The sequence below is a fragment of the Hypomesus nipponensis genome, chromosome 10, assembly GCF_054491055.1.
Source record: "Hypomesus nipponensis isolate SF chromosome 10, ASM5449105v1, whole genome shotgun sequence".
Taxonomy (NCBI): Eukaryota; Metazoa; Chordata; class Actinopteri; order Osmeriformes; family Osmeridae; genus Hypomesus; species Hypomesus nipponensis.
Window position 1 is genome coordinate 11,587,030 of NC_140370.1, and position 66,987 is coordinate 11,654,016.

A 66,987-nucleotide genomic window follows, 5' to 3' on the forward strand; every position below is an offset into this window, starting at 1 on the left:
ATGGTATTTCTGTTAACTAGGCTTTAACATTAAATGTTTTTAATGGAATGCCATATAAAAATGCAATTCGAAAATTGACATTTCAGTAAACATCATTACATGTCCATAGCACCATTATATAATTTACATTTATATGTGTTCATTTAGCAGATGCTTCCAAGAGAGAGCTTAACAAAAGTGCATAGGTCACTGATCATAACACCAAGATATCCCCAAACATTGCAGGTAGCCAAACATGAAGCATACATTGTGAAAACAAAAATAAGTGCCAAAGGGAAGAACTATAAGAGCATATAGTTAGACAAGTTACAATTAAACAACATGAACCTCAAAAAAGTGCAAGAGTGTACTTGTAGAAAAGCAAGCAACAGTAAAAAATATTTCACAGTGGGTACAATAATTTTAAATCAGTTACAGCTAACCAACAAGAGCAACAAGTCTCTAAGTAAGAGTCATTGTGATCCTGGAAGAAACTAACATAATGTCCAGCAAGTCATTCCTAGGTACCGTTGTATTCCCAGAATATAATTCCAACATATTTATCTCTGATCAAATCAGTGGGTCTGTCTCAGAAATGTTTTAACATTTGCATTTTCAACTTACAGTATTCCTCATGAAATACTCGGCATGAAATACATCATTATTACTGTTCACAAGAATCAGTCCTAAAGCTTTGCTGCCATCCACTGGCCGTTGAAAACACAACATGCCAGTATCCATTTGCTCACATGTCCTTCAATATGATTTATTTCCTTAACATCCTCATGCTTTAGTCATCCCACTGGGGAAAGGAGGGGGCCAGCATGAACAAAAGGTTGTGCCAAAGGTTGAACAGAGGGGCTAAAGCCCTTTTACTTCCAGGAGTCTGAAACTGTGGTCTTCACAATCTGATCTGGTGGCCTGAAGTAAACCCTGCAATGTGGGGGGATGTTCCTGGGCTGCAGCTTCTCCCTGAAACACACACACAGAGAGAGAGAGAGAGAGAGAGAGAGAGAGAGAGAGAGAGAGAGAGAGAGAGAGAGAGAGAGAGAGAGAGAGAGAGAGAGAGAGAGAGAGAGAAGAGAGAGAGAGAGAGAGAGAGAGAGAGAGAGAGAGAGAGAGAGAGAGAGAGAGAGAGAGAGAGAGAGAGAGAGAGAGGATGGTGGGAGTTGGTGCGTGGGAGACATGGGCAAGAAGACATGCAAGGGATGTATCAGTTTACATTACAAATCTTTTGCAAGTGTACAGGACATGCACAGATATAACTGAGGCTGTGTCTCACTGGTTGTAGTTGTCCTGATCCAGGTTCTGCAGGTATCTGGGGGTGCGAGATTTGAAGATGTAGCGGTAGCCGAAGTTGGAGGTCCTCTGACTCCTTGGGGGTTGCCTCTTATCCAGGTTGTAACACCCAACACCAACCGTGGTCTGGAGAGGAGGATAGGACAAGGGATGTGATGATTTTACCACATATACAGTACACAAACAAAAGGCATGGTATAGAATCATACATCACACTTCATCTACAACAAACTACAAACAAAGGAAGCGCATTTCATCTGTTTGCCAAGCTCCAAAAAGAGGAAAATATCTGTCTTGAGTCCTCTGATCCATCCCCTTCACCTGGGGATTATCTTTTCTAAAAGGAAAGAAAATGGACAATTGAGGAAGGTAATGACTCACATAGTTGCCCTGCATCAGCCTCTCAACCCTCTTGGTGATGCGAGGGGTGGAGGACAGGAATGGGGGAGGGTTGCGGTTCTCCACTTTAGGTAAACGAAACGGCTCATACAAGCCAGGACCAGAATGCTTCTATTGGGATGGTCGATTGGTTGATGGTAGATGTGTGTTTGTGAGGTTAGATGGTACAGTTCAACACCATAGTATAAGGTAACTATTTATCTATTGTAATATTAAAGATGATAGTGGTGGAAGATGGGAGCATAGTTTACTTCTCTAGCTTGCTCAGGATACTGATCTGTAATCCTGAATTTGCCCTTGAGTTTATTCTCTGGCCTCTGGAGGTCGTCGCAAATGGCCTTGGCAGGCTCATAAAAGGTCCCTGGATTCATATGGGCATTTTTCTAGGACACAGCAGCAAAGTAACCCAGTTATTTATAAGCAGCCCATCAGTGGTCTTCAGAGCCCCATATACAGACTGGCTAGACGTCAAGGTCAAATCTGCTCTAATATGAATGTTTCACTTTCAATTGAGTATGAAATGAATTATTATTTGGGCATACTACACCAGCAGTTCTGTAATAACTTTTGTTGATAGAGCATTCTTTTATCATCAGGTGTTACCGGGGAAGAAAAATATCCACAGATGATTGGGTTTTCCCGTCGTGCGCTGAACAGGTCATAAGGTCCTCGTTTACTGACACGGCGGTTTAGGATGAGATCAGTGAAACTCTTAAAGTTATAGGTTCCAGGATACAAGCCAGAATCCTGGACATCAACAAAAACAAATGTTGTTTACAATTTAATGACAATATATTTGACTACAGTTAAGCAATCCTTGGGGATTATGTGGATACTCACCACTAAGCGCTCTGGAAAGCGCTCAACCCCAGCACTAAAGTCAATGGTTGGACAAGTTCCAACTGGCATCCTCCTCTTCTCATCAAGCAGGGCAGAAGGGATGCCTCCCTTACCATAAGACCCTGGTCCCACTGCTGGTTTCTGTGGAAGACAAAGGTATTCTGGTTCTAATTCACTTACAGTACATCCCTGCAGGTTAACGCTCATCGGTGTGCTGGTACAAGTCTCCCTCTGCTGGTGGTCTTAGGTACCTTTGTGTAGTCTTTGAATCTCTCCTCCCTACTGTCACACACCCCTCTCACGCTATGTGGCTTCCTGTTCTGGAGCACAGTGAAGTCTGGAATGTTGTACCTCCCGGGGCCTATCTTGGTTTTCTAGATGACGAAACCGCATACAGATGTGAAATACTTTAACTGCTCTTTGTCTGGCTTGACACTCTGAGATTAACATGACAGTACAAAGCTCCATTCACAAAATTACTTCATGACTTAGTTCACAGTCATAATACAAACTATTGGGTCTATCCGCGAAATACAGGGTCTGAAAACGGTTGCCCTCATTTCTGTGGCACCATTGCAGCCATGTAGGGCAACATGGTAGAGTATTATAAATAAGTGTCTATTAGAGAGTCCCTCACCAGTTGATGCTTGGCCAGCCATACATCCCTGTAGAGCATGCTAGGGATTTGAGTCTGCTGGGGTTTCTCCTGCACTCTCCTCCATCCAGGCCCCTTAGCATGCTGCACCCCTACTTGTGGATTCTGGCCCCCTGTATCCACCTCATACTTACCTGGGTCCTGCTTATGCTCCTGACAGAGGGTTGGGCTTTGTATTATGACACGTCCAACAACAATCCAAACTTTTTATGTTATTCTTAGAATGCCTGGGTGATGGTGGGTGGGGTGTCTATGGTTACAGTACTAATTACTGGAAAGTGTATTATTCAACATGTTTTATATTTACCTGTTTATTTATCAGCTTCTTGTAGTGGCTGAATTCAGAGAAGGATCCTGTCTTATTTGTGGATGGGTGCACTACTGAAACATCAAACCTGACAAGAAAATGTGAGTTAAGAAAGGTTTGAAAACATTTGCTAGTTTTACAATCGTTAATTATAAGCCCTACTACTTTTTCTATAACTATGATGTTCTTTAAAAATATGAAATCACTTTTATCAATGTTTTTGAACCTTGCAGACTGCTTCCCGAATGGAGCCCCCAGGAACCTTTTGCTCTCCATTGCTCTCACGCCCCCTCACTGAAGACTTCTTGAAAAACGTCAGTTAATTAACTAGTCATTACGTCAATGACAATGCACCGCATCAGTGACTCTCCATTCCGCGTCTGATGTTCGTGATATGGATTGGTTTTATTACGTAGATACAAATTAAAGGAGTAAACCTCCATAGGCCTATATTACATTGTTTATGCCCGTCAGCGCCCGATAATTGCGCACTAGTTGATTTATGTTTTTCGACTATCTCCCATTGACATAAACTGAATTCCTACTTTTGTGCCGAGGGTGTGTGGAAGTTCCAGCCTTTGAGCTGTTGTATTTACACGCGTCAGTATTTACACGGGCAGACAACAGCAAAGGGTAATGTTTGTACAAACCAGGCTATGCAATTAGCAACATCCAGTAACTTTTTTTGCATTGCTCACCTGGCCATCGACATTGCTTTTGCTCCAGTACAGTCTCCATTTGGAAAAGCTGTTTTCAATAGAGCGCTGGTTGATCGTGGATTTTTCAGGAACGGAACGTTCATGAGTCTTTTGCAAATTTACTAAACGTGCTTGACCAGTAGGCTATATTGATACGCGGCTTGGCGTTACATGTCACTTTTCTCCATTTATGTTTATTCACATTGCTTAGACAACCTTTCACGAATTGTATCGTCCCTTGTATATCAACAGTCTAATTTGTGTTATTCATGTAGATCGGTTTTTATAATGGAAGAAGAAAGCGTTTACAACTCGTTTCCAGAATTAAAAGAGTTTGAAAACAAAATTGGGAGGAAAACGCCAAATGTAATTTTGAGATGGATGAAGGATGCTGCGCGTAGCAGAGAGGAGAGTTCGGAATGCCTTCAAATGAAAGAAAACGGGACCAGGGGAGAATATTTAAATGACAAGATCAGTCATTTGAAATACGAGATGGTGAGCATTTCCTTTGTTATTTCACATTTTATGCCCACATATAACGTGTACGTTGAATGTGTGTTTTCCTGGTGCGAGTAAAAGCTATTAAATATCAAAACAGTTTACAACTTATTGGGAGCTAACCATTGGTCTTTTTGCCATGTTTTTCGCTTAGTTATCCCACCGCAGGTGCTTGCATATACTGTATTAGTAACTGCCCCTTCACCTACAAGTGTTTGTTTATCATGTCAGTCATTGACAGTTCTTCTTACACCACACCCGGCCCTTTCTCTCATTCTCTCAAGCATTTTCTACATTCTATCTCCACATTCCTCTGCCCTCATGCCCCACTTTCTCATCCCTCCTCCTTCTCGTCATCCAGTATTTCTCCACTGTGCGTGACAAACCTCTCTTCTCTGCCCCATCCCTCTGTCATTTTTAACTGCTGTTTTGTATACCTCTCCTGCCCACGCCCTGCAGGAGTGTCTGCGGGCTGCAGACGTGCAAATCCTGCGCCAGCTGGTGGTGGTGCACGAGGGCATGGAGGCAGTGCGCTGGCTGCTGGAGGAGCAGGGTACCCTGGCCAGCAGCAGCCCGACAGGCAGCCAGTGCAGCCTTGCAGATTCAGCTCCAGGCATGTCCCCTGGGGAGGGCCCAAGCCTGACCCTGACGGGCATCCAGGATCCAACCAAGCCCAGCAAAGAACCAGAGCAAGAACCTGACAGGGTCTGCTCTAGCCACAGCTACTTCAACATGACTACTGACAAGTCCCCCGACAAGAGCCCTCCCTCAGATTTGGCTCTCTGCCTCTCTACAGGTGGTTCTGGTCAAATATGGTGCAGCACCAGCCCCAGTAACACCACCACCACCCACCCAGTCAATACTAAACAGCTGTGCCAGCAGGATCCACTACAAGAAGCCCCACAGTGGGCAGGATTAGAACCTAAGAGAACGGTCTTCTCAAGGGACACAGGAAGAGGCGTGACAAGAGGGGGCCAGGTCCAGACAGGAGAAACTGGGACGGCTCACTGCAGCCTTCCTGAGGAGACTCTGAGGGCTTCTGCGAGCAGCACGGAGGAGGAGGAACAGAGTGTGCCTGCTTGTGAGATGCTTTTGGGCTACGATGCCCAGTGGTGCTGGGTGGAGTCCCAAGATGATGTGACATTTCTCTGACTAACGGTTACTATACAGCACCTCTTGTCAACTACCACATCCTACAAGAGGATACTGTGTGATGTCGTTGGAAATGAGTTACCTTCCAAACAGGAATGTTGAGAGTGTGAGTGTTGGAGAAGAGTGAATGCTGGACTTGGTCCTGTTTTGTTGGCATGCATATTGTCTTTCTGTGTGACAGCAAAATGTAAATTCATGTGGGTGAATACCATTATGAATGCCATCTTTGTTTCAGTTTGAGAGGCATGAAAACTGTTCATGAGCTGTCATAGTCATAAACAATATACCTGTATTCTAGAACTGAAAGGACTTTGCATACAATATAAGGCAGATATTTGTCTTATGATGAAATAACACTTTTTTTTTTAAAGGTTTGTGTAACCATTAACACTGTAAAGCAACAAAAGCAAAAGTAAACAATGAAAAATCAACCAAGTTATTTTTAAGTGTTTGCATAAGCACTCGCCACAGATACTGTCATTTCAACAAACTGCATGGACAGAACATATTTTACTTTAAACCTCTAGATGGCAGTGTAGGAGAAGGTATACACAACTAATTACAACCAAAATATCCTATCTCGATTTGTTTCACTCTGCTGCATCATTCACTCTGCATCACCAACTTACAATGAGACAATCAATATATTTAAAGTTAAAATAATACATTTTACACAAGAATGGTGAAAATTGTGGTAACCTATGATAGGCCTACATTTTAAAAACAAGTTGATTATTGGGAAATGTAAACATGTTCTGCATGATATGACTGTTAGACAGTCAACAGAAAAAAATAGAATGTGTACACAATAAAGGAAATGTAAACAAAGACCCCCCCCCCCTCACACATGCCACACACAATTCCTGAATACTTTCCGACACAACGACATTGCAACAAAAGTACAGAAACAGAGAGATAGCGACTATAGACATAGAGGGAGAGACAGACACGCGGCCTGGCTTTATGAGATGCATCCATGGATCCACCCTGCCATTTGGAGTCCTCAGTCCAGTCTCTGGTACTCTCCACATCATCCCCATAGATCCCATCCAGCAAGGTAAACCTCAGTTCAGGCAGTGTGATCATCTAGATCAGTGGTTCTCAACCCTGTCCCTAGGGACCCCCTTTCCTGCACGTTTTAGATGTTTCCCCTGCTCCAACACACCTGATTCAAATGAATGGTCGTTAGCAGGCTTCTGCATAGCTGGATAACGACCTGTTCATTTGAATCAGGTGTGTTGGAGCAGGGAAACATTAAAAAATGCAGAACTTAAGGACCAGGATGGAGAACCACTCATCTAGATCACAGCAATGTCTGGGTTGGATTCTATAGGCTCGCCTCTTCATGAATCTAAGTAGAGAGAGTATATCTGACTGAGACAGCGGTCAAACCCTCCTGCCTGGTAGAGGTCTGGGCATGGAGAGAAGGAGTAGCCCCCTCCTGCCTGGCCCTGGAGGTCCTGCACCAAGTCAAAGCCTAAAGTTAAGGAGAACATTACATTTTATTTGCGAGTGAGAGTGCTTGTTTTTGTCTGGTTTGAAGCAAAAACACTTTGCTAGGATGCAAAGTGGGGTTAAAGATGTGTAGTCTAATGAGTCTGGTTAACCCCTGTTAGTATCAGCTGTCAAGATGTAGAGAATACTGTGGACCAACCTGCAGAGGGCGACACTGAGGGGTGTACGGAATAGGTGCTCTGATCAAAAGCCCCACTGTTCATAGAAGGGACCATCTTTTCCTCCCCGTAACGACAGCCTTGGTAGGATAGAAAGGGAGAGACGAGAGAGATGGGAGAGGAGGGGAGATGGATGCCATCTGTGTGATACATCAGTTGAGCATGTCAAGACATATGCTAGCACTAGGCTCTTACTGTCGACTGAGTAGGAGTACCTGGGGGCTCCAACAGCAGGTCTTGGTGGCCGGGGTAGACTCTATGCCTGTCAGGCGTTGGGGGGCAGTCTGCTGGGGTCCTCACAGGGCTCAAACACTCAGGCACATAGAGGGGCACCAACCTAAAAAAAAAAAGGAGATGTCATGACAAAAACCAAATACAAAGTTGCAATGATCCTGGTCATGTATCCCAGTAAAACACAGTGGATGTTGAGCAGGGCAGGGGGGTTGTACAGGAGATTTCCGTGGAGGAGTATCCATAACTACACAGAAAGAATGTGCTGACTGTGCACACACAACTCTGACTCAACATGGAAACGTGTGACTCAGTGGAGTCCAGTAGAAAAAATGAAGGCAAAGGGAATTGCTCTCCAAGGAGATATGCAACTTAAACAGCCAGTCTGGTATTCCGATTGGAGTTTCTCACCTTCAAAGAGCATGTACTAATAATTTCATGTGGGCTTGTGAGTTCTGTTGGATTCTGTAGTGTATTGGTCCCTGGGGCGCAGATGGCCTTGGTTGATGCAAGCAGGGTTTTAGTGAGGTTCATAAACAAGCCAGAACTTGTCAGTGATACTGACGTCTACTGGCACAGAGCTCCCCCATTCTCAGATGTGACTAGCTATAAAAAGCAAATGTTTGGAGATTTCTTTACAAATCTATCATTTAGGTTCCCAAGCTTGTTTTATTGCCCATTCCCTAAGTGCAAAGACATCACCTTAAATTTCACAGGCAATGTTTTAGATGGGAAAATATAGTCAAAACTCAGTTGAATCCCTTCAACTTTTTTCCACCAATGCTGATATAATACACAGATGGTTGTGGGTTGGCTAGGGAATAAAACAGTATTTGATTGAGGTTATGTAAACAAGGTGTGCTTTGATATACTAAGACTGTTGAAATAAACATGCATCACTGTGCCATTATGACTGTGAGCTCCAAGAATCCAACCCTTCTCTGAATTCCGCATGGCTGATCCAGAATGATCATCCAGCTCACGTAGATCTGACCTGAACTCAAAGCAATATAATATGTTCCAGCACTTTAAATTCTTGCAATGTTGCAGCCACATTGCTATGATTTTTGAGCAATGTGCTCTGTGGTCTGCAAGCTCATTCTGTCCTTTGTGGTCAGCGTGCCCATACTGAGTTGTAAGGGATTTCAGAAAGAAGAGAGTGAACGAGAAAGAGAGAATGAGGAGAGATAGAGCGGAAGCAGAGAGGAGAAAATAGAAGAGACAAGAAGAGAAGTGAGGAAACAGAGAGAGAGAGAGAGAGAGAGAGAGGGAGGGAGGGAGGGAGGGAGGGAGGGAGGGAGGGAGAGAGAGAGAGAGAGAGAGAGAGAGAGAGAGAGAGAGAGCAGTCTTCAGGGAATATCTGTCAGCACAAACTCAGGAAACAGTTACACTGTTCATATTTTTACAACTGACCCCCCCCCCCCCACCCCACCCCCTACTCAAGACCCAGTGAATCACTAGCTAACCACTGCCAGCTGCCTTCCCACAGTCGTCAGTAGGAATGAGAGAAATCCTCCATGGCCTGTGTAAAATCAAACTTCGCTATCTCACAAATTCCAAGTTATATTTAACTATAACTACCAATGCCAGTTTATGGCTCTCCTGTCAGATATTGAGTTGTTTAAGGGGTCGAAGGAGTTGTTGATAAAGTGCATGTGTGTGTATGTCTCTTATCTGTATCCAACTTCACTGGGCACGATATTCCATTTCATCATGAAGCTCACTGCACACTGACCATGTGGCCTGTCTAATCAGTAATTGATCCATACGTCTAGGTTGATGACATGATTGCACCACTTTTTTTTACGTGCCAATATGCTACTTTATTGGATGGTTATCTCAGATGTTATCCCCAGTACCCATGTCCATGTCGATCAAAAAGGCTGCAGCCACTCCACTGTGTAGGTAGGGTATGAAGGAGCCTCTAAGACACATCCCTGTTTTTACCTCTAATGGATCTCCAGGCCTAAAACCAGCCCTGGTACACTTCCCTCCACCACAGATTACACAAACACCGCACATCACAAATACATGCTGACGGACACATTTCAACATGGGCCCCTGAATCCCAGCAGCATTAAATAATTAAAAGGACTTAAAATGCCTAGTTTCAGCCAGAGTAAATACACAGTGGGCTATGAGGTCAGAGCCTAATGCTTGGCACACTGTAAAGCAAAGATAATTTACTTTCAAATGTTTAATGTCTTGCTAAACCGTTTGGGGAAAAACAAGTGCTTGTCTGCTGTTGGCTTTGGCAGGGCATCATATAGGTTCCACAGGGATTTCTAGGACATCCTGCGTCTACATACACATATAAATAGGCAGATTGTACACAGATTTAAACTGGTGCTGGTTCATATTTGCACGTGATACAACAGATATCAAGGTAAACAGAGTAACTTAGTCATACCGTATACAATAAAATATGACTGAACAGTGTCTGACCGTTGTTCAGTCTGGTACAGAACAAATTCCCAGCTTATTACATGTATACAAGTATAAATCCATAATCCATTTATGTCATTTCTTATCTTCATATACTACTATTTTATGTAGAATGTCTCCAACTGCAAACAACTGCAAAAACAGTCACAGTAAGTGGTCTTCAGACCGTTGCCCTAAAGTATTAAACTGGGTCTTTTTGAACGTCTTAATACTACTTTTCACTGGGTTGGATAGAATGCTTCACAGTTAACTGTGCATGTAATGTGGCCTATTACCCAATAAGCAGTTTCCCCAAAAAGTCATGCTGCAAACTCCGATGATAAAGTTTGTTGTCCCGCTCAAACAAGCATGAGCACATATCAGTGGCATTTCTGTCCAACAAAAATACTTTCTGAGAAAATAAATGGGGTGCTTTGAAAGACTGGAATCAAACGTTCAGGGTTGGAGTCCTGAAGATGAATATATTATTGTTAAATGAAACCATTCCTTATGTCCCGCATCTTGTCAATGCGTGTCAAGTTCCTGTTAACTGAGTCAAATTAGGATTTCTGTAAAAATTAAGAATTCTCTATCGAGCTGGAATAGAAAGCAAACTGTTACCTGAATCTGATAGTTGTGCTTACCCCTCTTTGAATTCCCCTCGGGTGTCCATTGACGATGGGTCATGTTGAGGGCTGTTGGCACTAAAGCATCCCTCCAGTCCCTGGAGTCTATAACATGGGTCTAGAGTGAGAGGACCAGGCCCAGAACCAGCTCTCTTATTGGACATGCTGGACACAGTGTATAAGCCTGAAAGACAAGCGAGACACATCAAAACAGCAAAAACACTATGCTTTGAAACTTCCAATGCAACATTACTTGTAATGTCGTGTATTTACTGGAAAGAAGAAATTAAAGCTGATCGGCTTAGATACTGCAAATGGCAACATTGCTGTTCATACGTAACATGGTAGACTAAAGTACACTGGCTGTGGTTGATAAGAACACAGGCTTCTCTCTGAGGGATCCTTAAAGTTAAACACTGGCATGCTTGTTTCTCTTTCAATAAGCAGAGTTCTTTCTATGGGTTAGGAAGGCTTTCCCCCACAGGCCGTTTGGGTAAAACTGTGAGTAGTTTGAGGTAATAGGAATAGACAGCTCTCCTGGACGCTCCTGTCAGTCCTCTGCCAGCACAGCCTCAATGCACCTGACAGCTTTTTGAGCTGGGTTCAACCATTCAGCATGAAGAAAAAAAATCTGGCTGCAAAACCCTCTTGGAGAGTGTGCAGTACTGTCTAAGAGAGGGCCAAAGTGGCCACAAATCAGAGCCTTGTAATTAGACAAGGTATATTCTCGTATTATGAGGCATATGAAGGAAGAAGTGGGAAAGAGAGAAAGAAGGGAGAAGATTATAACAGCATCAGTGTTAAATGGTTTCAAAGCATGAATGGTTTTCAGGCTGTGACAGATAACGCACACTGGAATATCCATAATTCTGTACACTGCTACTCTCTACAGAACACACCTGTGAACTCCTCCAATTCTGGGAGAGGGGACCTTGTGCCTGCGTTCCCATTAGAATGGTGAAGGGAATTGTGGCGATGCTGTCTGGCCAGACACTCGCCCAGAGTATTGGACTCTGGTCGGCATGGCACCTGGTCCTGCCCAAACACACAGAGACACTGGGTATGAAGAGTATATTCTATTATGTATCAAAGTGTGCTATCAGTGATGCCACGTTCTTTGGTTTCAAGTCACACAGTACATTAAAATACACTGGAAAGGGTTTTTTCCTCATGTTACTCAACTGGGACTGGTTCTCATTTTGAAAGAGCATCATGAAAGAATACTACAGTATGTTGCAAGCCAAATAAAATTTTAAAACAAAGAATTTCGAAAAGATAATCCATTTCAATTTTCAGAGCTTTCGGTAGATCCCCTGGAGACTACAAAACATTTGGTTTTCTAAAAGGAAATCTCCAAGGGAATGTTTTGTTTAACCCCAAAAATTTGTTTAGTAGAGGTGACACACCTCTTTGAAGAAGCACAAGCTGCAAGTAGTTGCATTGATGAAGCCCTGTTTGACATTTGAAGGTTTCTTCAAGCATTACAGAGGTTACTTCAGTCCACAGTTTATTAGCGATGTCACAACATACAAACACACGTGTTTCTGCTTAAAACACGCCAGGCATAGGAATACCCCATGGGCTTTAGCACTGCTCATGTGCTCAACAACACATACAGCCCCAGATCAAGTAGAACAATAGACCTCCTATTCTGACATCCAAAGAACAAGAAAAAAACGATGTGCTGAATTTAAACCGTTTATTTTCACTGTCATACATATGCAACTCTTTCTCTTTCCACATGTTTGTCTTCATCCGTCCATAGCTTTGTGCTCATGTTCATCTCGCTTGTGTCATTCACATGCATCCTCCTTTTTCATAAATGTATCTGTCTCTCTTGCTGTCTCTGTCTCAGTGTCGGTACCTTGGTTGTACGGTCCTGCAGTGCCTTGGTAGTGTGTGCTTTGACATGCTTCCTCAGAGAGCTAGGGTCCGTGTAGCGCTTGGTGCATCCTGGGATCTGACACGCATAGGGCTTCTAAATATCACCAGGACAACAAGGGCAGGATTATGGGATAGAGTGACAAACAATAACAAACAGAGGAAAAGGAAAGAAAAACAGGTATGTGACAGGGACCCAGGGCATCACAAAGCTAAAGCAGCATATTCCATATAGACTAGTTACTTTAGCACACCAATGTATAAAGCAGCAAATCTTTTTGTAGTTCACATTTTACATTATATACTGTATAGCGGAAGGTGAAGCTAACTGTATACTGTACCTTTCAGCTGGGAAATCAGGGCAAAAGTGGAAAGAGAGGACAATACAAAGAGAGGGCAAGATAACATGTTTAATATGTGTGCTATCTCATTCTACAGAGAGACACTGAAGACAAAGGATAATATAACATTCATATAATAAAGTGAAAATTAAAATGAAATTGTTTGTCTCTAAAAGAGGAGTTTGATTTCAAACATAATACATGAGAATTTTCTCAAAATCTTGAATCATGAGTTTGATCATTTTTGCTTGTAAAATGTCACCAAATGTTGACTCAAGCATTCAAATGTATCAGATATCGATTGCCAAATCTTTATTTGCTGGTGTAAAACCCACACATGGGCACCAAACTACTCAATGCCACATATCGTAACACCAGTTGAGTGCCTTGCAGTGGCCACATATTATTCCTGGTCATTAAAGTGAAAGGGGATATCTGTTTTCCTGGATTACTCCTAAGGTCCTCTGCTCTGCAACGGCAGTAAATAAAAGCCCTGTGGTTTCTGGGATGGAGCTGCGAAAACAGAGCTGCACGTTCTAGCTGGATGTTTCAACATGCGTCTGTGTGATATCTTTACTTATTGCATGTCACAGAGTGAATTACAGGAAGGGAATGCAAGAAATAAATTCAGTGAAAGAGTGATTGGGAGAGTTGCGAAACGAAGTGTGAGCACGCATATCAAGGGACACACATAGTATGGTGATGCAGCTTGTAAAAGTGTGCTAACCGTGTCCAAGTGAGTGCGCTGGTGCTTGGCGCGGTCACTTGAGTTGCTGAAGGCCTTGAGACAGCCGGGGTGCTGGCAGACGTAGGGCTTCTCCCCTGTGTGGCTCCGCAGGTGAATCTTCAGGTTTTCCAGACGGGAAAAAGCCTTGGTACAGCCCTCAAACTGTGTAATGCACACACACACACACAGACAGACACACACACACACACACACAGAGAGAGATAGACACGCACACACAAACACACACACACACACAGAGATAGACACGCACACACAAACACACACACACACAAACACACACACACACACACAGAGATAGACATGCACAGACAAACACACAGAGGAGAGAAGTGATCCAGAAGGCTGTGGTAGGTTTGGTAAAATCGTTGCTCTTGGACACGCGCCAGTAAAAGAAAGTAATAACACACTCAGCAGGCAAGACTCTATCAGATGGCTCACAGACAGATACAGGGCTGTTCCTGATAGTACCTTACTCCACTAAATAGCAACCACATACTGTAAAAACGGAAGATGTTTCACATTATTTCATTTGTCTGACATGGTATTCAAAGTTATATATTGGGCTTGCGTAAACATTTGACCTTTTTCTTCCCTAGATTTACCACGTCATTGGTCTTACCAATGAGTCGATAAATGTCATCCACCCAATTGACTTCAACCAGGTTTAGGATGCGTTAGCCTGCAGATCAGGCTGAGGGGTTTCCTCATCACAACCTGCAAGCTAACGAAGGCTTCAATCAAAACAGCTACAACATCACAACAGGAAGAGACTCTTCCTGAGCTTCCAGGCATCTTTGTCACTTGACCTTTTGGGTGAACTACACTCAGGTTTGCTACCTGATACTTTGGCTTCAAAGAAAAAAATAATCTTTCCCTGTCACATCAGCCCATGGCTCTTACAGTTTTAAAGGCTGAACCTTTGCTGCCTGCTAAAATTAAACAGTCTATTATAAGCCCTCAGATTTACTTAGTTTCCGTGCCATCACATCATTTATCTCTGAATGCTTGTGCAGTGTAAAGAAAGTGGAATTGTTTGCCATTATTTCCCTGGTCCAACACACTGAATGGGACACTTATTTAAATCTAAAGAGTTTTGCAAGATCCTGACAACTACAAGGATACACATGGTTTGGTCTTTAAAGAGCAACTACAAAATACCTCCTAAGCGCTTGTTTACAATCTGCATAATAGACCTGATTTGGGATCTGACTTTATGTGGTGGTAAACCAGAAGAATTCATTAAAATACACAGAGTTTATTCATAAGACACATTCATTTTCCGTCGTTGCAATCGGTATGACTTAATTTGGGGGTTTTGGCTCAACAACTTTTTGAAATTAAATTACCTCTTCCACAGCAAGGTTTTATGTAAGTTATTCAAGCGAGGCTAATAAGTCGTTTCTGTGGTGATGCTTTTTAGTGTTTATTTAATCTTATTAATCTGTCAGGTGGCTAAACTCCAAGGTAATATTTACAGGTCGTTCTTAGAATAGGGCCTTTAATGAACTAATTAAATTTCATATGAAATTGGTCCATGGGTGAAAGTTTATTCCAGCACTCCCTATATTAAATATCAATGGGTGACACAACTTGGTGACTGAAGTGTAATCATTAGGGAGGGAAAAGAAACAATGACTCCGCCTCCACCCTCTATCTCAGAGTCTGGTCTGGCCAAGAACTCAAGGTCACCACAGGACAATGGTTTCCACCCGACAATAATCACTAAGGATGTGTTTTGAATCATGAGTCATTAAATGGATTATTGTACAATATAAAATCCAACATGATGCTTTCAGGGTGGATCACAGTATGAGTACATTGGTCGTAATGAGTCAGCTAGGAGTGAGTCAGTAAAGTATATACTGTTTACTGTATATATACATCTGGTCCTGATAGGTTCATGAGGAGATCAACCATCTGACTACAAGTAGACCTGTATTAAATATTGATATTCAGACCACTGCTCTTCTAATGTCTTGATCCTTCTGTGCGTATGGTAGTATTCTCCATTTATGGAACTTGCAGCCTACGGCCAGTTTGTTCCCCTGGCATGCATGAGGAAGGGAAAGCTGTCATCAGACGAGGAAACCATTTGGAAGAACCATCCCTCTTCCATTCAGACACAGCCTCACCATGACTGTAGCAGCACTGTCTGGACTGTGCCTTGAGGTCAGAATATAATTCCATTGAAGTTCATAGGATTTAAACCTGCCCACATCATAAATGGATAAGTCATGCCGGACATTAGCAACACGCATTACTGAGTTACAGACTCACCATGCACCTGTTGGGCTTTTCTCCAGAGTGCACCCTCATATGGATTAGCAGCTTGTAGCGGGCGTTGAACGGCTTATAGCGTCGGACACAACCCGCCCAGAAACAGGCAAACTCCTCCCCTTTACGCTGGTCGATGTGTACCTTCTCGATATGCCTCACAAGCTCCTCCTGCTGGTTGTAGGCGGCGCTGCAGTCAATCCAGCGGCATGATAGGCCCTGTTGGTTGTCTGTGATGCCCTCCCCGAGGGGCCCTGGGAGCATATTGGGTTGGAGGGGTGAACAGGTTCTGTTCCTGCAGGGTGTAGTGACAGCAAGACTCTGTTCCTTTTCCAGATTGTGGTTGAACTGGAAAAGCTCCCCTTGTTGGTGGTCAAGTTGAAACAGTTCACCCCCACAGGCTGGGAACTCATCTGCAGGCTCCTGTTTCAGATGGGGCTCAATTGTTTGATACTCCACCGGAAGCTTCTGCTGTTGCTGCAGTGGAGCACTTTTGATAAGGGACATCGAGGAGCCAGAGCACAGAAACTCAGATGAGGAAGAGGGAAAATATATGGACGTCGGTGAAGAAGTAGGGGACAGAGAGGAGGAGGGGGAACAAAAGGAGGGAGAGAGGGAGGAGGAAGTGGAAACCAGGTAGGTAGTGGTGGGCTGGTGGTAGTTCTCAAGTTTGGGGGTTCGGTTGATGTGGGACCCTGCTGCCTTGTAGGACGAGTAGAGGATGGTGGTGAGGTCCAGTCCCAAGGAGGTTAGAGATAGGGAAGCCCTGGGGACACAGCACATACCCAGGCTCCCTGGATGAACTGACGGCACCGGGTGACAGAATCCTCCTGGGGACACTAGAGCCGGGGAGAGGTCCTCTGTGTCTTCAAACCCACTGCCAAAGCCTGGCAGAGTGAGCTGGCTATCTCGGGAACCCAGGTCCGGAGGACCCATGTTAGTCCTCTCCCTGTCCTACAGGGATGGAAGAAACAACAGGTAGCCATATTCATCTGAGACACATTGGTTTCAGTTGTCTGACATCAGTCTCATTCACCTTTGGTCATCTACTGCTGTCTGTTTAGCATTATCTTCACTGTGGGGTTAAGGACAAAGAAGGAAGAACATTCACTTTAGAGTGGACATGCACCTATGGTATACAGTGATGAATAACATTTTTGAGTTACATTATACAACTACAACTTTTCCTATTCAAAACCAAATTCCTCTCCACCAGTATGACCTGTCTTCAATGCAGACTTGATGGGAGTGTAAACGGTGCCATACAGCACAACATGCCCTCCTTTACGGACCCCTGCTTTCTTTCATCCACAGCTGTTTGCCGCAAATGGACCAAGGTGACCATTTCAAAAGGTGGGGCCCAAAGTTTTACGCAAACAAACAAGACAGTGAAAACCCTTGTCAACAGCCATCCATCAGAATGGGTTTGAGTTTGGCTCTCTGTGCTTAGTGTATATTTGGTTTTCTTTGAGGGCCAGTGGTTGACGGGGTCGGTTCATTATAAGAAGCCGTTGAGGCCACCCTGACTCCGGACAGGGGAACAGGCAGACATTTGTGCCCCGGCATATTGCCTGGAACCTCCTCCAGATGAGACTGCTGGACCCAGTCTGTAGAGGAGAGGGTAATGGACCAGATCACCAACTACCCTCCACCGAGCCTACAGTAACAGAGATGGGGCTGGGAAAGCGAGGTCTCCGAGAGGTCTTCGTCACTTACACAGTAGCTGTACTGTGCATTGGGCCAAGTTGGGGGGTAAGGGATTATTGCTGTGTGTTCTGTGTAGCTTTTATGTTCATCAATTATTTTATGAAGGTCAGGAACCTTCCATGGCTGTGACTCTGTGGCTAAACAGTAAAACGCTGGTATGCCTATACATCCAACCCACGCGGATAATAGCACAACATCAACATTAGGAGGGTATAGAGGCACTACGTGTAAGGTTATTCCCATCATTTCCTGGTATGCTCTGGTTTACACTTTTATGATTCTTCCAGTAAATCACTGGAGTTCCCCACACAAGTCATGTATTGGGGCCATCCAGGGGAAATGTGGTTAGGATCCTAATTAGGGAGGCCGCTGAGCACCAAATGTGTCTACAAGCACAGAGCAACACTCATGGTACTGTTGTGGTGTACAGGGACAGACTCAGCATGTGCGATGAGTAACCATGTAAAAACAGGAGTTCAGGTTCCTGGAACAGATGCATTGGCTTTAGTTTACTGAACTGTTACTGCCTACTGGAATGCAGATGAAGCACAACTAAACAGTAGTTTCTATGATTTAATGGTCAAATCAATTTCATTGGGACTAGGAATTGGAAAGAAGGCTTTTCTGGTCTGTCTTTTAAAAGACAGCTCTGGTTCAAATCTGGAAGGAAGAGATAGAATCTGTGTGCCATGGAGTCCCTATTAGGACAGCAGACTTCATGTGATGTAAGATGTATATAAAAAAAAGAAGAAGCTAAACACAGCTGTGGCAGTTCGGGACTCAAAATGAATACAAAATGTGTACTCACTTCTTGAATCTGTCCCCTTTTTTGCATTCTTGTCAAATGTGTGTTCAACTGCAACACAACTACGAGAAAAAAAGCTAACAAAAAAGTGATGAGACTACCCAAACCATTCCAGATCCAATAAGCATAAAATTATACTCGCTGCCAAATACTAGAGTGGGCAACTTAAATGTATAATCTACTCGCATAATTCAGGTTTACTGTGTTTCGGAACAAGAACATATTCTCAGTATATCTGAACTTTTGTAAAGCTAGCAGCATTTTAGTAAGATGTAAATAAAAGTGTACTCTGTACGTTTTGATTGACATAGAACTCTTTATTCTGCAACAAAGGTTTTGAGTAACAGTGAAATAAGTATGTGTATCCAAGTCTGCATGAAAATTACCTAATTGGCAGTCAAACAAACTTATTTATAAACAATCAAGTTTTGAAAGAACATACTCGTAAATGTGTGGCATATTTATACTCCATACTGAAGCTAATGTCCTTTGCCTCCGTAACACCAAAGCAACATTTTTATAAATCTGACAAAACTTTGCCATTACTAAGCCAATAAGTGTGTTTCAGTGCTGACTTGGAAGTCGTTTATGGCCACATCATGTGTGTCATTAATCTGCATCAGGAGCTGTTTGACATGGGCTACTTGGGACACTCAGTCACTGAATGAACAGTCCACTGTATGAGACGTACAGTGCTGTGCTTACACATATATCTGACCACAGACAAACATATGCATGCATGCACACAAACACACATCAGCCAACTGTCAGACACGGTTAGGTGTTTGGCTCAGAGCTGCTAATCAGAAGTCTGACTTCATTCACAACAAGCTGTTCAGGAATGACACCTCAGAGGGCAGACCAGTTCCAGGCCAGACCCAAATGTCACAGTAGAAAGGGATTACACAGCAACAACAAGAGATAAGTGAACACCTCCTCTGTCCATACAGACCTGGTCTGCTGTGTTCTTCTAAACTCGACACAGGCTCTATCCATAGTCTCCACACCTCTATCCAAACTTCACTACACTGGCAGACCCGAACATTTACAAGCAGGTGCAAATCTGTGAGAAATGTCGACTGTGTACAGATGGCAGGAAATTCCAGTGAAATGACAGTGGATAGAGCCAAACCACAAGATGGAGGAACACAGAGGAACAGACACACAAGGCCTGCATGGACCTATAGACTCTTCATTGGGTGCCCCTTCTGCTTGCCAAGGCCTTGAAATAAGAGATGCGTTGTATGATTGTCTGTAAAAACCGATCCCAAGGTTATTTGTGTCCAGCGTGTATCTGAGGGTTCTGATACAACTCTCCGGATAGATGTTTTGGTTCTGTTACAGTACCAAGTACAAAAAACTGAAAGCCTAAAAGCTCTGAGTATTTGAGTCCAGTTCTAATTTTATTGTGTTTCAAAGCTACAAGGTAACTGCTAGGCAAGTTCTAGTTCTAAAGCAATGACATGCAGTTTGAAATGAACATGTACTTGACAAGTTACGGTTGTGTTGCTAACACTGCACAATGTTTACTGGGTAAATAGTTGGGCGGTGGCAACATCTTGACAATATATGACATCTTCTAATAGGAATCAATTGAACTCCACAGTCCACTCACATTCACTCTCATTTGAGGCAACAGTACTGGTAATATTATACCCACTGAGCAAAGTCATACACCGGAGCATATTTCAATTCAACATGATGTCATAGGAGTGCTATGGTTTAAAAAGGCATTGGATAACAATCTGGATTTGTGGTCTCAAGTGATCTGGAGGAATGATCAACTGGTTTAGAATCTTATACATGATGGGAGGTAGGGACAGAGGGAGAGATAGATAACCCTCTTAAGAATCGGGAAAATAGATTACAAAGTTATTTATAGGTAACAGAATATATCATTTTGAGTCCTATAATGATTAAAGATAGAATACTTTAAGTGACATATAACTACAAAGTATGATTTTAGTTTTACAGCATGTGGGTTTGCTCTCACAGTTCCCTTCCCAAGAGTCCTACACTCCACCCCACTGAGTTGTAGGCTACATAGGACTTACTGCTAACTCATATTGCAATCCATAAAGCATATCAATGCCTCTATGTAATGGTCTGGCTTTTCAATGTTCATAAATAAAACTTTGAAATGTAAATTAGTTTTACCCTAAGAAAAATATGAAACATAAAAGTTGAATATACCATACATCTTCATCTATTCAGCAAAAACACATCAACTTCTTAGCGTTGTTGTTTTTTGTGATTGCATGTTAGTGTTAGATGGCTTCCAGTGAAAATATTAGTACTTTTCTGCATTGGCTCTCTTCACTAAGCATGGTTTACTTTTCTATTTGTGTGTCCCAACATTTGCTACTTTGCAGAAATGTGTCATTTAGTTTGATGTTAATTGATGGGTGTTTCAGACAGCTCAAAAACTGTATTAAATGTTACACATAACTGACTTGAAAATGATCAATTCTTTGAGAATAAAAATGCTGTCATCTTTTCAACTAGTCAAATCTTACAAGCAAAGCAAAAACCTAATACTTGCCTTTGTACTCACTAATCTAATAGTATACATGAGTATACATGAATATTCAACATTCAATTTTGGGGGTATCCCAAAAAGAGGATGTTCCTGCAACAATATGATTAAGAATTGCACTGTATGGCAACTTTTTATTAATGATTTTGTGAGTTGTTAACAAAACGACATCTGTTTTAGTTTTGAATTGTAGCACTGATAATTTGTTTTAATTACACTTACAAGAGACAAAGCATCAGTTGTGTCACCCCAGGGTGTTGCAAAATAACCCTATTCTAGCCAACATAAATATTTTGGAGTCTACTACCTAACATACTCTTTTAGCAGGCTTATCCAACATGTAATGTACAATTAAGGGAAAAGATGTAGAAAACCTGCTGCACCACATGGAAACACATTTTTCAAAAGACAGATGATCCGCTGAGAATGAAAAAGAAGATAATGGAAATACTTGTTTCATTACTGGTTCAGTCAAAATACGTGTTTTTCAGAAGTAGATGACGTTACTGATCGAAATCATAAAAATACAATGCAAGACTCAGTTACTGCTTTAAGAAATCTGAGGGCAGAAATGACTCATTCTTTCACAGAAAAATATCAAAATTGTACTTTGTGTACCCCGTTTTACTTCCAGAGAAAAACAAGTAATCGTTCTACTCTGAAGAGCAATAAGCTCGCCATCTTTCCACCCCCTGCATAGCTGTGTCATTCCAATTGTATTACATAAATCAGGGTTGCAGGGATGGAATGAAGAGAAACCTTTTCAGAGATCTACAGCCAAGCCTTTGACGTTCCATTAAGCTTAGAATTTACATTGAAACTGGTTGTTTCAAAACAATATTTACTATAACTAGACCGCAGTGAAACGACTAATAAGCAGTCAACTCAAGTGATATAAAGCATCAAGTCTTTAGGTCCATTACAAACGTTGTGCATTTATGTGTTGAGATCATTGTCTATCGTCTGGCATGAAACAATATTAATAGTTACAGATTCTTGCTTGAGCTTGGTTGGAATGATTAGGATAAATCAATTAATTCACAATAGTTTACGGTGCATGTACTCACCTTAGACCACTACTCAACTCCGTGTCGAAAAGTTGTATCCTTTACTCATGTCGATGCATGTGTGGGATGCGTTGTAGCCTACATCACTACTAGGAAAATATAATTAGTTGCTTATTCGGTCGTGTCCAGAGCAGAACGTGTACACAAGTTTTTCAAGACGTTCACTAAGTTCTAGCAATCCATTTCAACTGACGTGCGCCACAGTTGAAGTCGTGTATTTTGTTCATCTCTCTGAAAACTCACATGGTCAGCGCTGAGGGAAATCCTCAGGTACGTGTAGTAGTTTCGGCAACTCGATCAGTTTGCGAGGCAGCGACCTCTGCAGCCTTCATTATCTCCATGCAGACCAATGCTGTGGATTTAGTATTCTAGCAAAAGCCAAATGTATCTATTGAAAATATTTTATTCCTCTGGTTCACATTCCAAATTTGATTTCACTGAACAAAAGCATCTTACTCGACTCAGTCAAGTCAACTGTTGTACATGTATGACAGCAATTTATGCACTTTCAACATCCGCATAATATTTTATATTACAGCATATTAACATTGTCTTCATTAAACAAAAACAGAGACACATATGGTGTATACCTCCTTTGTAAAATGTTGACTATTTGCAGTTTTTTCTAGAGTGAAAAAATGCTACCCTATCTCTGCATTAGTTGAATACAAAAAGGACATGGGTTTAAGAATGTAGCCAAAAGCAACTGTACATGATTTTAAATACAAAGCCCTTATTTATTCATTGCTTTGACATAAGTATTAAATCAAAATCAACTTTTCACCAGTCTAACAAATAGAACAGTCATAAAATAGAGGGCCGGCACATTGCATAACCAACAACACAAACTTCATAGAAGTCCAAGGGGAACGGCATCCACAAAATACTTTATTCTTTGTACTCCAGGAAATGTTGCAGTCTCTTCCGATGCTCTGCAGACAGCTGTACAGCACTGAAGACAAAAACAAATTAAGAAGTTAAGTCCACAAAAATCATACCTGATCCACACTGCAGGTTACACTGATATACAAGCATCCAACATATAGAAACACTTGGGATTATATTCAAACAAGTCCAGGACAGCCATTTTGTCCATAGAAGAAAGGCAGCCTTACTTAAGGTGTTCCCTGAAAGTGGTGGTTATCCTGTAGATGGCAGTCTTGAGGGTGGCCCTGAGAGCAAAGCGCAAGGTTTTATAGCTGGAGTCTCCTATGCTGCAGGTGGACCTGGCTGCCTTACTGGATGCATGGGGCAGCTTAAAGTGCCTGTCCACCGCCTGGTGAGAAGTGAAACAACGTCTATAATACTGGCATAGAGCTCAAATTGACGTGAAGAACTTCAGATAGTCAGTCAGATAGTAAGTCAGTAAAGGCCATTGCACACAGTCCGAAATTTGTATCCGAAATGTTCGCACGTTAAAAAATAAATACGACCTCATGTTATGTCAATCGCACTTACATACTGCCTCCGAAACCTTCGTCCGTCAAAAATGAATTACGTTTTCGCATCCAAAGCCAGCATTTTGATAGGTTTCTTGGAAATTCAGAGCCACCGAATGTTGAGGCTGACGATTGCGGAAAAAACGCATTTTCGGACGCAATTTCGGACTCAATGTGCAATGGCCTTAAAACTTACAACACAAGCCTTCAGAGTTAGTAAACTCCCCAGCAGCTTACCTCTTGTAAGAGCAACATGCTACTCAGAATGCTGGGTAGGGAAGTCTGCACCACTCCAAATCTGTCCTCCGAGTACGAAGCTACCACCAGGTGAGACAGCCCTACAAGAAAAGGATGAGGGAAAGAAACAGAATAGCAGTTGTCACTCAATAACACTGGTTCATCTTTCCATCAAGCACATAATCCCACCATCATTGATGGACAACGTGGAAATGTCATCAGCATGCACTGAATAAACATGATATCAACAGACCTTCTAGTGCCCAAATGTGTGATTGGCTGTCAGCGAAGAGGGCTTGACTAGTGGCCTCTGGGAGCTGCAGGGGAGATAGAGGGTGCACAAACAAACCGGTCATCCCTCAACCTCATTTATCCATCCGGAGAAAGACTTTCATAGCAAGCCTAAGTTACTTCAAGGAGTTCAGCTTAAGTGTTTTAAAACTCAAATACTTAATTCAGGCAGGCGGTAATCTACCAATCAATGTTTATTTTGTACCAGCATTTCTCTTCAGCAGGCAATGAGTGTAATCAGATGCTCAGGAATCATTGGATACACATGAAACTGGTCATAAGTGACAGGGATGTAAACCATGCACTATATCTACAAGGGTGGCATGCACTACACACACAAAGACAATGTTAGGATGAGTCTAGTCCTACTGAGAGAACACTACCAAGTGTGTCACGCTGGTTTACTACAAGCACAAAGTGACTGGTGCAGCGTTACTGGAGCTTATTCATCCAACAAGCACGAGACCTCCATCGCAAACCATCCTAAGCAACACGTTTGGTCAATCTTAAAAGTTCGTGTTTTTTAAATTGTTGGGCTGAGATCTACGGTTAATAGCAGAGATGCCTTTGAGGAAGAATCACGACTTCATTAGTATCCACACCAGACCGACAAGTCAGCTATGAACTTGATGCTTTACTACATATGTAAACTAATCACCAAGGAGATTTTCTGTGAGTTATTAAAGTTAATTAAATGGGCATGCAGCGAGCCACTCCCGGTCGGACGATGCATGCACACACAATCTTACCTTGTTCAACAAATACATAATCAACCCACGTCTTGCCAAGAAATGTGTAACCTGAATGGGACAATCGAGTTTAAAACATGAAGCTTTATGTCTTGCTGAGTTCCCCCCACCCCCAAAGAGTGAATGTTAGAACAGTACTATCCATCATTTAGCTGGAGTTTAATAAGGGGACAGTACCTGGTCCTTCCTGTTCTGGAGGAACTGGGCCAGGAAGCTGGGCTTCTTCTCAGTCTGTGTGGGGCTGGGGGCTGGAGCCGGGGATGCAGGAGGACTGTCGTGTGTCTGGGAGTCTGGGTACAGTCATCCATCAAGATGAGCAAAACAAATATGACCCTAATACACAACCATCTAATATGGAATTAATACACTATGTAACAGGCTTCTGTTACCAGGTATTCATTAAAAGACTAATGTTTGTCTGCAGCTTCATACATGAGCAAAAAGCAGCTGGATACATGCTCACACCTGTAACTGCCAGGGTAGGCTTATTTGGGCCACCCCTGTTATAATCTTGGTCCAGAGCATGCTGCAGCATACTGCCATAACCACAAAGGCCATTGGCTACACTGCAGCTCCAGCCCAGGACCTCCACAGAGCATCAGTCATATCCAGGAAGCCCTGCAGACATACCTGTGGAGGCAGACCAGAGCTTGGGACACCTCCTCACGATGTGGGGGCTCTGGACCGTCCCAAACCAAGGGGATGAAGGCACCCTGGAGGCTGCCAGGTGCCGCAGTGCAGGGGAGGAGAAGGGGCTGTCCAGGTCAGGGGTGAACGGGGCGGTAAGAGGTCCCCGCAGACCCCCCATGGAGGAACCCAGGAAGACAGAGCCGGGGGTTCGGATGAGAGCGTTGGGACGAGGGGTCTTCAAATCTTCTGTACCCGACGTCACTATTTATTTGTTTATTGAAAGAATAGCCATGTATAGTAAGTTCATTGTTCCATCATTCAGCCGGGGCTCTCATACATCAGTTGTCATGTCTGTATTGGCCTGTACCGGAGCTTTCTGACGAGGTGGACTTGGTGGAGCTGCCACTTGACTGCGTCTTGGCCCTGCCGTTGGTGGCTACAGTCTCATGATGGGCCACCAGCCTCTGGGTTAGGTCAGCCAGCAGAGAGAGACACTCTTTACTGAGGGCATTCCAGTTATGAGGATGGCCACCTAGGACAGTCACACAACCATAGCAGTCAAATGAGGGGGGGGGGGGGGTTATTAGCAATCCATCTGGATTTTGAGCAAGGTAAGTGGACAGACCTGGCTGGCTGAGACTGAAGACCTCTGAGCGTCGTGACGGTGAGTGTTGGGACAAAAGTGCCAGGTCCTGCAGAGCTAAAAACTGGAAAAGACAACAGACATTCAAAACAGAAACTGACAGCAAACAAACACATCATTCACAGACTAAGATCATAGTAACATCAATGGAACTTAATTTGGCACTGAACAAAGTCAAATTGTGGTTACCTTTAATATCATCGGTTGCTTGCCGATGATGACTTTAGGTAGGCACTGATTGACCTCCTCAGCGAAGGTTGACTGTACTGGAAAGCTGTACACCTGTAAGTCAATTCAGACACTTAAAACCAAAAGCATATTGTTGCTTTACGGTTGCATTTACCGATGGAAAGTAAAGATGCAGGGAACAAAGTAACACCAGAACAAAAAGCACGTCTGGAAATATGAAACGGGCGGAGAGACTAGTAGGTCACCTCTGTGATGAAGATCCTGAAGAGCAGCACTGTGATGTACCAGGTGAAGAGGAGGAAGGTGGCGCTGGTCCACAGGTGGTACAGCAGAGAGAGGTCCAGGAGACCAGCCACTGTATCCAGAGAGTGGACTGAGCTGGGAGCAGACACACAATAATGCGCAGCAGATTCAAAATAAAATAAATACAGATTTTGTTTATGTCATTGTAATCTGGCGTGTAATAACATACACTCAACTGACCTGTTTATTTGAAGATCAAGTGTTTTACAGATCCATGCTTTTGGGGCATATCCTGTCATATAGTGACAAGAACACAACTTAACCATTGATTCAATTATCCACACAAAAAAACTCAATATTCCCAGAGAGAAGCAAAGAACACTTACCCAAAAAGAAATAGAGGGCAATGAAGTTCCGGACTGAGTAAAGGGCCTGAGTGGCACTGCACTTTATTATTGAAGGTAGTGTTCCCTTGAAGCAGAGATATTTGTATTGCTGGAAAATATAAATAAAACATCATTAAAAAAAATTCATGGGCAGTGCAGTTCAAACTAAATGATTAAATCAATTGCTGTTATGCAACCATGTATATGACACAGTTGACAGAGGGGGATTACCTGAACGGTGTGGAAAGATACATAGTTCATGTTATGGACCACACCCACAAGGCTATGACTGTATCCAATGAAGGTGCCAGCAAGAAGCAGGAAGAGGTGGTACTCATTCAAGCACATCTGAGAGGAACTACCAAAAGCAGAGGGTCCAAATCATAGAAATGTTGATTTAGACTAAACAGATTTCCATTGATTTTGATGACTTACCCTTCTCCCTGTGTGCAAGGGTATCCCAATGTACGATATCTTCCCCCAATGGTGACAGCACAGCACCAAGACACTATTATTCCCAATATACAGTGGACCAGGGAGTGTACAAACTGCCGAGGATGGAGCAGCTGGCCCAACAAGGCAATCTTGGAGCAGGCAATAGATGGGACAACTGGTAGAGAGTAAAAGTGCACAAGTTCTAATACCATGTCAATGTAAAAAGTTAAGCCTCATAGCAGGGCCTCTCAAATCAACTCGTGTTTTGCATTTTTGCCAGATTTACAGTTTGTCTACGCTCTCACTCACCTGTGTAATATTCCAGATTGAAGAAGCCAACAACCAGGATCACACCACACAGCAAAATAAAAGAGAAGATAGCGCTTGCACTAGTCAATAGGTCCAGGCAATCTGGAGATAAAAAATGAATAATTAAAAGTTTGTAATTAGAATGCACTGTGAGAATTGTGTAAACTATGCATGTCTATCAGTTCGGTATGCGTGAGTGACTTGTTCTCGTTACTTACCTGATATCCACTGAATAGGGTGGAGTAGGCTGAATCTACTCAGAACCACAAATACAGTTGTGGTTGGTGGCAGCAGCACCACAGCCCAGGCTACACTGGCCGCTGCTCTCCAATATATAACCTGCAACCATACACTTTTAATACTTAATCAGCACATGTGATCGTCAATTAGGTTTTTCAAACTGTATGGCTAGCTAGAAGTAAAAAGTCGAATTCAAATTAGCCACCGCCAAAGTTGGCTAGCTGGTGCTAATTACGGTCAGCTGGTAGCTCAACATTTTCAGCTTAGCAGTTTGCTAAATACCTCGTTAGCATGCAATACCACTTCATATGTGGTTTCATTTACGATCAGTTGAACTTACCTTACGCACAAACCAGCTTTGGTCAACAGAAAACATGGTGTTAGGATAAAGGCGAACCTAAACAAATGCCATTCTCCTGCTCGCAGGACACTTTCCCATATCGCGCGCCACATGCTCTCAAGGACCCCGCCAGGCCCCCATTTTAGGTTCGGCCCTCATATTGCCTGCATTCTAGTGAAACTTCTTGGAAACCTGTTCCTAAAAGTCAGTCACAGTTGGTACACGACTAGACGAAAGGTTTATGTAATTTCCATAAAAAGGGATATGTTCTTGTATATGTTAATTCAACAAATTTGTTATTTGTATAAAAAAAATCCACGAAACAATTAACTATTTATTTAGCTGATCATGCTAATAAAAAACAGGGTCCTACACTGAAACACAAAAAATACATTTACAAAACGGTAATCTGCAGTTTTAGCGGACTGACATTTCTATGGCATAAATCAATATTCAGTAAACTTCGTTGTTCGTTCGTCAGTCATTTTACTTATCCCTATTGGTCGTGTTTTATAACAAATTAGATTAAATAGGCTATAGGCTACTATCGATTACTGTAACCTGTTAATCATGTAAAAATCTGGTCTCTGTAAATCCATACATTTTTGATTCATTTAGTGTCATCATGAACAAATGCAGTCTTGTCCCGATGATGATTTCCACTTCCAAAGCCATTTCCAAATGTTGTTAACCCAGATCTTTTTTCTATCTTTTCTAAACTTGATTTTTTCTCTGTATCCCGGCGGGATGGTTTGGTTTCAAATGCGTTGATTGGAAGCTTCTGAGCAGGGTTGATTGACATCTCTGTCTGGATTGATTTATGGGCTATTGGTTTCTGTCCGGGTCTTTGAGCAATTGCGGGTAGAGTGAGCTGCTCTCTCTGAGACTTTTTATCCTCCCACAATTTCAGTAAACGTCGCTGGTTGTTTGTCATGTCCTTTAGATTTTGCTGCAATGATTGCACCTGATCTTCCAACAGAGTTTTGGAGGTAACAGTGTTTGCCAACTCCGATGTTAAATCATCAATAGTCAAACTCAATTTTCCTGTTTTTTCAACCAGGGAACTGCACTGACGTTCCTTCTCATGCAAATCGTTAATTATGTCCTTTGTGGATTTCCCGTTGAATTTGGGACTGGCCTCAAGTCCTATCTCCTGCCGTAGAGTCTTGACCATTTTCCGCAGCTCTTTATTATCCACTGTTAAGGTCTTCAGTTTCTGTTTAAGTGCTTCTGTTGAACGCATTCTGGATTCATATTGTCTCAGTTTTTCCCGAAGAGCATTCTCTCTGAGGATTGCATCGTCTCTTTCTTTTCGGCATTTTTCCAAATGTTTCAAAGTCTCGAATTTGGACACTTTCTCACCTTTCCCATTTGAAGTAGCCATCCTTATTTTACCGGTTCTAAGATTCACACTTAAAACATGGTTTAAGATATTCTTATACCTTCATCCACATCCGAACCTCGCATGGATCCTTTATTATATGCTGTAAATCACAGGAGTTAACAAGTATTACTATCCATAGTTATATCCACCTCTATAGAGGGAAACAGCTACCTGCATGGCTAAACTGAAGCAGTTGACATTCCTCTCTGAGGGTTATCAGTAGGAGCCAGCTTCAGTGTAACTCAAAGCTGAGGCTAGAATGACCATTAATTAGGGCACACCACCCCTTTGACACAAGTTTCAAGTGACACAATTTTTCTATTTTTTTAATTAGGCCAAATACTCGGAATCCCTGATAATGCTGGAAAAATCACTGAAGCACACATTCCTGCTAACTGGGATTTTTAATACATTATAGGCCTACATCTCAAAATATGTTGTATTCTTGGTGGGGAGATAAGGATCGTAAATAATACCTGTGTTGTACCTGTCGTGGAGGTATCGTGGATGTGTAACAATGATATGGCAGATTTTATCAATGACCACAGACAAAACAACTTTTCAGAAAAGGTTGCCAGATATATTGAAAACATCAACATATAGAAGTTCTTTAAAAAAGTAGGTGCTGACCTTTAGACTTTGCAATTACATTAGTCCCTATTAGTTACAATCTCTCCTTTAAATAATTCAGCTGTCAAATTGTATAAATGTACCGATTTATATCAACATAACTGACAACGGGTATAAAAATCCACTTTTCCCGAATTTCCATCACATTACTAATGCAACTATTTTACTCACAATTACCCTTATTAATTAACCTCGAAAACCCCAATTATATTATTTTAGTTACCAATCTTTCTACACCAGATTTATATTCCCATGCAATTTGGTCCTACAAAGAATAATGTTCCCGCCGTTAAATAGGAAACATGAAAGTATGAATTGACAAATTCCCACGTGTATCAATCATAGCATTACGTTTGAATGATAATAAAAAGCCCACCCAATAAAGACATAATTCTAGTTTGAAACTGAACTTTGGCATGACATTGAAAATACCTACATACTGAACAGGATAAGAAAAGCAGTTATATGTATATAAACTGTATTAATATAATACCCAATAAATCATACACTAAGCATTAGTTTCATTGTTGCTATATGCACATAACCAAGATTCAATAGACTTGACCCCATAACAATGTAAATAAAAAAAGGTCTCATTCTTCATTACACAGTGTTTTATCTATATCACATTCAAATAAATATTTAACATTAAAATATTTAGATGACGACTGTCTGAATTTGAAACCATTGCACCCTTTTCTTTCATAAAAAAAAAGTTAAGGACAATTTTGAGTGAGGAACATAAGGGTAAATTTTGCAGTGGCCTTTTACCCTTCTGTTCCTCAGTCAATTGTCCTTAACTTTTATTATTATTAAAGAAAAAGGTGCAGTGGTATCATTTTTTTTTCCAGAGCTGTACATCTTAAGGCAGTTTAAAACCCATCTCTTTCGAAATAACATTTTCTACCAGTGTTTATTTTCAGAGGTCACGCCAACTGGACCATGTCTGTACACTTGTTTCTTGAGGACTTAAATAGAGGGACCAAGTGTAGGTGAAATCCAGATGACCCATGACTTCATTGCCACAGCAATCGGATTCTCTCTAATAAGGCAACAGGAGAACCTGCAATTGAAAAAGAATCACACTTGCTTTGGGAAGGAGAAATCATGTAGCCCAGAGGAAGCCTGTATCAGATGTTGAACAGGTCATCGTGAAAATACATTATACTAGAAACAGCAAAGGACTTTAAGTCGAATGTCTATATTGATTTATATAAAATGTAGATAGTGACTGATGGTGTCAAGATTATGTGTAAATGTATTTTTAAAAAACACATCTGTTCACAAAAACCTTTAGACAGCACACAGATTTAGTGTGCTAGTGTGACCAGTAAAGTCTTGGAGACATCAGCAGGGCCTTCAGCTTCTGGTGTGCTAAAGAAGTAAGCCTAGAACAAAAATGTTGGTCAATAAAAATCAATCATTTGGACAGCAAATCATTTCCAGAAGTTTCAATCACCTTTTCTTCTACCTCCACATCCCTGACCACAACAGTATGTAGACTAATCACCTATGTATCTGTAAGCAGACATCCAATACCCTGATAGCTGGCTGCCACCACACATGGGAGTGTACCAAATAGCTTCCTTCCATGCCAGTAGACAGCCAGGATCATTGTTTCCGTTGAGCAGCCAGGCTGCCGAAGGTAAACTACTAACTTGACACCCCTGGGTATAATCCTTTCACACGCATAGGAGGATCACTCCAAAAATGGCAGTGTAGTGTAGCGTCTAAGATTAAACACGGCTAGCTGGGTCAATGCCGTTGCCCACTAACTGAGGTAATTTGGCCCGGAACAAAATTAGAACATTGCATTATCATGTCATTACTTATGTCAATGAGAGCAGCCAGGTGAAGAAAATTAGGTCAATCAAGATGGGGGTTGTCAAATCAGGATACGGGTATGGTTTGGTATGGATTTCCTCAAAGCCATTACACTGTATTATTTGGTGGACCAATTAGTTTAATCTCTGAATGCAACACTGAAAGTAACATTACCTTACAACCAACTGCCAGCAGTGTATGCAGAGCCACAATGGCTGACATGATCGCTATGGCAACCCTGGGGTGGTCATCCCTGACTGCAGGCCAAAATGTCAAAGCCAGAACAGAGCCAGAGAGACACAGGGCCACCACAATAGAACACCATCTCACCCCATCATATGGTATGATCCACAGCACCTGACATCAGCAAAATAGGACAAAACAGTTCATGAACTCCCGCTACTCTATTGTATAAAAAATGTATACCTCATTTGTAATCCTGATACAAAACATCACAAGCATGAAAACCCAGTAAACCTAAATTAACTGAAATTGTTGCAGTATTTTCAACAGGAGCTATTTCAAGCACTTACCACTGCAGGTATGTAAATGGAAAGAGAATATCCATACACACAGACAATCTCCAGAAAGGAGTAGGACACCAAGTTCAAGACTTTAGTGTTTCGCCACATCAGGAGACCCCAGAGAGCAAGAGGTACCAACCAAGCATAACTATATATAGCTGTCGCAGCTATGGTCACTGGAAAATCAAACACATTTCTGTTATCAAGCACATTTGTGTGACACATTTGCACCCTAATGAAAAAAAACAAATAAAACACAATACTTACCTTTCCGAAACTCTGGGACATATTTATACTTTGGTTGACCCAAATGGACCAGGAAATTTGAGATATTTCCACTTATAGCAATGGCAAATACAAGAGTCGCACAAATCCAGAATGGCCCTAAAAGCACACACAAACATTTAAATAATTATAAATAGAACAAAGTCAATACTTGTACATACAGTTCAGGCATTCATGACTGCATGTCTTAAAATGGGTCAAGATTTTAAACAATAAAATTGCTACTAACCATAGAGATCAGGGTTGTTGCGGATGTAGAGGCGAACAAAGTTTTTTCCAGGCCATGGCAGTAAGGAACCAATGATTCTATCCTTCACCTAGAAGAACATATATGTGTTATTACAAGGAACTAAGGATGGACTATGAACAACTGCATGCACTTAACTCAAATGTATTAAGATTATATAAATCCACGTTGACCCTATTGCATTGTCCTAAAAGAAAAAAACATTTGTGTGGTAGGCCAAGATTACTACCTGATGAGTTTCAACATCAAAAAATGTTTGGTAGTAATCAAATGTCCAGAAAGGAGCACTTTTCTTTTGACCAGACAGTAGCTGAGGAGACAAACATTCAAAGTGAACAAAGTTATTGCTGTGTGACATTTTCAAATCATGTGTACCAATGTTATGAAGATCTTTGACATAGGATGATTTAACTACATTCTACAACCAGCCTCACTTCAGTCTTGTCATCATTGGCCACTGAGTCTTCATCATTCTCAAAAGGCATGCCAGCATGCCTTTTATGCTGCTGAGATTTGTGACCAGCATCATCAATGCTGATTGTTGTTGCATCCCTATTACCTCCCAGCAGGTTTTCAGCATCATCAAACTCTAATTGATTGGATATAAGCAGGAAGAACAAACTCAATATATACCAAAGATCAAATGTAACTCATGGTCAAATGCCACTTTCAAATCACTCATCCAAAGTAACCAACCAGGTCAATCAAAGTAGCACAGTGTCCACTCGCCTTGAAATTGCAAGTGAAAATCACTAGTCGTGGCCATTCTGGAGGCTAGGGTGATCAGACTTCCAGAGTAGCACCTGTATATGGATACAGTACATCATGTTATCAAGTTTCACAACGTAAGGTTAGGCCTGATTTATAAGCTATAATGTTCTTTGGCTTAGTTTAGAGCATATGATATGAAATAGCTAGTAGTACAATACGATTAGATGGTGACTTTTTGTTGCTGAGAAATATAGGTTAGAGCTAACAAAACACCAGCTACAAACACAGTAGACTATAGGAAAGCAAAGAAAAATGCAGGCTTTTCAGTACAGTTTGTAGCTACGTAAACTAAGAATCGTCCTTTGCACCATAATTTTGGACAACAATCTACAATTTTTAAAGTGGTGACATTTTTACAACCCGCTAGTTAATAAATCATTTTACCAACTTACTCGTTAAATTTGACAAACGTTTGATTTCTTCCACGAACACAACCTCAAGTTGGCAAGTCCAAATATGTAAACAAAAATGCAAACTGTTCTCTTCCTGTTCCTGTTCCGGCTAATTTTATTTTCAAAATGAAAGTCTACATTATAATCAGGAAAACAACCTCTCGCGGATATATTTAAGAAACATATAATTGTAAAATTTTGTGGTAACCGATTCCTGTTATTTGAATAAAGATCTATATAAAAGACGCTTGTTAGAAGGAGACATCTTAACAAACCATAAGAAACCTTTATTTTGATAAGTAGCTAAGCGAAGCTCTTCCTTTACAGAAAAAAAATTTATACTGATTGAGTATGCAAGAATGATGCGTCGACTGTATTGTAGTGGGCTGTATGAAACTTTCCCAAAGACCTAACGTAGCTACATAGCTAACTACCCCTGATAGAAATATACCTTAAGCAATACGACAAATTGTGAGTCAACGGGTCCGGTTAGTTTTCCAGTTTGGGTCTATCGTCAGGTTTATATTGTCTGGGTACGATATTTGAGATTATGGTTGATTTAGATTCTGCTACTGTCTACGTTCGCGAGAGAGGCCAACTTCGTCGCATCAACGGCATAGTCCTCGCTGAGACTAAACAAGAATCATCATGCAATAGACCGACAAATCCTCTTAGAATGAAAAAAGAACACTTCGTTTTCACGTATAACAAAGAGGGCAGTTTGAGATACACGGCCAAAACCCTATATGACCTCTCTTTGCTGTTTATAGCGGACAATATCCATCATGTTGACAGCCTTGTTGGGTTCCCCGAACAAGTTGGGGACAGACTTTTTGTTGCCGCCGAAGAGAAGCAAGTATTCTCAGATCCAGTGACTGCGCCCCGGGCTCTGCAAGTCTTCAGCGACGCTTATGGAGAAATTGTCCTAAGCTCCCTTTGTCTTCGAAACAGGTGCTGTATCGCAATCTTTCCTTTTATCATTACACCACCCAGCTTTCAATTGACAATAACCTAGTTTTTTATTGAATTCCACCAGGTTCCCTTTACTTTCAGAAAAGCTGGAGGAAATAAAAAAGTTCAGTAGTTTAAAAAGTCTAGATCTTTTTGGCTGCAGGCTAGGAGACAACCACGACATTTTCCAACATCTCACGTCTGACTTACTGTCCAGGTAAGAGTAGAGGCGGGGCACAATGTCGAGTTGTTATGGTTAAAAGTATAATCTAAAAGGCCTGTTCTTTTTTTCCAGAAGTCTTGCTAATCTCTTCCTTGGGGGTAACAGTCTCTCAGATGAGGGCCTTCAGAGACTGACTGCACCTATCAGAATGATGAAGAGGGGACTGAACAACCTGCAGCTACTGGGTTTGTCCTGTGAGTGACTGTCCTCTTCAATCTTGGTTCTGACCATCCGTAATGTGTACAGGCAAATCAGTGTTAAGTGACTTTGTGTCGTTTCTCTTTTCCCCAGACAACCCTGTCTCAGAAAGGGCCATAGGATATCTTGCATGCCTTCCAAAGCTTCAAGGGCTTGATTTATCAGGAACAAATGTGAAGGTGAGTTTTTTTTGCAGGGCGTCACCCTATAATGAGTAATAATCTATAATTCGGTCGTAATTTGAATTTACAATGATATTTAATACTTTTCCAGCTCAGCACATCAGTCAAGAAAAAGCTGTGGGAGACAACTGGGTTGATTCTGTCTGAGAAACCACTGCAAGTATTTGACCATGTGTGTTGTAAAACTGAAGGGTGGGCAGAACAGGCAAGTCTACAAGTGTATTTAATGTACATTCACAATGTTCCATTTTAATCAGTGTACTTTGTACAACAATGTTTCAAATCATTTTAAATTTGACAGGTAATAAACCAGTGGGAAACCAGTGCAACACAGCTGCCAAAACAGAAAAGGGCACAGGATTCAAGTACTGCAGCCTCTCGCTTTTGTACGTTAAATAACTGTTTAACCGTTGTCATATTAGTATTTTAAAGGTGGTCCAGTCTCTATCGAAGTGACCATATTTGCTGTGACCAAATTTGCAGTTTGACCCCAATTTCCATCTAAATTTGTGCTGTCCAGTTGGTAGGGAAAAGTTCATCCGAGGAGTACTGACTGCATCACCTTTGGTGTGGAACAAGGAGCACGAGGACACAACGGAGAGGCTTCATTTTCATAAAGCAACACACGCCCACACGCATGGGGCTGAACTTCCAGGAAACATAAATAGCCACACAAAGCCATTGTCGCAGAAGACTAAGAAAAGGCAGCATAAACCGGAGCTTGGGGAGAGTGGCCCCTGCTGCCCCTCGGCAAAACGTTTCTCCCCTTCAGCACTCTCTGAGGAGGACTTGAAGCTGTTGAACAGCTACTAATGCATACATCAGCTTTTCAACAGCCTTACATACTCACATATTTTACACAAACTTGTGTAATAGCATTTCCAACCCACGGTGCTTAGGGTTTGACCACATTTTTGGGTAATATGCCCTTTTAGAAATAAAATTATTCAATGAAAATGAATCTTGAATTTGTCTTGAATAAACCAGGTGCATAGTGGCTAGCTGGGTTTAGGGCAGATGTACTCATCAGACCAATCAAAGCAGTTCTGCTGGCCATTTTGGCATAAACTACGAGGAATGCAATTGCAGTACTGGAATTCCACTGGGGTACAGAACCACCATCCTACCCTACAAGTGGGTGGACATCCAGCATCTATAGGAGAGGATGGACCAGTAAGTATAACACATTTCATTTTATAGGATTTATGTAAACTATAATGGTGGTCATTATTAATATATTAGAGGTAAAAGTAAACTCACAGACTCCAATCTCATCGGAGCAGTCCCCACAGTCATTGATGTGATTACATTTTTTGTCAATGAAGATCCAAAACTGAGGGTTTCCACATCGAAACACTAGACCTGCTGGAAGGCTGTCAGGTAGATCACCTGAAAAGCATTCATCATCAGAGAGCTTACTTGCCAGGTTGTTATTCAGAAGTTGAAGGTAGCTCGTGGTTTTTGAGGAGAAACAGACATAAATTGTGAAAAGGGTAATTTACTGCACATGTCTTTGTCCTCGTCGGCACCGCTCTGACAGTTCACAGCCCCGTCACACAGATCAGAGGGTGGGATGCAAGTCACTCGGTCATCACACAAGAACCCTGTCCTGTTGTCTGCTGTCCTGCAGGCACGATTCACTGCAGGGCATTCAACTAATCATTTAACTTAATCAAAAGTGAACACCAATTCTAACACTTACAATTAAACTTGTGCTAACAAACTAAGCTTGTGTTTTGCTCCATATCTCAACCCCATATCTTACCAGGAGGACGTTTTGGAACACCAAAGATTAAAGTGAGAATGACACCAACCACTGCCAGGGAAAGAACCAGTAGTACAACAGAGGAGATACAGATAGCTCTTCTGCTACAACACTGGCAACCATCACAATCTCCACAGCAATCTACAGAGCAGGGGGAGAACATTCAACTACATAACACTTTTAAAAGCAACTTAAAGTTCTGCTAATTAAGCAATGGGTATTTTTAATGTTTGATTAAACCTGTCACTAGGGCCCAATAACATAATTATTCACAAAAATGTAGAGGTAAGGAGATTGTCTACATTTGACAGTGTTGTAATCAGCAAGTGTCCTCACCCTCCTCTGCTGATTCGAAGGAATCGTCAACAAAAGCTCTCTGCTTTAAAAAGAAGGGAATTAAACACTATTTTGCTAATACAGCAAAGGAGCAACAGGTAATATGCATTCAATTTGATTCCTGGAAAATTATCTTAGTTTAGCTATATGCTGCTTTTAGAGAAAACACATTTTTTTACTCAAATTACCTGTGGATGGGTCCTGTTTGATTTCATAATTTCTTAATGTCTTTAAATAAGCATTTATTCTGTCTTTGAAATATGTTTTACTTCTCTTTGGCTAAACTCATCAGCTCCTATGTTTACATGATTGGGAGGCTCAGTGATAGTTACTTGGTAACCATTTACAAACAGTATCCCCTTTGCCAGCTTAGACATGCCCATAAAGACCATTGTACACATCTTACAAGTAAGTTTGACCGTTAAGTTTAGGGTACAGCTTGATAATACACACATTTTAACAGGAAACAAGAAACAATTTCTACCAATTCAACTCAATTTATTTATTCAGATAAATTTATCCATAAGAATACAGAATAGTGAACTCACAAATACCTATGCGCTGTAAAGTCTAAAACTAATTGAAGTTGTTGTATATCACAATTAGAAACCCATGTCCACTAAATAAAACAAAAACACAAAAGGAGACCGAATTAAAAGCAAAGCCCACCGCATACCCAATTATTTGAAACCTGAACTTCCAAGTCGAGAATAGTTCATCAACACAGCATTATTCAATAATATAGCACAACAAGGTATGTGAAAACACCACAAATTAAATAAATCATTCCTTAAAAGCTACTTGTGTCCTCATTCAATGTAAAGTTTACTGCCTCAATTAGCTTATTCCAATATACAGAAATTACCACCACTCCAGATTCCACATTTTGAGAGCAGGACAAGAACAAGGACAGCTATTAGAAATAAGCTGGAAGCAGTTATTTAGACAGAGGGTCTAGTGCAAAAAAAGTAAGACTACATGAGAGATTTAACCCCTAGATGTTGGACTGATCCAGATTCACTTTGGAGGGAAGAGGTCCGGCTTCTTCCTCGCCCCCTGGGGAGCTGATGATCACCAGAGAGGATGCTGGGTAAGGAGTCAGCTTTTCTTTCTTTGCATACTCCATATCTCCATAGATGCTCAGCTTCTAAAGTCAGAGACGGGTAAGGAGGATTTGATTGGGTTTCAGCCTTTGGTTTCATGTTTTAATACTCAGTTTATTTGATCGTTTTGGATTTGGCTATAGACTGACCTCTGCAGGTACATATTGGTCCACAGCTGTGGCCACTGTTGCACAGCATATCCAAATCAGGACCAGAACAGACAGTACCAGGGTTGTGGTCAGAATCCACCCAGGCAGCCAAGGGTTCCTAAAATATCAGCAACAAACATTTAGGAATCAAATATTTGTACACATCCTACTTAAGACTGCTTCTAGTCCACCTGTTTCTACAAATCTTTGAGTAGCGTACTAGGTACTAACAACATCTTAGCCAACAAACCTTGAGAGGCAGCTGAATAGGTTGTAGTCATCCTCTGAGGTACTCCGGCTTATGAACATATCCCTGTCCCTCTCCTGGATGAAGCTGCGGTGGTAGTCCTTGTATACAATGTTGCTCAAAGCTTCATTAGGAGCAAGAAAGACAGGTTGTTCCTATCACTGTTCACATGTCGATTACAATTGTATCGTCTTGAAACAAAATTTAAAAAATGATATAGGTTTAACCCTTGTGCTGCCTTTGGTCACGTGACCCGAAGATTCAAAACGAACCATCGTTGTGTTGCGACAACTTTACCCAATACAAAAACAAGTAAAAAGCATTTTCTTTTACGTTGCGATGTAGGGGGTCTGAGACAGCCCGACGGTTCAAAGAAAATGCTTCACTTTGTTTTTGTATGCGGTAAAGTTGTCGCAATACAACGGTGGGTCACAATGACTGATGGGTGACAATGACCCGAAGATAAAACAAGGTTTCAGACAACACAGGAGGGCTTACGGGTCTGTGGTGATTCTCCTTTATCCTCCTCTTTCTGCAGCTCAAACTGGGGAGCAAACTGGAACTGTGGTTCTGACTGTGAACCAGAAGGCAAACTAGATTCCTTAGATAAATTCTACTAATTTTCTATAGAATTCTTTTACAAATGTATTAAAGTCCAATGCAAGCTAATTGTACAACTGGATTAATAGAAAACTGTTCAGTTGTGGGATATTTCTTGTTCTGCATGACAAGGAACACTAGCCACACATAGTACATTACCTGAAATATGACTACTTTGCCATCATCTGCTTGGAGGTAGAATGTCCATGATGAGGTAATGAAGTTCTGGGCTTGGCTCATGACATCATCCCAGAATCCTCTGACCAATGTCATGGGGTACAACAGGTGGATCCTTGGCATCATGGCCAGCAACTATAAGGCAACCAAACATTGAGAAATGGGACTCCATCTTGTGTCGAGTTTGTTGACATTCCAATCAGTTAATAATGTGGTGGATAATCTGAAACAAACTGTAACCGTTACCTGCTCTTGTCTTTGTTCAGCAAATGGGAGTTGATTCTGGCAACCCAAGTGGCATGCATATTGCTCATCTGACTTGGTGTAAGCTTCACGACAAGCTGTGAAAAACAGTAAACAACAGAACTCATTAATTTGAACAAGAATAATGTAACAGATAGCCCTGTTACTGGTGATTAACAAATTCACATATTACCAGACCAATTTATTTCCAAATAATAATTTACTGTCAAAATATTGTTATTATCATAATACCCGTTTCACAGGTATAGGCCTATGTTTTATGGTCTGGTTTCAACCTCATGTCCAATTATTTGATCACCAAACAGAGACAAATGGTTAATTCACATTTTAAATACTCCTGTTGATAGTCTTACTTGAATCACACTCGGCTTTGGTTTGATTCAGTTCGTCGCTGTCGCCAACAAATTGGCAAATGGAGAACAGACGGCAACCCCTCTGACAGGCGTAGAGTTCCTCCTCCTGCAAAAACAAACAAAAAACAAACATAGCTACAGTACAGTAGCTGGCCATTGAGCGAGTAATAATTTTTCTTCACCATAATTTGTTTGCTGTCGAATGTTGTAGACTATCAAACACAATCTCGGAAAGTACATTATAAAACATTTGTATACAAGTGGTTGGTGGTTAGCTAATGGTTTAGGTGGATTAACGTTATTTAAATACGAAGTACTAGCTTAGTACCTCGCCATCAAAACAACATTTAGCTAGTAGCTAGCATTAGTAGTTCGCAAAACCAGTCAGACAGGCTTACTAGCCTAGCTAGAGCTAGCTTGGTTAACGTAACTCACTCGAGGATAAGTGTGCAAACTGTATGTCATTTGACATGTTTTGTGGCAAGATGCAGTATTTCCCAAAACACCATCAAACACATCTCCAGACGCAGTAGTACACGCAAGCACGAAGCACAACATCGCAATGCATTCGAAGATCTTAAAGTTCCCCATTTTTGCCTCGCTGAAAATCTAAACAAACAGTGCCAGTAGCGAGTCTTCTTCCTTGTACGTTTGGTTAGGTCTACTCGTTTTGTGCTACATTATCTTTCAGGAAGAGCGGAGCAGACCTCTGAAATCAATGGTCTGGTCCTGAGTTGGAACATTTATATTGCATGACCAACTATCCTAATGCACATAAAGTATACACACAATATAGTTGATAATGGCTCGGTCATTACACACAGTAGCCTAAACTAGTATCTGCCCGCACGCAACAGCGGTCACCCGTCAATTACTGTGCGGTCCTGGCTTACAAAACTAAATATTTTATTTTAACGGAAGTCTTGCAAGCAGACAGCGCATTGGGTCTACAATATTTTTCAATGACTGTCTGTAATCCACTGTGATAAAGCTAGGAACACGATGTTAGTAAGGAGTAAATTTATATCCGACAATATACAGAGTGTGAATTGAATGGAAATGGACAAGTTTGTCGTGCGACTACCCAACGGGAAAACAACCAAAGAGACAAAAGACAAAGAAAAGGTTTATCGACAAGCGACTATTGAGTCTCTCAGGGTAAGATTTATTAACAATACTATAGCTGTAAAATAATCATTCTCATAACGACTGGATGTGCTTTCAAAGGCCAAGAGGGTAATTTGTTCAACAGTGCTTACAGTCTCCCCTTAGTAGTTATCGCTCCTTCACAGATAATTGGTACAGGGTTAGACAGTTCTACATCGACCTGGTCCATGTAAATTCAAAGTAATTTTAGAGACCTGACAAAAGATTGGGGAAGGGATCAACTGAGATGTACCATTGCACCTGAGATAATATGTCATGAAATTCAAAAGCCTAATCCTTCACCATGTCTCCAAACCAGAGAGTCGTTGTTATAGAGGACTTTGAGCGGTACAAGGCAATGATGCAGCTGCCAAAACAGACCAAGGAGAATCTGGTGCTTGCCCTGACTGAGTTAAACAAGAAGATGCCGTCAAAGGAGATTCTGAAGTCAACAAAAATAGGTAGGTTTTGTTTCTAATATTCCACATTGGCCAAATCCTTCAAACACTTTACTGTAGTTGACATCGCAAGGGAGTTCTGTAGAAACAAGGTCTGATGAAGCTTCTCCTTCAGGTCACACTGTTAACAAAATGCGCAAGCATGCTGATCCAGAGGTGAGCTTATTGGCTAAAGAAGTCTACACTCAGTGGAGGACATTTATAGAAGTGAATGCCAACAAACCCTCTATTGAGGTCCGCAGTGACAAACAGTCTGAAACACTCAGAAACAATGCAAGGAGACTTATGGCCGAAACACTGGATGTGAAGGTGAGAAAACTGCTGCATCAGAGTATAATCCTTACGCTGTTGATAAACAGTACACTAAATGTCCATTTAGTGCCCAGTGTTCATCCTTTGATGCAAGATGTGGGGATCTTAACTTGATGTAACCCTTTCAGGTTGATTGTGGGCTTGTTGACAACATAGAGAGAGAAGTGTTCCACCAGAGCTCGCGGCTGGTCAGCGGCTCATACAGACGGACTGTGAGAGCATTGGTCTTTGCTTTCAAACACAAGCCTGAGATCAGAAATGAGGTTAAGGACAGCAAGATCTCAGTCAACCAGCTGGTCAACAACCACAAGAAATAATGTCTGTGCCTAAAGGCCAGCATAAGACTCAACGTTTAAGATGTTGGCAAAAGGAAGTCACCCTTTTAAACATTCGAGAAGAAAGTCAGAGCACATACTTGTTTTAATTTCTTGTTTTTTATGAGATGAGTGTTGATAAATATTTGTGTCAGTTACACTTGCATTTGTATGCTGTCATGCCAAAAATGTGGATGAAGGAATATGTACCATACATAACATTAGGATGTTTTGTACATTTTAGTAAAAAAAGAATTACACTCATGAATGAAAATATTACGCTCGACAATGTTCTGGCTTAGATCTTGGACAGGGGGGAGGAGAAGGAATACACTAAAGCAGCACTAGCCACACAATGGCGATCACCATAAGAATTACAGCCAGCACACAGATGCTGATGAAGACGATGTCACTGGGGTCGTGAGGCTCAGAGTTCGTCGCCCCCACCCCCTCGCTGCTGGCGATCTCCGCCTGGCGAGCCAGCTCGTTGTAGCGGTTGCGCTCTTCCGTAGATATGATGGACACGGTGGCCTGTTTCTTCTGGGCGTCGCACTGCACCTCGTACTCCTGGACATTCTGCTGCTTTCCCTCAGAGAAGTCGATGTATAGTGTGTTTACCAGCATGGTGATGTTCCGGCGTTTCTGCAAGGGTAGAAACCATTGGGTTATTAACATTGTATTCATTTTGTAGACGTTTCCTTCCAAAGTGACGTACAAATAGTGCAGAACGTACAGCAGAAGATCAAGAATCCAAAGTGCAACAGTTCTACAGTATTTCGGTGGTCACGTAAGTGAAGTGTATGATGTCATTGATAAAGAATCTGTTTTGCGACTGAAATGGATTCGAAGCAAACTGGTGTTCTTTTAAAATCCCAATAATATATAGGCTGCAATGATGTGTAACAATGTAATTAAGTGGTGAAAAGTGAGAGAGGAATGTGAAACTTACCTTACCTGCTGTGCCACAATTGACAAAGCGGGCAAGTATCTTGTAGGTAGTTGCTATCAACTGGGCAGTGCAGGAGGGGTTCCCCAGGTAGATATTCTCACGGCCCAGCTGAGGCACAGACTGCTGGGCTATCAGGATGGAAAATTCTGTTCTTGTGCAGCTAATGTTCACTGGTACCACTTGGGTTGAGAAGTAAAAACAAGATGTGCAGTTAACTGCCATAAGAAAAACACTTTTTTTTTACCCTCAGATAGTCTTTACATGTTGAAAGGAGGTCAAGACAGGATACATTATGAGAGCAAATGGGGACAGTCATGAATTGGACACTCACCTCCAATATAGGAGGCAGAGAACCCTTTATAAGCATAATTTCTGTCAGTACTAAGGACAACCAGCAGCTGGTTGCCCTTGGAGATCAGATAGGGAGGGTGTTCAGAACCACACCAGTGGCCTAGAATTGGGTCTGTTTGGCTATTCCCGTCAAACACTGCAACAGAATCGTAGTCGCACTCGTCTGTTAGGCTGTTCCGTTCCTCTAACTCTATGACAGGGAAAGAGAGTTTGATCCGGTAGCCCTCTGCCAAGGTAATGATCCAGTGGCAGTTGATGTTGTTGGGGTAGATGTTGGGGTAGTTTGGGCTGGTAAAGTTGTCATTCACTTCAGAAAGGACCTGCTGGCATTCACCTGACAATGGACATTCAGTTGATCAATCCATGACAATAAATAGGTTTTGTAAGTAACTCAAGAACACTGTCATTTAGGTGTAGAGATACAGATATTAGTGGTGATATTAGTGGCTCTTACCTGAGTAGTAGTAAGCTTTGAACCCCCTTCCACCAATGTTGAAGTCGGAATTAAAGACCACGAGCAGTTGGTTGGAGGTGGTGACCGTATTTGGAGGTTTGTCTCCCCCACAGTAGTTCCCCAGATGACGATGGGTGACGGTGGGGCCATCAAAGAGGGCCACAAAATCAAAGTTGCAACCCTCATTGTTCTCAAGCTGGAAGTCCAGGAACACCAGGGTGACCACACTGCGATTGGATACGTGAATGGTCCAGGAGCAATTAGCATTGTTGCTGTATTCCTGAGGGTAGCCCGGGCTGGAGATGATTCCCGACAGGCCAGTTAGAACTCCACCACACATATCTATAGGGAGAGGTGGGATGTGGTTACTGTGGTAACAGAGCAACTGACTGAGGCTGCATACAAGTCCCACATTATGATGCATTGTACTTCAATATTAAACAAACTTTCAAATAAGAAGACTCCCCTGCTGTAGCAGTACTCAGTTATATTATTAAGTGATGGATTATATAAAAAATGTAACTGTAGCACTCCAGGGAAATGACACAATTCCCAACATGCATATCCACCTTTCCTGTAGCCCACAGAGAATCCCCTGTGGGCCACGTGGCGGTCTGAGTGGAAGATAATGGACATGACGTTCCATGACGATGTGAACTGGGGCGGGGAGACTTCACCACAAAATGTCCCCAGGAGGTTCCCCTCATCCTCAGAGACGCCATTGTAGATTTTGATGTAATCGTAGGCGCAGCTGACATGGTACTCCAGCTCAAAGTGCTGGAAAGTGAGGAGGACAGAGGAGCCCTCTGCGACCACAATCAGCCAGGCACACTCGATGTCGTAGGGGTACAGTCCAGGGAAGTTGGGGCTAGATATGTTGCCAGAGGAAGCTGAGAGGATTCCACCACATTTGACACCTACACTTTTAAGAAATGATTGAAGAAATGAGTCTGCAATGTACTGCATACCAATATCACAACATGGCCTGACTAGTAGCTTGTAAGAGGTTGTACATTGTGGCTGTGTTGTATCGCAAGCCCTGCATCCCACTATTAAACAGATACTGTTGAGGTACTAATATTTATTGGCAACTTAATCAAAACATAGTAGAGGTACGTTCTAAAAGTGTGCCTGACACAAAGCACAAATGTATATAGACTAAGGGGCATTAACCAGTTAAATCACACAAACTAACCACTAAAATGTATAACCCAATGCAGTACTCCTAAAAATACATAAACGTACCTTTTTTTGAGACCGACTTGCCAATAAATAACAGCAGCTGAACAAGTACAACCATCCAGAAAGTCATGTTACTGTTCTATTGGTTGAAAAAAAATGGCTTTGTATTCACTTGCAACATCAGAGAAACGGCACATCAGTGTCCGAACACAGCCACGGGACGTCTGCAGAGGCGCTAGTCAATGGAACGTTGAAAAATTAATTTGCTGCCTGCATGAGGAACTTGATAACTGGGCCATCCTTAGCCCCATTCGCTAAATTTTAATGACCGCTATCAAATGAGCGCAAGTGGCTTGTTAGGACACTGTTTGGAGAGAGGGCATACATGTTTTATGATGATAAGACACGCTGGACACCAGTTGCCATGGAGCTGGATAGACACAGCAGGCACATTGATCTCAACTACAAATACCTTCATTGGTAAGACATGAGTGAGACAGCCACCCAGCACTTGTTGGTGTTTGGGTAGCCTTCACTACAGTAGGCAGACTGGACACATTACAGGGAAAGATCCATGTAGTGCCAGGAACTACTGTATGTTCTGTTTATGTTTTAATGACAGCCAGCAGGTTAGATGTTTGCTTGTTGAAGTGGGAAAGCATGACGGATGACATATTTCTATACTTCTAGTAAAACGAGGCCTGAGCACTTGAATGAATTTGCACGGCATTAGTGTTGTCAGATGGCAGAGTGGTGAGGGAGTCGGCCTAGTAATCAGAAGGTTGCCGAATCGATTCCCCGCTGTGCCAAATGACGTTGTGTCCTTTGGCAAGGCACTTCACCCTACTTGCCTCGGGAGGAATGTCCCTGTCCCTTACGTCGCTCTGGATAAGAGCATCTTCTAAATGACTAAATGTTGTTGTTTAGGTATCAGTAGGGAGCAGATAGGCAGCGTGTTCTGTTTGTCCTTCATCATTCCTCAGTGCCAAAGGCAGTTGTCAGGGAATCAGATCATACTGTAGCTGTAGTAATCTTGGCCAACACTCAATGCTGGAGAGAGCAGCGGGAGATGAGCTCCATCAGAAGGACTAGCAGCTGCAGCCAATCTTTGGTGCAGGTGCCAGCTCTGGAACGCTCAAGTGCTCTGTTCTAGCGTGGCTGTACTGTCCTGTTCAAAGTGAGGTGAACCGAATGTGTATGAATTCTTCCACAATATTAGAAGGGGGAGATATTCCTTTTGTATTTTCTTCATCCGTAGACGATGCCACAGAAACTGAATGCAAAAAAAACAACTACTTTTGGTAGTGCCTCCATACATTGCTAGATGGCACTGTTGTACTGTAAGATCAAAGGAGGACTCAGCACTGGCTTGTAAAGATAAGATGAAATAAATAATGTGATTAAAATCACTCAAGTGATTTCCACCACAACCATTCCAGGAACCCAAATGTGTGGCGTCCTGTTTCCTTTCATTCAAAATTCTGTGAACTGAGAATATGCTTTGCTTTAGGCTTGACTTTCTGCAGGCAGTGAGCAAACATGATAAAGAAATGTGTTTAAGCAAGATATATTTTTTTCTATGCAATTAAATCACTTAATGACAAATAAGTACTTTCCAATCAAAACCCAATTAGTAATAAATGTTACGTTCAGGCATTTTAATTACGTTTTCAATCAGAGGTAGGGTTTTGGACACCAACCCTCTTGGCTCAGTGCTCACTTGAAAGGCACACACTTAGTTTACCTTACCTCTTTCTTTTTTTGAGATAGACTCAGTTTTGGAAGACTGCTTTCATCAGAATGGTTGCTATTCAGTCACCCTTTATCTCAAGACTAAAATCGTGTGCCTCCTGTTCTCAACTTGATGAAGTCATGAATGGTTCGAATGCCACAATGAACAGTTTGCCGCACAAAAGCCACACAGTATTAGTTCAGGTTGTAAAAAGGTATTTTTTTGTCTTGCACAATTATCTCTAACCTGTCAATCAACGTTCACATGAGAGGAAATTGCTGTCTGTGCCATCTGACTGTTGTGTGCCTCTCTACTTTACCACAGTTACCAGTGAGTTGAGTGCTTCAAGTGACAGGCCAGGGTAAACATGGCTATTTGAAGCTGTGAACGAGGGGGAGTTGTTGTGACAATTCCAGCTGGGTTGTCCAGACAACTGCCAGTGTCTGCTTTAGGGGAAGGCGGCACAATTTTAATTAATCGTTGTGTTGGAGCTGTGGCCGTGTAAATACTTCAGATTAGCAGGAGGGTGAGGAAGGGAGAAATTAGAACTCTGGGAACATAAACAGAGTATGATGATGTCCCTGCGTAAGAGCTCCTCAGTAGGCTGCTTTAGTGCCCTGTACGTTCTGGGTACAACATTTCTCATTCAGGATGTCTCCACTGTATCACCAAATACCTCTTGCCACGATCCCACCACATGAATATCCATATAAGTAATTTAACAGCAGAATAAAGAGATAAAGTGGAAGGGGACTGTAATTAGTATGACTATCAAGTCTTGGTTAATCACAAATGTTAAATTGGAGAATTAAAAATGTTATATGGTTGGAAATGTCAAAAACAAATCTCAAGGCCACTGTCTTGCATGTAAAAGCTCCCATATATGTCCATATCGTGAACTGACTCATCGTAAATTAAAAAGGAATTAAGGACACGTAAAATGTTCATACACAAATAACCCATAAGGGACAAGATGTCCTTAGAGCACACCAGAGGTCATCTGTCAGTTTGAAAATGAACGAAAATGTCTGCATGGGCGTGTGACTAACCGCATACCCCACAGTCATGGTGCCTGCATCACTGAGGGGGTGTGCACCCTTACTGGGACCTTCAATGGCCACAGCACTTCTAACTACAACTGACCCCTCTAGTCCTTTTGGCCTGTTCAGGGCTGGCACTGCCCCTCTCTTCCTGCCAGATGGCCTTAAGTAAAAACCCTGGCCAGGTTCTGTAGTTGGTGCCAGCTGTGTGTACAGACTCACTGTTAGCTAAGCTCATCTTCCTCTTCATTCAAATGTGTCTCTGTATAGATATTACTTCACTACTACAAGTATTAACATACCATGCATGAAAACAGATTTCCAACATCATCTATAGCAAGGAACTTCAACAAAGGCCTCTAGTGAATTGTATCTGCTTTGCTGAATGGTGTACAGAGATTAATTACAAAGCACTGAAAAACTCATTCATTCTCAGAAATGTATCTAATTTGATTATAAGGACATGCTTTGTCCAAAGAGTCCAACACTATCCTTTGGGATACGAAGGCTCACATCCTTGTTGTTATAGCATGTGAAGCTAAATTAGATGGTATTTTTATTTCTAAGAAAGGAAAAAAACTGATTACTTTGCCTCACATTTCCAATTTAGTTACAAATATGTTTTGTCATTGGATATAATTGACTCATTAGTGAGACATTTAAAATTCTACCCTGGAGTCCTTGAAGTATAAGGCTGCCCACCAGCAATGCTAATGGTGTTAAGGATGAAATAGGGGAATGGGTTAACAGCTACTGGACAGTGGGCTCCTGAGACACAGAATGACCAATTACTTACATTAATGGGGTCTAATTGAACAAGCATTCCCAGATATATCAGATAAATGTTTCTGAATTAGCAAAACAGGAAATATATCTATTTTCCTGTCTAATTATGCAATTAGACTCTCTGGAGTTGTACAATCCAGGAAACCTAATGGATTAAGAACAATGGACAGTCTCCCATTGATTGTGTGAAACTGACACACGCCATGCCTATCAATCACAGCACCGTAGATCATCAAATACTTACATGTGACATAATCTAAGCTTGTTGATGGATAGGAGTGTGATGAGTATGGCCTAGGAGTTGTTTGCACTGTGCTGCGTTGTATATCAGTGGTTCTCTCTCATCTCTAATGGCCACAGAGACTCCATTAGTCCTCCACACTCTCCTGATTGATGACACCTGGGACAGAGGAGGAAGACTAGGGCTGCAGTTCCAAAAACGACAGTGTTCTAGTTCCTACACCAGCAAAGGGGAGATTAACAGGTTGATGGGGTAAGCCTATCATTTGAACTGACTGGAGGCTAATCTTGGGGCTGAGAGACGTGACGTAGAGTTTACTCTGTAGTAACAGCCATATTATATCAGCACTGCACTGCACAAAATAAATCATTTGATGTAAAATACTGCAGTGTTTTGAAAAGTACAAACACAGAAAGCTATATGATGTAAATGGCTGCTGTGTCTTGAACACAGTAAATGTTTTAAGTCATTTGGTCTTTGAAAGAGATTTCTCTCATCAAGGGTAACTTTTTAGTTCTCGTGTGAAGATGGTTTCTGCCCTTTACAAGAGCTTTCTTTGCCTCTGCAAATGTTTGTGTCTTGTGACTTTTTTCATTTCAGAGAAGATTAACCATATTTTTTTGTAGCATCATATTTTATCTTCATGTGTAGTATATTTATACGTGTGACACAGCCAATGTCACCTTGAAATCCTACAATACAGCTCGGATATCTAATTGCTTACTGCACATAATGATAAAAAGTCCCATTTTAGTTTCTAAACGCAACACAGAATTATGACTGTTCCCATACATTAACCTTTACCATTGTGTCCAAGAGAACGGAGATCAAGATTAATATGACATCTTCTAGGCTTCTAGTGATAAGATCTTGCCAATCTCCTTCTCTTGCTGCACTGCATCTCGGTCACCTTCTTACCTCTGGAGGTTGCCTCGCCACACGTCTCAGATTATTCTATCCCCAACTCCATATCTAACCTCACACATATAATTTCTTTCCTTCATTCAAATGTGTTTTGTCTCTTGGAATGGGATATGGAAATGTGTAGTAGATTATGTGTTCCTCTGTATCATATCAACATTTCATCAGCTTTCCTTTGGGGCTGCATGTGATATGTTCTTGGTTGGCCTGTATTTGTAAAGCTGAGATCCCTGTGGGTAAATTGTGTGTTAGTCCATCGTGAGATCCAGGATTAAATCTAAATGGAAACAGTGTTGGCATGGAAGAAACATATGAATATATTTGCAAGTTCCATATTTAGCCCTCTGATTTGCTGTTTTTTATATAGTACTTGTTCTACAACCCTAGGGTTTTAAGTTATGTATCTGAAGAGACATTGCATGTTTTTTATCGGTAAAGCATTGGGACTATACTATCTGTCATGTCAAAATCAAGATGTCATCCTTCAGACTGCAATCTGTGATTAATAATGAACAAGTCACAAAAGCCTTAGGTATTTAGAAAATGTGTTTATCTCCCAAAAGCAACTACTATCAACAGTCAATAATACACAAATAATGTTTTAAACATGATGTCATAATTTATGAATTAAGATGTGGTGTTTTTTGCAACCACAAAAAGAAAGTACTTTGGATATCCTCCCATGAGTTCTTTTGACTCACAGTTGGATCCGTTTGAGTCTGTCTCATTGCATTCATGAAACGCCAAAGAATAGACTTCCTTGACCTAAGTTGTTCTATAATTTATGAAAAATGTCTGGTCAAAATAACCTTCAGAATACTGAACGTTGTTGTGCTCCTGTTGCCATGTTGTACTTGTGGTCCATATGTTTTCCTTTTCTCATAAACTTTAGATCTACTAATACATCATACACACCATTGAACATGCCTCCCAAGCCAACAAACATTATAACGCTACAGAATGCAATAACTCACACATCATTCCTATGATATTGTTGTGTAATATCCTCCCACACCTATCTGAGCTAATATAGACTCAGGTTCAGAAAAATAATTCTGTCTAAAAGGTCAGTCAGAGGTCAGCTGTACTAGCTATATAAGTAATGCATCACAAAGAAAGGGACAGGAGGGAGAAACATGATTGTTGTCTTCGCATTACTCAGAAGAGATAATTGTGTTGAGTTGCACTAGCCTTCTCCATTTTTATCCTGGGGCCCTACACTGTCCATTTTAGATCTGCCAAGAACACAAAACTGTGGACAATCCAATATGTGGCCTCCATTCATTTAACATTGAGTGATGTCAGAAAGTTGCAGAGTTGCATCACAGTTGAGTAGTGCAACTCCTGGTCCTTTGATGAGGTTCAAAGGGTCAACCATCGCTTATTTTATTTATTAGCTGGCTTCAACTGATAACTCTGAAATGTTTAATGGTTGTGTGTGTGTGTGTGAGGCTAGCACGTGTTGGTCTGCCTGACCCGTATAACCACCATTAAAAGATGACCATGCTGTGCAGATGCCCTTTTCAGCTGGGCGGGATTCAGTCCTAATGTCACCTTTGTCACTGTGACTGACAGCGTCACAGAGTGCATCTGCCATCCAACCGAGGACCACCTGTCAGAGCCAGCAGGCTCATGCACAGTGATGTATGAGAGCAACCAGGGACACAGGACCTCCTGTTCATGGATGTATGCTGAATATCCTCAAGGGTGGAGTGTTCATTAGCTGTGTTAAGGTTTAATAATTAAGTTAAATAGAGCCGCACTTCCTGCTGGGAATCTTCATCTTCACGGAGCGCCGTCCTGTCCCTCTGAGGTTCAAGCACATATTCTTTTTTTATTCTTGAAGACCAAAGACCAGATTTCAGGTGTGATTGAGGGACCTCTTGGATAGAGTCCCCATTTCCCTTACCACAGCAGCAACAGCTCAAAGGTCTCTATCAATCTCTGTCCGTGCCGTATCGCTTCATGTGTGATGTCACCATGTGAGGTATTTCCTGGGGACAAGGGGTCCCTCACTGCCATAGGGGTGCTCACTGAAGCAGGAAATTGAAAAATAAAGTAGCCGCAGATTTATAGTACATCAGGTGTAATAAGCCTTGTTTGCAAGGAAAGGAAAGTGAGTGCATTCATTTCACGCTCTAAGGTTACAAGTGTCAGCCCAGTAGCTGGCCCTGCTTAACACCTAACAGGACAGCTGACAGATTTCCATCATTGCTTGGGGAGAGAGTGGATGTGGGGGACAGATCACAGAACATCACCCTGGCCTCGTCTTGCTTCATCCTGTGTTGTCTTTTATGTACTGTGGGCATCAAAACCTCCCCCTACATGACTTACTGTCACATTATGTTTGCTTGTGATGTATTTGTGAGTTCAGCCACCACAAACAATGACAAACAAACAGAATTGTATTGAATCACACATACACATGAAAATATCTTATGCATTTCCTGACTCGTAAAACTAAAACTTTTGCCCTTGTTTAACAGGAAAGTACCCTCAATACAAGACTAATATTTCAAAGGATAACAAAACGCTGTTCATGTATTTATTTCCCTTACTGTCACTATTGTCGGTGTCACCATGGATGTCATATTGTTGGCACAATCACACAGGTCCCAAAAAGCGATGTGCACAGTAAAAGATGAAAGTAGCCAGCTGTCAGCAACTAACACTGTCAACACAGGATACTAGAAGTCAATGACCAAGCTTCCCACAGCAACCATCATGCTGTCACACCCAACTGCCTGACAAACCAGGCACAGAAAATTGAAGAAAACTCAATGGAGTTTTCGAAATCATCAGGAAGAGGGCGATAGAGAGAGAGAGAGAAAAAGAGGGAGACAGTTGGTGCTGGGTGAGTGCTGCTGGGACAAAAATGGGTCATGCTGCAGCTTCTTAAAGCAACTGCTGTGAAATATTCAAAAAAAGTCATTTTTGGGGGAATAGAGTTTCTAATGACATCAAATGAAAACAGAGCTGTGAATGTGTGTCCCCCCCCCACCTTGTTCTTCCCTCACCCCCCAGCTCCCCTGGCACCATTACTGCCACTAAGAGGAGAGAAAGCGCAAGGAGGATGGGCGGTAAAAAGCAGGGTTTATGGTAATGACTGCCGCCGTATGAAAATCACATTTTATTGTCCCTTTTATTAAACTTTATGGCAGCAGATGAAGCTCCTGCTCACAGATAAATGAATGTCATTCATTTAGCTGAGATTAGGTTGGAGACATGGTTCGTTCAGTAAGCTACCTTATTTATCGCCTCTGCGGACTGTTCCTGTGGATCAAAGTCATGGATGCACCATACTGTTAAACATCGTAATGTCCCACAGCATTTCTTTCAGAAGAAAGATGTATGAGAATGTCCTTCATATTGTATGAGATGCTACTCCTCAGACATTCCAGCGACACATCCTTTGACAAAACATGATTGGAGATCAATCTGGAGGTAATCTGCCAAGCAGAACATGTGTGAACATGTGTGTGACTTTACCATCCACTCGTTTGCAAATTTTGAATAATACTTTTGTTTTTGTTGTACACTTGTCTACAGCCTTTGCACCTCTTTGCATCTCCAACCGTCTCTGGAGGAGGGGATCCCTCACTGAACGGTTACTCCCAAGGAGAGGGTTTTCCTTGTATTTCTTGATGGTTTAGGTAGGTTATAGGTGCTGGTCTGTAGGCATCTATGAAGCCCTCTGTGACAGTGCTTGTAATAGCTGTCCACAATTCGTTCTTTTGTTGATTCATGAACACCAGTGTGGGTCGAGGAGACGGTATTGATTATTGGACGTTTCATTGACATCCCGGAACTTGATCTGTTTTCCTGACATGTCCTCCTGCCCCTCTCCTCAGCAGCCTGCTGTTCTCTCAATCATTATGATTTGCTGTCTCTTGCTTGTCTTTCTGCACCTGTGGGCTGACAGTGCCAACTCCTATCCAAGTTATATCATCAAGTCAAATGCTCTTCAATATATTTAAAATTAACAAAGAAATTAAAACAATTGAAAGTTGATTATCTCTGAGTCACTCCAACCTTTATAAGCACTTGAAGCATTTTATAATCTACTTGATTGTCTTTGAAGTGACAGTCATGCATAGTAATCTTAAATTATGATAATGTCCCCCCCACCCCCTACACAGAGAAGTGGAAGATTTCCGTATTAAACAGGTAGAGCACTGCAAATGAATGCCTAAATAGGAACCACCATTTCTTGTTGATATATATATGAAGTGTATTGATGAGAGGTGTATTCAGGGGCCCAGGCCATTCTTAACCATCTCCTGCCATCTTACGAGCTCTCACCATGGGAATTCTACATATTTGTCAAAGTTTGCTCATTTCCATTGAGGGAAGTGTGTGAAACGTGAAATGGTTGGCTGGGAAAGGAGACCGTTTGGAACTAGTCACATGGTGGCCATCTCCCCAGTCTCATCTGTATTTTGGAAGTGTAGAGGGAGAGGCTCAGGTCCCAGTTGCCCCATGGCTTCTCTCTGAGGGGAGGAAGGGGGGAGGACGATGACGACGACAAGGCAACACCTGATATAAAAGCTCCTTTCCACTCCCGCTGCTTTCACCTGCGGAGATAATGATTGCCTCTGATGGCTTGGAGAAAAAAAAGACCCTTGAATTTTGAGTTTACACACATTTCTTCTGCCTTATTTTCTTGTATGTGGACATGGTGATATTACTTTCTTTACCATTCTGTGTTTGCCTTCGACATACAATATGGCCCAATCACTCTACCTACAGAGTTAATTCCATTCTCGCAGGTGGTATGCTATCGATCAGCAGTAGGAGACACAGAATGAATCTCTGTCAACTCATGCAGTGGTCCAAATAAAGACCCATAGAGTCTGAGGAGATGCTTGAACTACATGCATCCTTGCTCCTAACAAAAAATACTGTACTGGAAAGTACTACTAGACACGTCTAAAAGTTTTTTTTGAGATCTTGCATGTTTTCTCTCAAATGGCTTGTAACGTATTGTGTAACCAGTTCAGTTGGTGTTTAATACAGGGAGAATATACATGTTTTAGACTACATAGGTGAAATGATGTGTGCTTGCCTGGGCACAAACATTGCACAACAATGTTCCTGTTCTCAGCTAGTCATGGGAGCAGCTCGAAGGCATGTGTGTTTACCATCCCACTGATAGCCATCTTTAATCAGCTGAGCAGCAGATGTATTAACATGCTACACGTGGAGCTGTGTCAAGCATTTAAATGATACACGTGCCGAGGAGGAAAAAGAGGTGTGGGAGGGAGAAGATAAGGTCAGTAGTTAAATATTATCGGTGGCCACAGGAGAGAGACCTAGATTTGATGGAGGAGGGTATGCGGCGTGCTTAAACGGCTCCATAAACGCCAATCAATGAGGAATAACCAGGTTCCCCTGAGAGCAGGAATCTTCTGCAGGCTCCAGCCATATCTGGGACCAGAGAGACCTGTATGCATGGCGATTACTATCTGACTGCTCTTCACACCTCAAATAAATGCTCAATTCTCTTGGTGTCTTCTCAAATCAGATTCAATAATGATGTTATTCTATATACACCTGTCATTCCAGGGGGATTGTCATGTGGATAAGCAATGTCTTAGGATGGAGGGTTCCACATTCTGGTACAGTTGAAATCTTCTTGAACAAGGCCTATAAGGACCGTAGGAAGGGGAGCTAAGCAGAAGTAGTTGAGAATGGGTTTATTTTCAAATATTTTATTTTCTTTATTTTATACTTTAGTCTATGAAGACCCATGTATACATTCACCATGAAGCAGAGACAAGGCTGTAGTCCATTTCTAATGCCTGCATCACATTTTGTAGATCTCTCTAATAAGCACAGGTCAAATTGGCCCCATAAATCATAGAAACACAGTACTTTCCTCTGTTCTCTCAACATCAGCAGCCATAATGGAACAAGGAGCCAAGATAAATTGTTATTACTGCCCCTATACCAGGCACCACGAGAAAAAAAAATCAATTCTATAATCACTGGTGGAGGAGAATAGGAAAGGGCGACATTGAAGCGTTCCTCTATTTCAGGTTATTCCTCTCATGGAGGCTTAGTGCCGTTCAGCACTCTGGGTAAAGGGCGTTAGAGAGAGCACTCGGAGAAATGATTCATGCTCAACAACCCTCATTCCACTCGAGTACCAGCGAAAACAGGTAGGCCCTATGCCTCTTAGTCGTTTGCATTTACAGTTCATTTGTTTTTACAGGAAATAATTTTCATTAGCAAAACCAATTTCCATCTGACTCCCCTATTGGAATAATAAAACCAACTCCTGCAGAGAAGGAAAAAACACCCTCGATAACTCAGGCAGTACATCAACACTTTGTTGTGATTTTCACTCTCTGTTTGGGCTCCAGGTAAAACGTGTCATTCTTCGCAGAGTGCTCGGTAATCACTAGCCTTGGGAGAAACCTGGCAGAGAACGAATCATTAGCAACCTGTCGGCTTACAGGAAGAGAGACGGTCCTTACAGCCGAGTTGGGGTGTGGAGTCTTTGTTCAACTGTATCAAGTGTCCGTCAAACTAACTGCCATGGGGAAAGACAGCGACTTTTCATCAAAGCCTCTTGCATGTGAAGCTGCCACTGAATCAATGATTAAAACCAGTTTTCCTGTAATCACTTGACAATGATGTGTATGCTTCTGTTAGCAAACTTTTCACTTTGTTTTCTTCGATTTTTGGGGGGGGACTATTAGGACAAAGCAATATAAAAGTTTTTCATGCCATACTTGAAATGTACACTATGGTATATAGGTACATATCCACATTCAAGATATTGTGTAAAGGTCTGCTTCCCAAACCCAATATAATGTCTCCCTCAGTTACCACAACACAGCATGACTCTGCCTGGCTTGGATTCATGGTAACATAATAAACAGGCCCATTTACTGAATGTGGATGCCCAAACTACTTCAGAGCGGGAGCCTTTTCTTCTACCCTGCCAAGTTGAGTTTTCCAATCATAATGGATCATTATTCTCAGCTCCGACCTTTTTTATTATCACAGTTACACTGTTGCAACTCTCAGTGGTGTGAGTACATATTCCCAGTGAATACAATCTTATGTTTTTTATGTGTGATCTTAGACACTGTGGCCCGACTGGTAACTTATTTCACATTTCATGACACATATTATAGCATAACACCCAAAAGCAATAGTAGACAATAGGCTACAAATAGTAAAATTGAGATTAATATTTGCAGAGGACAGTAGCCATTTTTAAACTGAAAAAGAATTGGGGTAATATGTTTGGTGATAGCACGTTCCTTGCAGCCAACTATTCACTCTGGTCATGATGACACAGGGAAGTTTGCTAAATGTAATCCATATTCAGACAAAGATTGATGAAAATGGCACGAAACTGGTCATTATCTCAGAAGGACAGACTGGGATGAGGTGGGTGACCTGGTTGGGCAGGGATTCAAGAAGTTTTATAATGTGAGAGTGATAGCTACCACTGAGCTGCTGCTGCATGCTGCTATGCCATTGTTTGAAAATGGGAGGTTATAATTCTACCCCTGCTCATACAATTTTCTGATTTATAACTTTCTCCACACAGGTTTGTTTAGAGAAGCTCCCTTCACTATTCATTCTATTCACTGCACGTAAGACATGTGCCAGCCTGCCTAGAATACAGATAAGATAGTAAATCTCCTCTATACTAAAGTCCTACCTCGTGGACTCCTGACTTCTCAATGGTGAAGAAGGAACAGATTTTTTTGTATATTTTGATTAGTGCTGATCAAATCCTGATAGTTCATCTTTAACATTCACAACAGCACTGAGCTAACCACCTGGGGGTTGCCAGATCAAATTCTCAATTAGGCTGCATGTAAGTCTGCCATTGACCTTGAGAGGAACTGCTTCTCTACTTGCAATACTTGGGTAGAATTATAAAGTGATGCAAGTTATCTGAGTATACATAGATTGAGATAATGATTTCTTATCTTGAAGTTGCCAGTGGTAATTGTAAGAAAAGTGGCTTTTGCTGTTTTATATAGAAAATTATATTATTAATATCACTGTCACTACTGCTAGTTGTCACAATCGTAATGACCATTATGAATTGCCTTTTGAGCCTTCTGAGTTTAATCTCCATGGAGTTTTGAACCAGACTAGAATACTGGACCGCCGGCCATGACCACACCACTTTGATGTCACTGACTCGAGTTTTGTCCTGAGGATTGACAGCACATTGTGCAACCTCATCCTAACCCCGTTTACTCACACACACACACACACACACACACACACACACACACACACACACACACACACACACACACACACACACAAACACACAAACACACAAACACACAAACACACACTCTCTGTTGATTTCTACTAGATAATTGGGTCTTAATGAAAACTCTGTGTGTTAATAAAAGCAAACACTCTTTTTAGGAGTGATAAACTTCCGAGGGAAGTGATTAAACTCATTATTAAAAAGGCAACACAGTCCAGTAATGAATTCCACACAGTGTCACTTTCACTGTCTCCCTCTAAAAATAAAAGGAACATAATTGCCAATTTACACTTGGTCTCTTACATTTATTTATTTATGCACCATCAATTAGCAACACAAAGGACATGACAACAACAGAAGAGGGAGAAACACATTTTCGTTTCCTGTAAGGTGAGGAAATGGGAAGCAAGCAACACAGGCTGTCTAGAAAGAGTTCCATTTTAAGCAATTAGCCTGCTTAGTTCAACTGTGATAAATACATTATCAGATTGGGGTTTTCATTAAGACCAAACGGTCAAAAAAGAATAAGACTGATTTCTTGTCTTCTGGTAACATAGTTAAGGCTCCTACACAAATGGGTTACATATCACAGCATTTTGTTGTGTTTTGCTTGCCTGAGCCAAATCTGGCAAGAGGACCCGGATAGAGTCCATTTTAGAGTTAACCAGACTATTGGGCTTCAGAGCTTGGACTCAGGTGGTCACATTAGAGCCAGATCCATTAGTCTGCATTACGGGAAAACAAATTAACTGCATTCCAACTTTAATGAGTGAGCAGCAGCCATTCTGGACTCACATACTATGGAGGGCTTTTATGGGAGAGAGCAGCTATTCTGGACTCACATACTATAGATGGCCTGCATGGGAGAGAGCCGTTCTGGTTCACAGGGAAAAGGAGCAGAGGGGCAGAGGAGAAAAAAAATATGGAATCAGAACTCCTGAAACACTCATTGCCATGTTGACCTATGATGACCTCATAATCAGGGGACCTGTCTTTGCCTGCAGATAGGTTTTATTTGATCTCATAGACACATTTTCTATACTTGACTGTGGAATTCTCAATTGCAGCTAAAAAATCCACTCCAGTGCAGAAAGGTGAACGAATCTGGTCTTCTTTCCCTCTTAACCACCCCAATTTGAATACTGAAAACTTGATTTCCCTCTCACCCACCCCATCTTAAAGACTTTAACCCCCCCCCCCCCCCTTACCCCCACCCCCCACACACACCTCAACCCCACCTCTCCCGCCTTAGAGTGTTTTTTGTGTGGGTAATGGCCTACTGGAACTATATAATTGCTTCACAGCAATCACAGTATTTCTTATGTGAGTTAAGTAAAGTGGAACCAAATGGATGTCTTCCTTTGTGCTAATAGAGTGACTCTATCTCTGCCTTCTAGAGTCTGCTAAGATTAATACTTCAGGCCAAACCCTTCTTACGGTTCATTCATTACCAGTAACTCATCTCCTTACAGACAAATATAACACCATGAATAACTGCTCCTCCTCAGTTGATGTGGCGGAGAAATCTGATTGTTGTTCTCCATTGCAATTCCAGTATGAGGCCAGTATGACCACTAGATTATTAGACACTGCCACAAATGGAAAGCAGACATCATGGCCAATATTATTTTCAGCACTTTAGACACAAACATTTTATTCCTGTGTTGTGAGCATCATGTTTAGCATTTACAGTATCCTACAGTGAACCAGGAGCAACTTCTACTCCTGGACAAAGGCATTTGATGCATGTGCTGTCCATAAATGGTTTAATTAGGTCAATGCTGGATTTGACCTTATCCTCGATGATCAATGATCAGTTTGAAGTTCTGCACATAATAATGGTTTTGTAATAAGTGTACAATATTTCTGAGGACTCATACCTGCCTATATAATACATTTCTTTCAATGAATAATGTGAATATTTAGGGTCAATTAAGTGATAAACCATGGAACCTACCATGGACCCTAAAATCAAAATATATACAATTTTTTGTTGGAAAAAAATCATGGAATTCAATCACCTTACCAGATCACATGGCAACAATTAAAATAGTTTTCTACTGACATGTAGAGATAGGTGCTAGCTGAAGGTATAACATACTTCTTTACAGGTCACAGCAGAACCATTGACCTCTCAGTGTGTTTCATTCTCCTCTAGTTTCATTCCACACAAACGCACACACACCTCCAGCCTATCAATCCTGCTTGGGAGGAATTGTAAGGAATTATAGGGGTGACTCACACTCCTATCTCCTATCCTGCTGTTATCAAGTTCATTTGCATTCCCCTCTCCTCATAATCCAGTGTAAACCCAGTCTGTGATCCTCTGGCACATCAATCAAAACTGCAAATGATCATTTAAGCACAGGGATGGCTGATGAAAAATAACTGTCCTCATTCAAAAAACATTAGTCTCTGTACCAAGTTCCTCGTTATCAGCATATTTCCTCCTATCACACTCAATTTAATATATATATTTTTTATGTGAATTATACAACTTTATTACTGAAAGAAACATAAAATTATGGGTTATTCCAGAATACATTGGATCATACCCTCTCCCCTGGCCCAGTTTTTTGTCCCTGTGCAGGTTTACACGGCTGATTAGGTGGCTTGGAGATCGACAACTCATGTCAATAATTCCATCTTAACCCATATGGTTTTCCAGTTCTTTTTTTTTTTTTTCAACCTTCATAGTACATCTTACAAAGTGGACTCGAAAATCACCCTCTTCTAGGCCAATCGGGGCTGCATGTTGAATAGTACAGTTCTACCTGAAATGGGATATGTGGATACACCATGCAGTAGGCCCTACCTACACATTATAAACGTGATTGTGAGTTGGTGGGTATGTTTTATCCATAGCTGATGTCGGTGGTGAAATATTTTGGAGGCCTCAGTTATTAGATTGAACCATCCATCAGTGTTTAAAGACCCCCTACACGAATTTATTTTTTCCCTTCACGTTTATGTCCTCTAAAAATGTCTGACCTTGACCATGTCTGACTTGTAGCTGGGCAAAGTTTGTCTTAGAGAGGTGTTTTCACATTCTTCTGCTGAAATGGGAGATGTCTGCACTTCCCTAAAATCTGAGATTCAAATGTTTCCCGGGCAAAGTAGATTTAATACGTCACAAATTTGAAAGTCAATTGCTGTTCAATATGTCAATGCTGGCAAAGAAAGTGAAGAGTGGACTCTACAGTAACGAGAGTTTTTAATAGCATAGTAGTGAAATGTTTGACAAAAAACATGGTCTAATGTGCAGTCCTTGGATATAAACTGAACCCTGGAGTTAAGGCTACTTCCACAATCTACCAAAAAATCTCACAATGCTGCTAATGATTGCAATTTATTTATCGGGCTCACATGCCTACAATCCTGAAGGGACTGCGAATTTAAATGCTATAGTTCACGCTAACAGTGTCAGCCACTGTTTTTACAAACTAACAAACATAAACAAATGAAAGAGATGCTAACCACCTTGAGCCTACCATTCGGATATGTCTGCTAAACGCCGATATCGGTGCACAAATGTGTCGCTGAAGTGTGTTACTTAAGGTTGACATTGTTATGGGAACAAATGTGTAATCACCCTAATGGAAATATGTTTATGTAAAAGCAGGCATTGTGCATCTCCCAGACCCCCACAATATTCAAATCTGGTCAAAATTCAAATTCAAAATGTCCCCCTAAATATGTTGATATATGCTATGTGCTATGCTATGACAGCAACCACGCACGCTGTCCGAAATTATCATTAAAAAAATGATTTGTCCCCCCTAACGTTGACTCCATGGCTACGGCCTTGGTACAAGGCCTGCTTAGTAGTAGAACACAGAACAGAGAGGATAATAAGCAGACCTCATGAGCAATTTGAAGCCTTCATGCTACATTACACAAACACCTCTTCAAGCAGAGAGGTTCTAAGAATCCTATTTTGTTGTGTTTTTTTCCAGCACGTCAAACAACTGACTGAGTTCCCGGCCAAAGCCTGGGAAACATATTTATGAAGGATTTAGACTGCAAAATATTCTCGGGTGAACACACTCTTGAGACACCGTGTGTTCCGTTTACAGTTCCGTTTTCAGAAAACCTTATTATTGTCTGGTTTGCTTGGGGTGGAAAATGGCTTAGAATATAATGGATTTAATTGTCTCATCAACAGAGTGGCTTCACAGCAACCTAATGATGGTTTCTTATAAGTGTGAGCCAGAGCAATTATGTGAGCTGTTACTATGGTGTTCAAATTAGTTTGTTCAGAATGAACAACTACGTCCTTGATCTGAACGTTTCCAGGGATCAAGAAGATAGTCTCTGGTCATTTTGATCATGCTCATCAAAACACATTGATGGGTGAAATAAATGTCATGGTGACCCTGATTTGAATGACAAGTAAACTCTTAAGACTATTCATTAACATAATATATCTGAATACAAATAACAAGAAGTACACATTGTTTTATTTTGATGGACATTTGTTGATTGATCCATGATTGGTGAGGGGAGACGCTATACTAACCATGCTGGCAAACTTTATTGTGAAGCTTTCATTGAACTGTAAAGTGACATTTTAAATAGTTTAGATGCATAAGCATAATTTACTTCATTTTGTGACACAGCAAACATGGAAATTAAAATGTATTCATAAAAAATTATTAATTACCAATTTCACATGCAGTGCTGTGGTGCGGTCAGAATCTTTAGTATTCAGAAAGTTGTCCTGGCACTTTTCTTTAATATATCTACTCTCTGAACCCATTCAGTAGTGAGGGGATTGGATTTTCTGCTCCCTCCCATAAAGCATTATTATGATTTCATAAATAAACCAGCACCTCAGTCTGGTTCCGTGAGTCCCAAAGCTCTGGCTGATTGTTGGGAAAGCTTTTTTGGGCGAGTCAGGTTTCATGTGTTGCTGGCAGAATACCTGAACAGCCGCACACTCTTTCTGAATACAGGGTGGAGAAAAAAACTTTCCTTTTTACCATGTCATTTTATATTTAATTCATAATTTTCAGATGCACAGAATGCCTTTGAAGTTCCCCTTAATTCACCTTCTGCTGCTTCGTCTGTCTTCCTCCCCCCGGATAGAAAACATGTTGCAACATAGGATGCTATGGCATGATGACGCCATTCTATCTGACCAACAAGCCTGTGAGGGTAGACCTGCAGTGTTCATTTGTTTGAAATTGAAGGCAACTGAAGTCATTACACATTAAGGGACACTAACTTTGCACTATATTACAGACTGTAAATGTGCAGGAAATCAGTGATGATTTGTAAATGCTTTCCTACCTCCAAATTTCTCAATCTTACTATTGGCTGCCAAGCCACTTGGGGGCAGCAAAATCAAATCTGCTCTGTCAATCAGTGGGCGGAATGGCATCAATAGTGGTATTATAACTGTCACTTTATATTTTGTTTGTGTGAGTTGCTGGACTAGACCTAGCCTACGGGCCTGCTATCTATTATACAGAGAGAAGCCTGCTGTATGAACCCTACACTTGTTTTTTTGTTGCTTTCAGGTATATTTAAGGGAGTAAATAGCCAGTGCGTCTCTCTCACTTTCTTTCAAACTCAGATTTCCAACCAATATTGGCTCACTTAACCCTCCTAAGTACCAGGTAGAATATGGTAGCCACAGGCTTTCTAGTCTAAGTAAAATGCCAATCTGAAATGGTCAAGGATGATTAAAGCTTCTATTTCAGAATCCTGGTTAATAAGTGAACAAATTAGGTCTTCACCTTTATAATATTTGAGTTCCTCTCTCCACTCAAAATGTGACATTCAAAGCCATCCAAAATTGTAATTACTTGGCTACAACGTTTAAGGCCTCCCTATGCTCATAATCACTGTAGCATCACATTTACCAGTCATTCTGTACAGTGGTCATCCAACAAGGGAAAGCACTTTCTGCACTGTCTGCTGTCTCGTTCTTCAGAGGAGACAGTTCTGCGCACCTCTGCTCAGATGCAAAGCTCCTGCCTGGCTCCTTCCCAGTTTCCGGCTGGTTACTTTGCTATTTCCCACCTCACAGGCAGATTTGTGAATGTTCACTGAGCCTGGTGTGTGCATTTACTGAGTATGAGCCTAACCATTGTACAGTATGCACACACGTGGTCCAATTGGAGGTGTGTCCAAATCAATTTCTTAAAAAGCATCAATTTCTGTACTGTACCACTGGTATAATAATATGCCAAAATAAATACAAAAAGGAAACGTAGCCTAAACATAAACCTTGTTGACGGTGAAACCATGCTTTCCTTCAGCTCACTTATCCTGTGAGTGACAGCAGCATGACTGGGTGGCTGTTTTCTCTGCTAACACTCTAACCAGTAGGGATTCCTGGACTGAGATGTACCAAAGTGTAGGTCATGGAACATTCCTAATAAAAGCAATTTTCTGCTTTTAGGGGATCCAGTCGAGTGAATGGTATGTGGTTCTCTTGTTGTGGTGTGGTTTTCCTAATTCCATCTTTGCCTTCAGAATCCGTTTTATTGCGTTGTTCAGTGGGAAATGGGAAGTCAATAGGCTGCCATGGAGAGAATGTTTGTGTCTGAGTTTTTGTGCTTATGTGCTTGTGTGTGTCTCTACACACACCTACAAGAGTGGTGTTAGTCATTTGCTTTGACTAAGAACAAAGCCCTAATCCTCAGGGTACAGCCCTGTGCTGGATAAAAGGAGGCAGCAATATGTTACAGCTATGAGTGTGCATGTGTGAGCATATGTGTGTGCGTGTGTTGGTGTGTGTGTGTGTGTGTGTGAGAAAGAGAGAGTGAGTGAGAGTGAACACGCACCCTGAGGGGCTCCGATAGTGGTGCTGGAAGGCTGATGAAGAGGTAAGTGCAGCTTTTACCACCTGCTAGGAGAAGTGCCTTATGTGAGACTCAGATAATGTGATTGAGACCGAACCAGTCACTCTTATCTCACAAAACCATACAATTCTGAGCTGTTGGAGTTTTTTCAACGCATTTTGGTGATACAACAGTTAGACCAACATTGTGTAGTCATATCAAGTATTAACATTACAACGTTTGATAGACTACAAAAGCATTACAGAAAAACCATTAATACCTAAACTAAATGTGGTTTTCCCTATACATTTTCAGATGAAACAGAACCGTTAACTAATATGTGTTTATAAATACCCAACTAAGACAATTCCCTAACGTATACAAAAATACTTAGCAATAGTTTGCTCACTGTATGTTTAGGCATTCATCTTTTCTGATTAGAGTTAGGTAGGGTTAGGTTTATTTCAACAGCACAAGCACTTTGTTGACACAATTTCTTTTTTTACTTTTACAGCACACTAGGGAGATCTGTAGTGAGGCCTACAGATCATTCAGAATAGGAACTGTCTCTAACTAAATGTGAACAGCAAGTATTTACGTTTGACAATGTATTGACGGTCAAATTTAGTTACCGATTCTATAAGTTATTGAAGTAAAACTAGATATAAATACAAAATATCTACCTTTTAACTTTATTATTTCAAGTGCAGATATATTTTTCTTCAACAGTGTGCTCTGTTGTTTCAGAAAAAAACACATGGACATTTTGTGACAATTTCGATTTCTTGTCGTACTGTAAATTTTTCATGGAAGAACAGGTTGGCCCCATCATCACAGTTTGTAATCACTCTTCCCTCCCCTTAGTTACGCTGCCATGGTGATGGAATGCAGGTCTCCAGTGACGACAGGGAGAGTGCACTAAGTGACTGTTGCTGAAAGTCAGACCACTGTCAATGTGTCCATGATAACCCACTCTAACAGGTCACAGGTCACCTAACACAAAACTTCCAAACATTTCAAGAATGACTGACGTGTTTAAGTTGAACAAACTGGACAAAGACAGGATGCACTATGTGATAACCCCATGATCTCGACAAAAGGGAATAACACAATATGTAGGGTACGTTAACTAATTTGACCTGAATGCTTTCTCATTCTCACCTCCTATGAATTCACCTCT

At 41.5% G+C, this 66,987-nt stretch overlaps 11 protein-coding genes across 16 annotated transcripts; 3 read left to right on the forward strand and 8 right to left on the reverse strand.

Moving 5' to 3' along the window:
* Positions 1 to 387: 387 nt before the first annotated feature.
* Positions 388 to 3,816, reverse strand: LOC146271725 (ciliary microtubule-associated protein 2-like). Its single transcript, XM_084708363.1, has 10 exons — positions 3,706 to 3,816; positions 3,480 to 3,567; positions 3,155 to 3,325; positions 2,769 to 2,891; positions 2,518 to 2,658; positions 2,281 to 2,424; positions 1,929 to 2,060; positions 1,660 to 1,788; positions 1,262 to 1,404; positions 388 to 951 (listed from the first exon to the last, which is right to left on the reverse strand). The coding sequence occupies exons 1-10, from the start codon at positions 3,753 to 3,755 to the stop codon at positions 852 to 854; spliced, it is 1,221 nt and encodes a 406-aa protein (XP_084564489.1). The 5' UTR covers positions 3,756 to 3,816; the 3' UTR covers positions 388 to 851.
* LOC146271726 (uncharacterized) lies at positions 3,415 to 6,238 on the forward strand. Its single transcript, XM_084708364.1, has 4 exons — positions 3,415 to 3,580; positions 3,713 to 3,793; positions 4,453 to 4,672; positions 5,135 to 6,238. Exons 3-4 carry the CDS (start codon positions 4,466 to 4,468, stop codon positions 5,825 to 5,827), a joined length of 900 nt encoding a protein of 299 aa, XP_084564490.1. The 5' UTR covers positions 3,415 to 3,580; positions 3,713 to 3,793; positions 4,453 to 4,465; the 3' UTR covers positions 5,828 to 6,238.
* An 11-nt stretch (positions 6,239 to 6,249) lies between these two features.
* On the reverse strand, positions 6,250 to 22,384 carry glis1a (GLIS family zinc finger 1a). The gene is made up of 9 exons (XM_084708362.1): positions 22,141 to 22,384; positions 16,029 to 16,979; positions 13,731 to 13,892; positions 12,646 to 12,759; positions 11,681 to 11,816; positions 10,800 to 10,965; positions 7,716 to 7,837; positions 7,482 to 7,580; positions 6,250 to 7,304 (listed from the first exon to the last, which is right to left on the reverse strand). Exons 2-9 carry the CDS (start codon positions 16,959 to 16,961, stop codon positions 7,171 to 7,173), a joined length of 1,866 nt encoding a protein of 621 aa, XP_084564488.1. The 5' UTR covers positions 16,962 to 16,979; positions 22,141 to 22,384; the 3' UTR covers positions 6,250 to 7,170.
* Positions 22,385 to 22,525: 141 nt separating this feature from the next.
* On the reverse strand, positions 22,526 to 28,423 carry ndc1 (NDC1 transmembrane nucleoporin). 2 transcript variants are annotated; one of them, XM_084707516.1, is made up of 18 exons: positions 28,272 to 28,423; positions 27,910 to 28,030; positions 27,692 to 27,793; positions 27,383 to 27,557; positions 27,179 to 27,305; positions 26,948 to 27,056; positions 26,802 to 26,853; positions 26,564 to 26,696; positions 26,319 to 26,411; positions 26,112 to 26,193; positions 25,854 to 26,018; positions 25,487 to 25,747; positions 25,034 to 25,146; positions 24,857 to 24,907; positions 24,070 to 24,133; positions 23,817 to 23,917; positions 23,256 to 23,416; positions 22,526 to 23,092 (listed from the first exon to the last, which is right to left on the reverse strand). In XM_084707516.1, the coding sequence occupies exons 1-18, from the start codon at positions 28,305 to 28,307 to the stop codon at positions 23,029 to 23,031; spliced, it is 2,010 nt and encodes a 669-aa protein (XP_084563642.1). In that variant the 5' UTR covers positions 28,308 to 28,423; the 3' UTR covers positions 22,526 to 23,028. The 2 variants fall into 2 exon arrangements, with proteins under 2 accessions (XP_084563642.1, XP_084563643.1); XM_084707517.1 differs by lacking the exon at positions 24,857 to 24,907.
* A 117-nt stretch (positions 28,424 to 28,540) lies between these two features.
* LOC146271729 (uncharacterized) lies at positions 28,541 to 30,079 on the reverse strand. Its single transcript, XM_084707522.1, has one exon. It carries the CDS (start codon positions 29,653 to 29,655, stop codon positions 28,882 to 28,884), a length of 774 nt encoding a protein of 257 aa, XP_084563648.1. The 5' UTR covers positions 29,656 to 30,079; the 3' UTR covers positions 28,541 to 28,881.
* A 134-nt stretch (positions 30,080 to 30,213) lies between these two features.
* On the reverse strand, positions 30,214 to 34,437 carry yipf1 (Yip1 domain family, member 1). 3 transcript variants are annotated; one of them, XM_084707519.1, is made up of 10 exons: positions 34,329 to 34,437; positions 33,895 to 33,968; positions 33,600 to 33,754; positions 33,395 to 33,475; positions 33,148 to 33,235; positions 32,901 to 33,017; positions 32,643 to 32,809; positions 32,284 to 32,466; positions 31,577 to 31,673; positions 30,214 to 31,348 (listed from the first exon to the last, which is right to left on the reverse strand). In XM_084707519.1, the coding sequence occupies exons 2-9, from the start codon at positions 33,929 to 33,931 to the stop codon at positions 31,596 to 31,598; spliced, it is 906 nt and encodes a 301-aa protein (XP_084563645.1). In that variant the 5' UTR covers positions 33,932 to 33,968; positions 34,329 to 34,437; the 3' UTR covers positions 30,214 to 31,348; positions 31,577 to 31,595. The 3 variants fall into 3 exon arrangements, with proteins under 3 accessions (XP_084563645.1, XP_084563644.1, XP_084563646.1); XM_084707518.1 differs by having other exon boundaries at positions 30,214 to 31,673; XM_084707520.1 differs by having other exon boundaries at positions 30,214 to 31,673; positions 33,862 to 33,968; positions 34,329 to 34,360.
* A 224-nt stretch (positions 34,438 to 34,661) lies between these two features.
* Positions 34,662 to 36,843, forward strand: lrrc42 (leucine rich repeat containing 42). 2 transcript variants are annotated; one of them, XM_084707532.1, is made up of 7 exons: positions 34,662 to 35,279; positions 35,365 to 35,496; positions 35,575 to 35,696; positions 35,794 to 35,879; positions 35,974 to 36,087; positions 36,184 to 36,268; positions 36,403 to 36,843. In XM_084707532.1, exons 1-7 carry the CDS (start codon positions 34,879 to 34,881, stop codon positions 36,693 to 36,695), a joined length of 1,233 nt encoding a protein of 410 aa, XP_084563658.1. In that variant the 5' UTR covers positions 34,662 to 34,878; the 3' UTR covers positions 36,696 to 36,843. The 2 variants fall into 2 exon arrangements, with proteins under 2 accessions (XP_084563658.1, XP_084563660.1); XM_084707534.1 differs by having other exon boundaries at positions 35,578 to 35,696.
* LOC146271732 (low-density lipoprotein receptor class A domain-containing protein 1-like) lies at positions 36,106 to 37,640 on the reverse strand. The gene is made up of 4 exons (XM_084707606.1): positions 37,607 to 37,640; positions 37,385 to 37,522; positions 37,143 to 37,271; positions 36,106 to 37,035 (listed from the first exon to the last, which is right to left on the reverse strand). Exons 1-4 carry the CDS (start codon positions 37,638 to 37,640, stop codon positions 36,881 to 36,883), a joined length of 456 nt encoding a protein of 151 aa, XP_084563732.1. The 3' UTR covers positions 36,106 to 36,880.
* An 820-nt stretch (positions 37,641 to 38,460) lies between these two features.
* tmem59 (transmembrane protein 59) lies at positions 38,461 to 41,525 on the reverse strand. Its single transcript, XM_084708534.1, has 8 exons — positions 41,312 to 41,525; positions 40,877 to 40,982; positions 40,506 to 40,600; positions 40,242 to 40,394; positions 39,981 to 40,056; positions 39,486 to 39,606; positions 39,236 to 39,353; positions 38,461 to 39,130 (listed from the first exon to the last, which is right to left on the reverse strand). The coding sequence occupies exons 1-8, from the start codon at positions 41,465 to 41,467 to the stop codon at positions 38,978 to 38,980; spliced, it is 978 nt and encodes a 325-aa protein (XP_084564660.1). The 5' UTR covers positions 41,468 to 41,525; the 3' UTR covers positions 38,461 to 38,977.
* Positions 41,526 to 41,809: 284 nt separating this feature from the next.
* Positions 41,810 to 43,944, forward strand: tceanc2 (transcription elongation factor A (SII) N-terminal and central domain containing 2). Of its 2 annotated transcripts, XM_084707613.1 has the most exons (5): positions 41,810 to 42,034; positions 42,342 to 42,483; positions 42,596 to 42,789; positions 42,921 to 43,055; positions 43,409 to 43,944. In XM_084707613.1, exons 1-5 carry the CDS (start codon positions 41,930 to 41,932, stop codon positions 43,475 to 43,477), a joined length of 645 nt encoding a protein of 214 aa, XP_084563739.1. In that variant the 5' UTR covers positions 41,810 to 41,929; the 3' UTR covers positions 43,478 to 43,944. The 2 variants fall into 2 exon arrangements, with proteins under 2 accessions (XP_084563739.1, XP_084563740.1); XM_084707614.1 differs by having other exon boundaries at positions 42,921 to 43,944.
* cdcp2 (CUB domain containing protein 2) lies at positions 43,440 to 46,172 on the reverse strand. The gene is made up of 6 exons (XM_084706579.1): positions 46,106 to 46,172; positions 45,430 to 45,777; positions 44,861 to 45,202; positions 44,387 to 44,740; positions 44,056 to 44,234; positions 43,440 to 43,748 (listed from the first exon to the last, which is right to left on the reverse strand). Exons 1-6 carry the CDS (start codon positions 46,170 to 46,172, stop codon positions 43,440 to 43,442), a joined length of 1,599 nt encoding a protein of 532 aa, XP_084562705.1.
* Between the last annotated feature and the right edge of the window lie 20,815 nt (positions 46,173 to 66,987).

Excerpts from the sequence above, each read along its gene's own strand:
- LOC146271725 (XM_084708363.1), bottom strand. The coding sequence starts at position 3,755 with ATGGAGAGCAAAAGGTTCCTGGGGGCTCCATTCGGGAAGCAGTCTGCA. Across the intron at positions 1,789-1,928 it reads ATCCTGAGCAAGCTAGAGAA|AAGCATTCTGGTCCTGGCTT; the intron begins GTAAACTATGCT and ends CCATCCCAATAG. Across the intron at positions 1,405-1,659 it reads GGCTGATGCAGGGCAACTAT|ACCACGGTTGGTGTTGGGTG; the intron begins GTGAGTCATTAC and ends CCTCCTCTCCAG.
- glis1a (XM_084708362.1), bottom strand. The coding sequence starts at position 16,961 with ATGGGTCCTCCGGACCTGGGTTCCCGAGATAGCCAGCTCACTCTGCCA. Across the intron at positions 11,817-12,645 it reads TGCAGGACCGTACAACCAAG|GACCAGGTGCCATGCCGACC; the intron begins GTACCGACACTG and ends GTGTTTGGGCAG. Across the intron at positions 10,966-11,680 it reads AGAATTGGAGGAGTTCACAG|GCTTATACACTGTGTCCAGC; the intron begins GTGTGTTCTGTA and ends CTTGTCTTTCAG.
- tceanc2 (XM_084707613.1), top strand. The coding sequence starts at position 41,930 with ATGGAAATGGACAAGTTTGTCGTGCGACTACCCAACGGGAAAACAACC. Across the intron at positions 42,035-42,341 it reads CGACTATTGAGTCTCTCAGG|AGAGTCGTTGTTATAGAGGA; the intron begins GTAAGATTTATT and ends TCTCCAAACCAG. Across the intron at positions 42,484-42,595 it reads TCTGAAGTCAACAAAAATAG|GTCACACTGTTAACAAAATG; the intron begins GTAGGTTTTGTT and ends CTTCTCCTTCAG.
- yipf1 (XM_084707519.1), bottom strand. The coding sequence starts at position 33,931 with ATGGCCACGACTAGTGATTTTCACTTGCAATTTCAAG. Across the intron at positions 33,755-33,894 it reads TTTTCACTTGCAATTTCAAG|AGTTTGATGATGCTGAAAAC; the intron begins GCGAGTGGACAC and ends CCAATCAATTAG. Across the intron at positions 31,674-32,283 it reads TGCTGGCAGTTGGTTGTAAG|GCTTACTTCTTTAGCACACC; the intron begins GTAATGTTACTT and ends TTTTTGTTCTAG.
- LOC146271729 (XM_084707522.1), bottom strand. The coding sequence starts at position 29,655 with ATGGCTACTTCAAATGGGAAAGGTGAGAAAGTGTCCAAATTCGAGACT.
- lrrc42 (XM_084707532.1), top strand. The coding sequence starts at position 34,879 with ATGGTTGATTTAGATTCTGCTACTGTCTACGTTCGCGAGAGAGGCCAA. Across the intron at positions 35,497-35,574 it reads ACGTCTGACTTACTGTCCAG|AAGTCTTGCTAATCTCTTCC; the intron begins GTAAGAGTAGAG and ends CTTTTTTTCCAG. Across the intron at positions 36,269-36,402 it reads TACTGCAGCCTCTCGCTTTT|TTGGTAGGGAAAAGTTCATC; the intron begins GTACGTTAAATA and ends TGTGCTGTCCAG.
- tmem59 (XM_084708534.1), bottom strand. The coding sequence starts at position 41,467 with ATGGGGAACTTTAAGATCTTCGAATGCATTGCGATGTTGTGCTTCGTG. Across the intron at positions 40,983-41,311 it reads GTTTGCACACTTATCCTCGA|GAGGAGGAACTCTACGCCTG; the intron begins GTGAGTTACGTT and ends TTGTTTTTGCAG. Across the intron at positions 39,607-39,980 it reads AGGAGAATCACCACAGACCC|CTTTGAGCAACATTGTATAC; the intron begins GTAAGCCCTCCT and ends CTCCTAATGAAG.
- LOC146271726 (XM_084708364.1), top strand. The coding sequence starts at position 4,466 with ATGGAAGAAGAAAGCGTTTACAACTCGTTTCCAGAATTAAAAGAGTTT. Across the intron at positions 4,673-5,134 it reads GTCATTTGAAATACGAGATG|GAGTGTCTGCGGGCTGCAGA; the intron begins GTGAGCATTTCC and ends CACGCCCTGCAG.
- ndc1 (XM_084707516.1), bottom strand. The coding sequence starts at position 28,307 with ATGTTTTCTGTTGACCAAAGCTGGTTTGTGCGTAAG. Across the intron at positions 27,306-27,382 it reads CCTTGCACACAGGGAGAAGG|TTCCTCTCAGATGTGCTTGA; the intron begins GTAAGTCATCAA and ends TGCTTTTGGTAG. Across the intron at positions 26,697-26,801 it reads CTTGATCTTCAAATAAACAG|CTCAGTCCACTCTCTGGATA; the intron begins GTCAGTTGAGTG and ends GTCTGCTCCCAG.
- cdcp2 (XM_084706579.1), bottom strand. The coding sequence starts at position 46,172 with ATGACTTTCTGGATGGTTGTACTTGTTCAGCTGCTGTTATTTATTGGC. Across the intron at positions 44,235-44,386 it reads CTCTGCCTCCTATATTGGAG|TGGTACCAGTGAACATTAGC; the intron begins GTGAGTGTCCAA and ends TCTCAACCCAAG. Across the intron at positions 43,749-44,055 it reads ATTGTGGCACAGCAGGTAAG|AAACGCCGGAACATCACCAT; the intron begins GTAAGTTTCACA and ends CTACCCTTGCAG.
- LOC146271732 (XM_084707606.1), bottom strand. The coding sequence starts at position 37,640 with ATGGGGTTGAGATATGGAGCAAAACACAAGCTTA. Across the intron at positions 37,272-37,384 it reads CGAGGACAAAGACATGTGCA|GTGATCTACCTGACAGCCTT; the intron begins GTAAATTACCCT and ends AATGCTTTTCAG. Across the intron at positions 37,036-37,142 it reads CTCCGATGAGATTGGAGTCT|ATGCTGGATGTCCACCCACT; the intron begins GTGAGTTTACTT and ends CCTCTCCTATAG.